At 45.6% G+C, this 70,508-nt stretch overlaps 2 protein-coding genes across 2 annotated transcripts in view; one reads left to right on the top strand and one right to left on the bottom strand.

The window, feature by feature from the left end:
- Window positions 1-15,512: 15,512 nt before the first annotated feature.
- Window positions 15,513-44,156, bottom strand: EHD3 (EH domain containing 3). The gene is made up of 6 exons (XM_084262512.1): window positions 43,639-44,156; window positions 37,124-37,300; window positions 32,217-32,314; window positions 20,260-20,672; window positions 19,022-19,186; window positions 15,513-17,549 (listed from the first exon to the last, which is right to left on the bottom strand). Exons 1-6 carry the CDS (start codon window positions 43,863-43,865, stop codon window positions 17,022-17,024), a joined length of 1,608 nt encoding a protein of 535 aa, XP_084118638.1. The 5' UTR covers window positions 43,866-44,156; the 3' UTR covers window positions 15,513-17,021.
- An 8,730-nt stretch (window positions 44,157-52,886) lies between these two features.
- The window catches only part of CAPN14 (calpain 14), a gene marked incomplete at its 3' end in the record, with an annotated part of 21,391 nt that continues 3,769 nt past the window's right edge, over window positions 52,887-70,508 (top strand). The window contains exons 1-15 of the mRNA XM_084261392.1: window positions 52,887-53,238; window positions 55,771-55,840; window positions 56,785-56,903; window positions 57,487-57,623; window positions 58,658-58,832; window positions 59,535-59,600; window positions 60,959-61,044; window positions 62,291-62,365; window positions 63,006-63,169; window positions 63,875-64,038; window positions 64,733-64,744; window positions 66,155-66,360; window positions 66,909-66,945; window positions 67,799-67,861; window positions 69,478-69,535. Of these exons, the coding sequence (XP_084117518.1) occupies window positions 53,008-53,238; window positions 55,771-55,840; window positions 56,785-56,903; window positions 57,487-57,623; window positions 58,658-58,832; window positions 59,535-59,600; window positions 60,959-61,044; window positions 62,291-62,365; window positions 63,006-63,169; window positions 63,875-64,038; window positions 64,733-64,744; window positions 66,155-66,360; window positions 66,909-66,945; window positions 67,799-67,861; window positions 69,478-69,535 (1,663 nt within the window). The 5' untranslated portion in view covers window positions 52,887-53,007. The remainder of the gene's footprint in view (window positions 53,239-55,770; window positions 55,841-56,784; window positions 56,904-57,486; window positions 57,624-58,657; window positions 58,833-59,534; window positions 59,601-60,958; window positions 61,045-62,290; window positions 62,366-63,005; window positions 63,170-63,874; window positions 64,039-64,732; window positions 64,745-66,154; window positions 66,361-66,908; window positions 66,946-67,798; window positions 67,862-69,477; window positions 69,536-70,508) is intronic.

The raw sequence follows: 70,508 nt of genomic DNA, 5'->3' as shown, positions 1-70,508 counted from the left end.
CCTCCTTGGTGGTGCTCCTTCCCTTTTGGGGTGCAGTGACTGCAGCATGGCAACATAAGGTGTTAAATGACATTGATTTAAATACAACTTCCCCCCCCACACCCTTGAAATGATTGCTCTCTAGCAGCTGGGGCAGTATTGTTCAGTGGGATAGTGTTTGTCTCCCTGCAGGCCCTGAGGTGCATTTGATTTCAATCTTTCCAAACAGGCTGGAGACAAGGGAAGCAACTTCTAGTCAACTGCAGCACCATGTCTCCCCAGAACAAAAAACTTGATGTTCTGAATGAAAGGGCCTGGAAACACTGAAAAATCACTTGAGAAGACAGTAAATCCAATGAGTAAAGCAAAGCCAATGAGTACAACATTCCATGATTAAAGAAGCAGCAGATCTCAGAGTTGAGGCAGTTCTGGTTTAAAAAAGCCCAAAGGATTTCAGCTATGCTTCCTACTGCAGGGCATAAAGCGCAGCAGCAGCTGTTAAAAAGTCAGGCTCTGGTGCTCCACTTGCCCCACATGCTGAATTCAAAAGCTAGCAATAAAGCTAACAGGGCAAGAAAGGTGTAAAATGGGGGACTGGAGACCTCTGTGCCTGAAGGAGATGTTCAGGAGGGGTGAACGGCTGTTTCACCCCAGCAGCTGCCTGACTCCGCAAGTCTTCATCTTCCCCTACACCTGTTTCCACTGAGTGCAGCATGTGTGGAAAAAATGAATGTTTTGTGAGCTTTTTGGAAGCAGAGATTCCAGGTGCACTGTTACTAACTCTTAATTAAGACCTTGTGACCCTTAGTGGGTCCTTGAGTATCCTCAGCTGCCTCTCCTGGCAATGGTGAAGGAGGGCTGAGAAGATACGTGATGGAGTGGTGGCACTGGGCTCTGCCCCTGGGAGCCCTACACAGACCTCTGCCTCCTGCAGGAAGGGCAAACATCACTCACTTCTACCCCTCATGGAGGGCAAGTGTCCTGGTTTGGGGCTGGGATAGTATTAATTTTCACAAGAAGCTGAGAGGAGACATGGCCAGAACAGCTGACACAAAGTGGCCAAGGGGTTATTCCATACTGTATGGTGTCATGCTCAGCATATAAAGGAGGAAAGCTGGCCAGAGAGGAGAGGTTGCTGCCTGGGAACAGGCTGGGCATTGGGTTCCAGGCAGCGAACAAATTGCATCGTGTCTCACCTACTTTGTATGTTCTTTGATTAGTTGTTGTTGCTTTCCTCTCCCTGTGCTGTCCCAGCAACCTGTCCTTATCCCAACCCATGAGTTCGACCTTTTTCTTCTGATTCTCCTTCCCCATCCCAACCGGGGGCTGGAGGAGCAAGCCAGTGGCTTCATGGTGCCCAGCTGCTGGCTGGGGCTAAACCATGACAACAAGCCAGGAGGGAAGAAGTGGGGAGGTGCTGTAGACCCTGTGCCAAAGCAGCATTTGGCTGGTGCTTCGCTCTAGCACATTCCCATTCCCCTCCTCCTTCCCCAGCAGCCCCTTTGCAGGAGCCCATACTGGTCCCACAGGAGAGATGCCAGTGCCACCTACCTCTATAAATACTTCTGTTATAACTGGGAGAGCTCTGTCTCTGGCAGGCACAGCCCTGTCTCTCATCACCACATTGTAGGGTGCCGGGCTGTGAGCACTGCCACAGGAGAATCAGCTATTAACACCTTCTTCAAAGACTTCCATTTTGATTTTCAGTTGATTAATAGAAGTGATGCAGTGGTGGCTCTCTGGTACAGTAACATTTCCATTCCTTTGGTCTGATTTAAATAAAATGCTTCAACTTTTTTGTACCAGGATAAACTGTTCTTTGAAAGCAAACTAAGCAGGAGCAAGCTCTCTGCAGCCTGGGGAATAGCAGCAATGGTATTTCCCAGGTTGGCCTAAAAGGATGTTTCTTAGGCTGTCCTTGCCCAGATTGACTTTGAGCTGTTTTACATGATGAGGCTGAGTCGTCCTCAGGAATGGCCCCGGTGGGTCCAAACCCGTGTGAGGAGGAGGACAGCCTTACCTGCTTGTGTAGCTCTGACAGCGCTCTGCGGTATGGAAGGGCGTCTCAGGGATGGGCTGCAGCAGGAGCTGCTTTCAGTCCTCAGTGCCACATCACCTACACCTACACCCCCCTGTGAGAGAACCAAGATTTGTTCTGCAAAGGAAAGAAAAAGAGGCACTTTTCCTCTTCTCAGGGAAAACTCTCGCTCCCTTTTACTTGCTTGCCAGGAGGAATGGCTTGCTGGGGGTTGAGGGAAGCTTCTGCTTGAGACCTGAGAGATACATTAATTCCTTTTCATGTTCCCCTTGGTGCACCTCTTTTTAGCACTTGAGGATTTGTTCCCCAGTCACAGAGAAAAGCAAGCAAGTGAGAGTAGGAGCCGGTGGGCAGCAGCACCCTTACCAGCAGTTTTCTTTATAAATTATGCTAATGACCATGGTGGCTTCTAAATAAGGTTTTGTAGTGTGAGTACCTGCCCACTGCAGACACAGCTAAGTGCAGCAATGCTTTTGCATCACAGGAAACTGAGAAAATCGTTGGCATTCAGGCTTGAAACAACCTGTCCTGAAATTGCAGTACTCCTGTGTCCTGCAAAGCACAGGTAGAAGTGGGGAGCAACCCCCACAAGGCAGTCCCCTATGTACTGCTCCTCCCCATAGCACCAGGAGCTGTGCTGCAGAGCGTGGGCAGCATGGGCACCGTGTTCGTGGGGGAGTGGGAAGGGTGGGGGAAGGATTGTTCTCCCGAGCTTAGATTGATTTCCTGGTTGAAAACCAGGCTCAAAAGGCAGGATACGCCTCCCTGGAGCCTAACAACTCAGAAACATCTACCTTGGAAGGATGCAAACCCAAATCCCACTACTAAAAATATTCAGGCAAACAGAGATTTTTCCAAAACAGAGTTCCGGAAATGCTAAATTTGGTGGCAATTCATCAAGGGATGGGGGCACAACCACTTCATTATTTTTTCCCCTATGGCAAGCAGGAACAATGTAAATCCCAAATGCTGTTTGTCCTGCTCCCTCGGCTGGGCTGCTGGGCTTTGAAGCATCCATCAATAACCTCGTAGGCACCGAAGAAGATGGACCTGCCACAAAAACAGGAATCCTTTCTTGGGCGGCAGGAAGTTCTATTTTTACATGAAGTTCAGATTAAAAATAAAAGGGAAAGATACACATGGGGTGTGCAGGTTAAAATTAAACCTTGTGCTTCTCCCCTGATGGCTGGCTCCTGCTGCTCGCCCGACTGAGAAACCCATGGTGAATGCCAGGAAGGAGCCTGCTGCCACCAACTGCTCTTGGTGGAGTCCGCTCTGCTGTAGTGCTCGTCTCCTCTTAGAGACTTTTGTGAGTGTGGCTTGAATAAACCACCTTGGACCATTGCTGTGGCTGAGCCCTGTGTCCTGTGCCAGCAAGAAGAGGCTCTTTCACAGCTTCTTTGTGCGACTCCTTGACATATTTCTGACCCAAAAAGTTTGGTTTCTGCCTGCTCCACGAGCTGCCCTGTCCTACGCCTGGCTCAACCGTTTCTCTGACCAAGCATTTCTGCATCCAGGAGCCCAACATGATGTATTGGTGCATCTTGAGGGTCTTGCCACCTGCAAGGGATGGACCAGCACACCTGGTCTGGATTTTTAGCATCGCCTTACAAAGGTTTCCTGGATCCTCAGTAATGAAACAAGCTCTGAGCCACAATCCCCAAATCTTTCCCTTTCCTGCAGACCAATGCTGAAAAGCAACAGCCAGAACAATGTTGCGGCTGTGTGTTTTCACTTCACCTGTGATTTGTATCAGTGCAACCCATTGCAGCCACACTTTTGCTCTTTGCTATCTCAGGGCTCTGCCAGCCAAAGCTGCACTCGGGGCTTTCCTCTGAGCTGCACCAGTTTTACCAGCTCTGTGGGCAGGGTGGCACTGGGGAAAGTCCTGCAGAGACCACTGATCCGGAAGGTGGCCCTGATGGCACCTTGTCAGCAGTTCTGTCTGCCACTTTGTTTCAGGCTTATCTGTACTGGACCTTAGACCAAAAGGCTTTTTGCTTGGCTTGCAAAAAGCAATTAAAACGTATCCAGAAAAGTCACACAGTAAAAATGAATGCATGAGGCACACATCTCCTGGCTGGCCACAGAGACATTTTTAATATGTGTGTCTGTGTATACATGTATAGGCACAATCTACCTCCTGGCTGGGCAAAGTCCCTCACAAGTGTAAAAGGAGAGCAGAAGGGGGTTTGAGCTCAGGTGGAGGCTCTTTGCACCACCAGAGTTTTCAGGTTGGTGAGAGGTTCTTTAACCCTGCAGAGGCCTGGAGCCAGCTGATGGGGATTGCAGAGGGATGTCTGCAGCTTGTTTTGTGCATGGATGGTGATGGGAGCCTTACAGTGCAGAGGACAAGTGGTGCAGGAGTACAGCCCATTAACATTGCCACAGCCCTGAAAAGCAGCCTGTCTCCAAAAGGCTGTGAGAGGAATGTGAGTGGCAGTTGGAGGTGATAAGCTGCATGGGTGAGTTCCATGTTTCAAAGCTCAGTGGGAGCAATGGAACAAGCTGAGCTTGGGGGAGTTCAGCCCTTCGTTGCCCCAGGGTGCTGCTGCCGGTTCTGCCCAGGCTGGCCTTGCACAAGCTTTACCCAGTTGAGCTGTTTATTCTGAGAGGGGATAAAACAAAATTGTGCGGCGGCCTTTTTCTGCAGCAAGGCTTTTTGGCTGTAAAATATACCCTGCAAGCCTGTTTGCTTGAAAGGAGTGTTTGAGAGCGTTTGCTGCCTTCATCAGGAGAGGGAAGCCCAGAAAAGTTGAGTGGGGCAGCCTGAGTTAGCTAGACCTCTGCAAATGCTCAGGAGAGCTCTGGCTTGCCAGGTGAAGAGGAGTTTGACATCAGAGTTCCTTTTACCTGAGCTGATGTTCTCCTACTTACTGCAATTATAGGTAGGTTTGAAAGGGTGTTGGGAGGATGGTTGTATTGGGTGGCTGTTGAGAGGTGTGGGAAAGGAACAGCCTTTGGAGAGCAGGTAGGAAAAGCGGAGGAGGTGTGAATGGTGAGAAAGCATTTGGTGCTGGTTTTGCATGCTCCTGAATGCATCTGGTGAAAGGGAGCTGCCTGAGCTGCTGGTTCATCTGTGCTCTTGATTTTAGAAGGTGACTTTTTGGTTTTGGGAGATGGTGAGGCTGTTAACATCTTTCACTGCTCCTGTTTGGGGCTGGCCTGTCTGGCTTTGTGCCTTGAAATTTAATGTTGTAGTATAACTTGCTTTGCCTTACCTTCTTGTGTGCTGGAGGGGGAAGAGGGGTGTTCTATTTGGGAAGAGCCACTGTAGGCCTTGCTAGCTAGAATGGGTGATCAGTTAAATTGTGTTGGGCAGCCCCATGTGTGAATGGCTGCATGTGGCTCACACAGTGGCAAGTGACTATCTGAAAGCCCACAAAAATGTAAATCTATGATCTTTGCTAAGTTGTGTAAGTACTTCTCACTTCTGTCCTTTACTGTAAGATGAAGTGGTGAAATCTGGCTTAAAGGAGAAGTGGTGTGAAACACTGCCTAGTCTAATTCGGAAGAAACATTGATTGGAGAGTTGTCTTCTTCCGTGGATTGCAATCTAGCTTGAATTTTACTCTTTAAAATTATCTTGCTTATGCGTAAAATACTTTGTTTTGCAAAACATCACCTTGCTGTTTTTCCAACTTGAAATCATTGCTGTGACTGTCTAGGCTGCTCCTGTGCTGGAGGAGCTGGGGGCTCTGCCCCTGCCTTTGCCCTTCCCAGGTGCAGGGACTACATATCAGAGGACCAAAAGAGCATTTAATGTTATCCTTACTTTGCTTTCTGGAGTGTATTGAATTTCTAGCTGCCTAGTCCTCTCTTAATGTAAAGTGATTGCAAGGGATTAAATGTTAAAATCCTGGAGACTTCAGGCTTTTTTGGTTGGTTTTATTTTGGTCTGTGTTAGAAACTGTGAATGTCACCAGGAGGAGTGCAAAAAGCAGAACTTGAGAGGACAGAGCGTGGGGTAGGACCAAAGGTGTGTGCCAAAGCCAACCCATTATCCCTAAGTGGTGATGAGCTTGGGTTTTTTGGACCTGATCCCTGTTTCGCATTCAGCAAAACAGAACATGTTTTGCAACACAACATGTAAAAAAAGTCTGTCCTTCCTTTTCTGAGATGTTTGAGAGAGTCAATTTTTATCAGGGGGAAAAAAAAACCCATCCCAGAACTCAAAACAGGAAACTCTTATCAGCTTGCCAGGAAGCTCTATTGCTTTGTGGAAGTGTTACCTTACGGTCATTGCTACTTTCAATAGCTGTTTGTGAGTAATTTATGGCTTTGAGATGGGCGTCAAATCTTCCATGCAAGCAGGGGAGAGGCCCTAGAGCTGGAAGGGGTAGTGGTAGGAGTGGAGGATGGAGGGGAAATACCAAGGAACAGGATTTGTATTATCTTACTACGTATATTTACAATGATAAGATTTTCATTGTCTTCTATGGTAAATTATGATCCTGTTTTTGTTCTGTGTTTGGGTTGGGAAGCAACAAACTTATGTCTTCAAAAAATGCACAAGCTCAGTCTCCAGTGACTGTTATTCAGCAGGAGTAATCGAGGGACTCAATGTAATTTATTGGCAGGAGAATCTCTAAATTATTACCACATGAAATTCTGTGTGCTTACATTCCAGATCTGCACATGTGTCTGTGCACAAAGCTATATATTTATATATCGAAAGCTGTTAGAACTTGTCACAGGGGTTTAGTTAATTGGTTGGTTCTGGTTGTCTTTTCGTGCCCCAGTGTATGTGATGTAGTAACACATAGCTGAAAGACACTCTGTGTGTGTGTGTGTGTGTACGTACATGCTTTCTGTATTGAGATCAGAAGCTTACAATCCAAATCTGCCAGGTAGCTGTGTTTAAACAGCCCTGGCTCTGTGCCTGGTGTTTCCTTTTATATTGCTTTTTCCTTTTTCTTTTTTTACTTCTTGTCCCCTGGTTTATCTGTTTGATTGCTGTCACCCCTGCAGTCACCTGACACCACGAGCTGTACTGGGCACGTAAGATGAGAAGAAGGAAGTGCAGAGCTGCTTCCAGGTTATCGTGCTCGTCACGTTGACTGCTGACTAAAGCATTTGTTTGTCTTTAAATTTGTGCTGGCAAATCTCTTTTGCTTAAAAATAAGAACTGAACTTTTGTCTGGAAAGCTGAGCTTTTGGACCATGCAGGGAAAAGATAATTTCTGGGTATCTAACCTATGGCCAGCTCCCTTGTACACAGTCGGGCAGCAGGGCTGTGCGGAGGAGCCACGATGATGTCCCTGGTCAGCAAACTGGGTGCCACCGGCAGCAATGGAGTGTGTCTCTGTTGGCTCCTGGGCTCTGGCCTGGCATTTAGAAATACGTTGAGATGTGACCAGGCCTTGGGAGTGTGTGGAGTGATGCTTTTTGGGGAACAATGAGTTTTTTAGCATGGCTTGTGGTATCTTGCAGCTGGAGGAGCTCCTTTGACACCAGCACCAGAGAGTGTTAAGGATCTCTATCCTTCCATCTTATAACAGATAGCAGGTGCACTTTGAAACAAGACCGTGCTTATCAGCTGCTGGTCTGATATCCCTTTCTGAAAGGAATCTGTTTCAATACAAAGATCAACTTTTTTTTCCACCCCCCAGTTTTTAAACGATGGTCTTAAACCTGGAGCAGAAAGGTGAGCATGCTGGTGTTAGGTGCTTCTGGAAAACAGGGTCACTTCACTATTGCTTGAAGTCTTTGCCCAAGAACAGTTGACACACAGATGCAGCATAACAACTGCACTCGAGTGAACCCATGACTTTCTTTTAATGTGCTCTTATCTTTCTAATGGGGCATCTGAAGATGTTTATCTGATGTTCGTAAATGGTGGCCTTTTTCTCTCCTTGGACTACAGTCAGTGTTTGCACTAGCACTTAGGAAGTAAATAGCTATTTGCTGGGACCATAAAAAAGATAATAAGAAATCACTCTTCCTCTCCTTGTACCTCACCTCATCCTCCTGGGCAGAAGTCAAGAGCCTCTTTCTTCACTGCCTCCCTTTCCCTCTTGGATGTACAATTGAATACAAATGGTCCAAAGGGTATAATGTGACAGGTATTTTGCACGCTTGTTCCTGGAGAGCGGTAACAGCAGCTTGACTCTCTTGGGAAGAGCCTCTTGGCCTGCTCTCTCTTGCTGAAGTCAGCAGTTGCTCGTGGGGCTGGGAGATGGTCATCCGGTGGAGGACTTTGGGCTAGGTGATGAGGCCGCATCTGATGCGCTTCAAAAATAATTAATGCCACAAGCGCACTGGCAGGTCCAGTGGCTTAATTGCAAACCTCCAGCCAGGGTGATGGGGTCTTGAAAGGAATTTTTCTTGGTTGGAGGGGGGGAAAAGCAAGGTGTGACAAAGTCTGAACAGACCTGGAAATGGTGGGAAGCCAGGTCTGAGCATCCTCCTTCCTCAGGGGCGCCGAGTGGCTGAGGCAAGCTTTCTGGCCCTGTGCTCTGACTTTGGCAGCGTTGCCACGTAAATCACAGCTCTGACGTTTGTGTCTGCCGTGACAAGCTGGAGCAGTAAATAGACTTCTGTGGAAAGGGAAGGGCTGCTGCTGGTGTGTGCCTCTGGGGCAGTGACACTGGCCCGCAGCTCTTGTCAGGACTGTGCCGGCTCTTGTTCCTAACTGTCCTCCTGAAAGGAAGTGGTGAAAGGCTCCCAGTCTGCTCTCACTTCTGTGAGATGAGCGAGGTGACCCATCGGAAGCAGATCATTAGGAATATTTGTGACCCTGAGTGACCCCTGCAGGGCTGGGATGGAGGCAGCCGAAAAAGGCAGCGTGTCCTCGTTTGTCACATTAGTAGCTTATCTCCCACTTTGCAGGGATTATTTCTCTACTCTGTGGGGGAGACACCATGTATCCTACAGGGTAGAAAGTAGCTGCTCCAGGATGGCATCTGTGGAGGCACAACCTGCTTTCAACATGCCCTACTTGCATCAGCCTGCATGGACATGGCACCCTGGCCAACTTCCAGCAGCTTCCCCCGGTCCCACCTCCAAATCCCCGTGGCTTCCTCTGTGCAGCTTCTCCTGAGGGCTGGGAAGCCGCTTCTGCTGTGTTGCTTTGGGACCTGATATGGACTGACTTTCTCCAGGGTGGTACAGGACAAGAGCCATCACTCTTGCTCATCTCCAAAGGTCTTTGGGGTCAGGATATGCTCTTTTCTTCCCCCCTCACACTGTGCAGGTTGGATGGAGATCTGTAATTCCCCAAAGCCCTAGTGGGAGGGGAAGAAGGACAGAGAATGACCTTCTGAAGAGGAATTGCTATGAAATTACACACACGGCCTGTAACTGCACCTTCCTGGTTCTCACAAGAGATGACCTTGGGCCTATGCTGAAATGCTGCCAAGGCTGAGATGATATGGTGCTTCTGGGGTTTGACTGAGCAGCATGGAAGACCAAGGGGGAGGAAAAAGCTGCTCAAGCCTAGACTTTGCCACTTCATAGGCAGCATAGGGTCTCTTCTCTGTGCTGCTCTGCCTAAGGGCTTCACTTGAGGCCTGGCAGAGCCTCCTCCCCAGCAACCCCCCACCTCATACATGGGGAATGCAGTTTGCAAGGCTGGGAAAGTACTGTGGCCAAAGGGCTGGAACAATTGAATCTGTAGAGCTTAAAGGAAAGTACTGCTGGCAAACTGCACTGCCTGGTCAGTCACCATTTCTGTGAAGTGTTTATGGAGGGGGAAAAAATAAAGCTACATAAAGCCCCCCCCACCATAAAGGCTGCATGATTTGCACAGACATCAGTAGGCCAAGTCTTTGAGGCCATTAATGGTCCATGGGCTACAGTTTTCTTACAGTGGGCTTGGATGTTTGAGGCATTCAACCACTTCTGTTGCTGAGCATTGCCATACTTGATGCCTACAGCTGGTAAGGTGAAGTCTATTTGTACCTCTGTCAAGAACTAATTGCTGGTTATAGCCCTACTGCCTGCCTCTGGCTGAAGCAGGCTTGAACCAGAGCTTAAAAACTGCGTTCCAATGTATCATCAGTACTTGACCATAGTAGGTTTTTTGGACTAAGGCTCCCTAAGAGACCTGGGGTTGACATTTGCTTGCATAACTCCTGGTAAATATCCATCTCCACTCTTGTGCATGTGAGACATCTCTGGGCAGTAAAACTTTCTCAGTTGCTTCTTTCTCCCAGCTTCTGGATTATCTGTTGCTTCTGAGCAGTCTACAAAGCTCCATACTAACATTAAATGGCAAATGCTAGATCACCTCTTTTCTTCCTATCCCCTTTCAAGACTCCTCAGTTTCAGAAGGAAGAATCAGCTCTTACATGGCTCAGAAGGAAGAAGGGATTTAAGTGTGCTCTGCTAATGTATGTTGGTGACTGCTGGTGGGACCCTGAGAAGCATGCACCCTGGAAAGTCAGTCACATCCTGGGTTGCATCAAAAGAAGTGTGGCCAGCAGATCTATAGAGGTGATTCTCCCCCTCTACTCTGCTCTGGTAAGACTGTACCTGGAATACTGTGTCCAGCTTTGGAGCTGTCAGTACAAGAAGGACATGGACCTTTTGCAGTGGGTCCAGAGGAGGGCCACAAGGATAATAAGGAGGCTGGAGCACCTCTACTGTGAGAACAGGCTGAGAGACTTGAACTTGTTCAGCCTGGAGATGAGAAGGCTCAGGGGAGACCTTATAAAAGTCTTCCCATACCTGAAGTGGACCTACAGAAAAGCTGGGGAAGGACTGTTTGTAAGGGCATGTAGTGATAGGATGAGAGCCAATGGTTTTGAACTAGTAGGGTAGGTTTAGATTAGATATTAGGAAGAAGTTTTTTCACTGAGGGTGGTGAAACACTGGAACAGGTTGCCCAGAGAGCCACAGAGGTAGTGGAGGCCCCACACCTGGAGACATTAAAGATCAAGGTCGATGAAGCTCTGAGCAACCTGATCTAGTTAAAGGTGTCCCTGCTTACTGCAGGGGCAGTGGACTAGATGATCTTTAAAGGGTCCTTTCAACCTAACATATTCTATGGCACCATTTCTTTTCACAGTTTAGTTTGCAAGCTGTGATTTCCTGGCTAGGAGGATGATCACTGGTCTGATGGATGGTCATATCTGCAGGATGAGTCATTCAAGAGGATGATATTAATTAGAGAACAAATCATCCTTTGTGGCAAATGGTGTAAGTTCCCAAGTTTTCCAAGGGTTTGCTCCACACCTGAACTGGATTGATGTGTGCTGGTTATGGATTAATGGATGCTTTAGCATGGTTACTATTATGGATGCTTTAGCTGCTTAAAACCTTTCTGTATATATGTAAGAATTAAGATTTCTGACAGGCATATGAAGGAACTCTTTACTGAGTGACTGGGTCTTTCCATCCTATTCAGGGAGCAGTTCTGCTTTTGAGAATTTAACATGCTTCTCAGCTGTCAGCTGGGACTCCAGCTGCACAGTTCTGGCCCAAATTGGAGATACCTCTGCTGTGTGATGTGCATGCTTTAGAGGTGGTTGGATGCAGATAATTCGCCCCTTGCCCTCTTTGTGAGCGACTTACATGTGGTAGGCAGACAGGTGGCAAGCTCTTATTTTGATTCCTTTTCCCTGACGTTAGAAAAAATGCTGCTGAAACTCTGCCTTGGGAGTTACTGGTTGAAGGAGGCTGGAGAACTGGCCAGAGTGCTTTCCCTGGGAGCTGCATTTCCTTCTGGCCCCCGTGTTGCCATCACCTTAGGAGCTTCTGTGATTCTCATGTGGGTGATAAATGTGTAGGGTGGTAGATTGAGTGGTGGGTAAAAGCTATCTATCTAGAGCAAGTTTTCAGTTGGCATTTGCTAGCAGTGATCTGGTGAGTGTAAGGAGAGGAATTCCACCCGCCTGCTCTCTGTTTGTCTGTGTGATGGCACAGGCAAGGAGGACATTATAATCCAAGGCTTATAAATATCCCCCACGTTCACGTCTTCAGAAGACAGTAACAGAGCCCTTGCTGACACTTGTTTATAGGACATGTAACTAGCTGGAGAAGAGCCATTTTAAACCCTAGCAAATCAGTGTTTGACGTGCTCCTGACCACACATCAGTGGAATGGACACGTTGTGGAGAATGTGAGCAGTACTCACCAAAGATTTCTCTCCCTTTGGGCAGAGAGGAATTGTTTCAAAGTGCATTCATCCCACTTTTAATACTGGCTCTGTTGCTCTATATGCACTGCTGAATGAGCTAGAAAGCTACATGCTGATTGACTTGCCTGCACTAGCCTTGACCTTCTTAGCATGTTGAGTTTCCAAATTAAGCCTTGTCTTCCCCCACCCTTGCACAGACTGGGAAGAGGAGGGAAAGGGCTCGTGAGCACAAGGAAAGGGCAAGACCAGAAAATAATAGAATCTGTATTGTGAAAACTCCACAAAAATAACTTGGATGTTATCATCAAGCTGCTCCTCTGGAATAACTGAGTGCTGATTTCTGTCTTTCCCAACACTCATCTATCAAGCTTTGAAGGACTTGAACTTCTGAGCCTAGGAAGGGGTTAAATCATCTATTATGTCCCTTGATTTGCCAAAACCTAAATGTGGAGTCGCCTAATTCCTCTTCTCACAGTTTGTCCTTTAGTGAAAGATTGAGATAAAACAATAGCAGAGGAGGAAGCTGTCAGGATGCAGGAGGTGTAGCATGTTCTGAGGTGAATTCTGGAGAAGCCTAACCCTGGTTTCTGCTGGACTTGTAGGATTGTTGTCACTCTACATAAAGGTCAGGTCACCTGTAACTCTCTGTTCCACAGCAAAGGCTTCCATCATATGGACAAAGCATTAAGGCATAATAAGGAGAGCAAGTTTAAAGAACAGTTCCCAGACCTAAATCTGAATTTCATTGTTGTATGAAGTTTCTGTTGGAACTTAAGATGATGGAAAAACTGATTCTAACCTCTAATGTTTTGATTAAAAATCCCTCTGAACTCCATCATGCTGGATAAATTCCAGCTCGCAGAAGTAATTGCCTTTTACTGCATTACACACCTCCTGTGAAATTTTATTCAGGGAACTCTGTGTAATTACTAACCTTCCCTGCAAATAAATGGTTATATAGCACTGTTGATCCAATCTGCTGTCATGTTCCGCAGTAGAGAGAACTTAATTTTCAAGAAGCCCATATATTAAGCCCATATAGCATGTCAGTACAGATTTTTCATTTCTCTGTTCCTTTCTGGGAAGGATTTAAGAGAGATGACTAGACCAGTTCCTACTCGGAGAAAGGCCCTTTTTATTCTTCTGACCTTGTGGAAGCTCCTCTGGCTGGGAATGGGCAGAGAAGGGCATGAGAGGATGAGAAAAAGCAAGTGATCCTGGTGTATGCATGTGATAGAACCCACCCACAGACGTGAGCAAATGAATAGGCTCTTCTGTATCACTTCCTGGGGAAATTTTGTTCGGTAATTGAGAACTGCTCTTAAGAAAAGGAAGCCCTGTTGGCCACAGATATCAATTGACTTCAGGAGCATGGCTCCATGAACCGGCTGGAACACACACAGGCTGGAGGGCTACGTGCACTAGTCCTGGTGAATTGAGGAAATCACACCCTTGCTGCAAATGTGGGACACACTATGGGTGCCTGGGATTACCCAAATAGCCATAGCTCTGATGGGAGGGAAAAAATGGGGGGGTGTGGCCCTCTCTGAGGGAAGGGGATGGGTAAACACATGCATCTTTCCATGGCTGTACTGGAGAGCCAGGATTGCAAGTATCTTTGTATAGACAGCCTCAGGGTACTTGAGGTTTGGTAGGGGGGTTTCGCTGGCTTTTTTTTTTCCTTTTAAATTTGCTGACCTGCATAGTGAGAACGAAACGTGCTGGGTAAACTTGTCTGAGCGTGGAGGACTATTTGTAAACTGCCTCTTGTGGCTCTCACATTGCGGTCCCGTTCCCCCTCTGTCACATGGCTGCTTTGCATCCCGCCCTGTTCCTGAACCGCGGTGCGGTGGTGTGAAGTAACTGCATGTTCAGCGGTGAAACGCTGTGGTTTCCCCCCCTCCCACGCCACTGGGGAAGTTGCACTTCTAACAGCGCAAGTGGTTTCTGAGCGAGTGTTGAAAGCAAAGCCCTGTGCTGCAGGGTTGGTTTGTGCACTTGACCTGTGCTGGCAGAGCTCTCTGTGCTGCCATCTCCTTGGCTCTTCACATTGAATCCTGCCAAAAGGTCCCTGAGAGGCTGGCATTGGGATGTGAAGAGCAGAAGCCTCTGCAGAGGCACGGAGCAGAGGCAGGGCTGTGGTGTGTGCTGTGGTGCTGGCTTGCCCTGGTTGGGGCGAGGCGGTGACTGCTGCTACCAGCGAGGCAGAAAATCTCTTGCTGTTTCTTTTTTTTGAGGGGGCTGAAGCACAGCTGCAGTCAGTGCAATGAAAACTAACCTCCTACACCTGTGCTAGCCAACATGCTGGTGGTTTCGTTTGGAACTTGTACACCCAGCAAAGCCCAAGAGGCTTTGTACCCTGAAACCCATCTGATAGCTATTACAAAGAAAATTTGGCCTACCTGAGCACCTTGTTGGTGCATACTGGAAAAAGACCAGTAGACCTCACCTTCTCCCATTCCCTTTGAGATAACCATCAATCCTCTGCTTTTGGAGGAAGTGTTACACTTCAGCATGATGCTGGTGGCAGCATGAAGCGATGTGCTGCATGGGCAGCTTGTCAGAAAATCGTGCCTGTGCAGTGAAAGGGCTGGTTCAGCTGCAGACTTGTCCCTCAAGCTGTGCTCAGATGGATGCAAATCCTAGAGAAAGACCTGGACAGCATTAGCAGACATGTGCTGTAATGGTGGTTTGACTGGGAGTTACTGGGTAGCTGAACTGGAGGGGCGTACAGTCTGCTGACTTCTAAATTTGCATTTACCGCTTCTCACTCTCTACCCCATGATTTCCTCTCCACTCTCTCACCCTGTCAAATGGAAACACTGCTAGCTATTGCTGCTTGCACCCCCTTTCTGAGGGGGGTACTTCCTGGTGTGTACTCCCCCTGATTCTTTCGTAATGGCTCTCACTGTGTTAAGGCAGTGAGATGCACTGAACACTTGGGAGATAATGACCTTTGCCCTTCTTTATGAGTTTATTACAATGAAGAAGTAAAACTAGAGCCAGCGAGATTTAAAATTACAGGGTCTTCTGTGTCCATTCCAGATCTTGACACACCTGTGGCATTCTCATCTGACTGGCAGGAGGAAACTCTTCCAATATATTCCTTTTCCTAATGGAGTATTTATTTGGCTGTTACATCCTCCCTACATTGAACAAGGGGAATAGTGGGTGCAATTCCACTTGCTTCAGCAAGCGTCAAGGTCATGATTAGACTGCCAGAAGAGAAAGGAGATGTAGCAGATGTTAACCAGTGGGTCAGCAGTGCGTGCCCGGGTCTGGCAGGGCAGATCTCTGTGTGCATGTCTGGCAATGTGCTGAAGATTATTTCCTCTTTCCGTTGCCCATAAAAATATGCTTCCCCTTTTTTTTCTGGCTGCGTTTCATTTTGCTATGTAAAGAAATAGACAGATCTGGCCTTTCTTTTTTAATAATGTTTTAGGACCAGGGTACAAAAGAGGTTAATGCATTAATTTTTAAGACAAGTGATAAATGTACTGCAGTAAGCACATTCTACATACACAGAATATATTTATCTATATAATATGAACACAGATATAAAATAAGTTATGCTTGTCTTGGTTTTTCATCACAGTAGGAGCTCAGCTTATATAAAGTGACAGTATGAATTGGAACAACACGCTGCTCCAAAGCGACAACAAAACCCAGAAGAGTGTGTGTGTTTAGGAAACAAAATAGGAAATAAAGGGAGTTCAGCCAAAACCAGGTCTGGAAAACAAAAATTTCATAGAGTGTGAAAGAGGCAGGTAAGTTCTCTTCGCTCAGGGTAAAGGTTCTGGAGGGGATTGAGTGTTACTGTGTGGTGAGGAGAGTAGGTGAAGGCTCTCAGTGCTTTGGCTGTATTTGTGGGAGCACAGGCACTAGAGCAAGCTCTGCCCAACTGGGTTCTCTGCTCTCATGATGGACCATCTGCCTACGTGATGATGGGGGGTTCCTGACTTTATGGAAGTAAGGATGGGGACCTGGTATCTTTCACTATGCGTGATGAGAGCAAACATACGATTTCACAGGAATGATAACCACCATCACTGTTCAAAGAGAAAACATTATCTGCTGTTTGTGACATGTTTGGTGAGCCTGGGAGTGGTGTCCCCCCCTCCCAACCCACCCTGTCTGCCTCCAGTGCTCCCTCCTCCTGTTTCCCTTGTGGGGGTGGTTCCCTTGGCTGCGCCTGCAGAAGAAGTGTTCCCCGGGGATTGGATGGGAGGTAGAGGTGACTGGGATACTTAGTGCCTGTCGCACAGCAAACAATGAGTAACTCCAGGTGCCCAGTTCAGAGCGGTTTCAGATTTTATTTGTATTCTTTTAAGGACAGGGAAATGCTTGTAATATTTCCATCTAACAGTGAATGAAGGTTTCTAAAATTCTTAACTCTGGGGTTTAGTATCTGGTGTGGGGTTATGTTGATTAGGAAGTGCTCTTTAGTTTGGCCAATAGCTTTGAGAACTTCTGGTTTCTTCTTCAGTATCAAGGACTCAGTCTCCTGAGGTTTGAGAGACCCATTAAACAGCAGAAGGTGCAGCCAAAGCTCAGGAGTGACATGAAGTTAGATTTCTATTGGTGCCTACTCCACCCTCAAAAACTGCAGTCCATTTCAGGTTGTTCTGGGTTTTTTCTGCTCATCCTTATTAGATTCTCCTAGTCTCAACATCATTTCTTTACCTTCATAACTATAGACTACACATTAGAAGGTGGGGACATTACACTGGAAGAATTAATTGCATATTATCGTGAAGGACTGGACTCTCTTGTTCTGCTTCGGGTTTTTTTCTTACAGCAAAACAGGTATAAATCCAAAGGTGATCTCACATCTAAAGGTATAACTTAAGTAAACATGTCTTTCTAGGTCTCTTTTTTTTTTTTTTTTCCCCCTCCCTTTCCCTCTCCCCTGTAGCCTTCCTTTCATTCTGTTATTTTCCTTTTGGATGGAGGGAGGAGATGGGAAGGGAGCTCATTTGGCAGCTCATGACCCTCCAACTTGACTTTAATGAGATGATTCGCCAAGGCAAACTCCTCATCATCCAGCATGCCATCTTTGTCGATGTCAGCCAGTTTCCATATCTTGCCCAGCACTGTGTTGGGCAGCTTAGACCTTACCATCTCCTTCTTCGCATTGGCACCAGTTATTTTACCATCGACAGGTGATAGTGTGTAGAAGATCTCATCGTACATGGGCTTGTCCCTGGCCACCACCCACTCGGCATCATCGATCCCTTCACCAGCACCTTCGCCGTAGCCGTGGCCAAACGGACCATGCAAGGTGCCCTCGAAGGCTCCTCCCTTCACCATCTGGGTTGGCCGCTGTGACTCCTCCTGACGTACGAGCACCATGAGCTGGGCGATGTCATTGGCCAGCATGTCTTCCACAGTCTCCAGCAGCTTGCTCTTCAGAGGCTGGAACTTGCTAAAATCCTGGGCTTGCAACTGATCCTTAAAGTGGGACAACATAACAAGAGGTGAGTGACATGGCCACACATCACGCAGTATCACAGGGGAGAGTGGAATGCCTGTCTGCTGTTTGGCTCAAAGAACCGCTACTGCAGAGGACAAGTGGGGAGCTCAGTATTCCCTGCTCTGATGGCCCTGCTCCTCAGCATGTGATGGGGTCTCTTTCCCTGGCTGCCACTGCTCCTACTTCTATCTTCTTTGAGCCCTACAGAAAACAATCTTCCCTGCTTAAGAAGGGGGGCTGACATGGTACAGAGAAGGGACATGGTTCACTCAAAGGCCCAGGATGATTGTCACACGCAAGTAAGATGTGGAAACACTCTCCTTGAAGATCAAATTGTTTAAGGCAAACTAGTTGTGCAGCTCTTGCTACAACCTCTCCCCGCTGCACTCTGGGCAGGAGGTGCTGCTCTGGAAAAAGACTCTTTTCCTGGTAAAACCCTCATCATGCAGTGCATCTTACATATACTGTAAAGACAGCGTGCCTGTGAAGACATGAGCATGTCTTTACAGTGCGGCTCTGTTTCTGTAGTTTTCAATAGCTAAGCCAAGAGCTTTGAGCAGGACCTGCAGATAACTCTGAAAAACTGCAGAATGACCTACAACTTTATACTTCACCCTCTACTTGTTAAATCCAATCTATTCACTCCTACTGGAGTGATATAGTTATTTTTACACACTTGAACACACATTTTAACAAGCTGTAAATGGGATCCTCTATTGGATACGCTCCATAGATCTCATTCCTAAAAACTTATGGAAAATAACAAAAACAAAAAGAGCAGATGCTGTGTTTTCCATAGGGAGCTAGAATGACTTCAACAGCTAGCAACTTGGAACAGGTTTCTGCTTGGACTGAAGCCATGCAGCAATGCAGCAGCGTCCAGTGTTTGAATATACAATGCAAGGCCCTGATCCAAGGTCCTTTGAAGCCTTTGACTTAGGTGAACCCTTGGGTCTCAGCTCTACAGAACAGAAAACCTGTTCCTCTGCTTAAAACAGAGAAGGGGCTTTAAGTTTTCTCTCCTCCTAGAAACAAAGAATGAAATAGAAGATGCAAAATACAGATCTTGGAGAAGGGCATACATAGGCTTTTCTGGATATAGCCTTCCTTTTAATACAAATCAGCAGCATTCTTAGTCCTGAAAAATCTGAAAATGGAACCTAGAATTAAAAATTAAGAAAGAGAGAAGAAATAACTTGCTGTAAAGTGCTATTCAGGGAGAGAGCTGAGAAATGAAGGCAGCTGTAGCTTCAAATGAGCTCTATGTGCCAAAGGCGTTCATGTGCAAATATAGCCTGCATATATTTCAAGACCAACTTCAGCATTACATCAGGCTTTTCCCATGAGCAACAATAACCAAGGTCTGTGTGGCTCCTCTCTTATTTCCTGCAGTTAGTCTAATGCTCTTTCCTTGGATGCTTGGTGTTTTGGACAGGATGTCACAGCTTACCTGCATCTTTCTTAGGTTAGGGAAATCTCCCGGTGAGATCTGATGCTCCCGTTCAATCCGGGCATAAATCTCTCCCAAGTTGTTAACGAGCTCTTTCTTTTTATTGTCTTTCCCAAACATTGAGGGCATTTCCTTCTTTAGGGAACTGATGATGTAGGCATGGACCTGAAGGACAAGAAATAATACGGCATGAAGAGGTTAAGTATTAAAGAGCACATCAGAAAACTCTTCTCAGCAGAGAGCATGTGTGCTGAAGAGTCAACCTCATCTTGTCCCACCCTGAATAGCAAGCTCAACTCCTCAGCTTGCCCTATCAGTATCATTCCTGTGCTGAATGCTGCTCAGCTGTCCCCTCTGGTTGTGCTGAGACAAGGTGAGGACAGGGTATGAGTCTTGGGCATACAGAAAGTAATGTTAAGACTCATTTTCTGGAAGAAATGGGGATTTGTTGAGATCTTTTTTTTGTGTTCTACTGGGCATGGCTTTCCTGTGAATAGTACCTGTTCAGTACAAACCAAACACACAAGTTTTGGAGCTCTTTAGATTTTCTTCAATGTTTTAGTATGAATAACAGTCCTTAACTTATGTGACATTATGGCTTTTTTTTTAATGGTGGACCAGGTGTTTTCTCTTGGACATGAAGACTTCTAAGGAGCACTGAAATCTTTTAGGGAGATTTTGATGTATTTTCCCAATTGATATGGGGCTCTTCCATGTAATTTTGAGGGGCTTTACTCAGCTCATTTCAAATATTCACACATAGAATTAGTAATTAATTAGTCATTGATATCAGGCCCTGAAAGCTATTTTTTCCACACTCGTGGTAGGCTTATTTGCCATTCTTGTACCTCCTCTGCATCATTCTAAGCCAGGTATCTTTCTTGGCTAAGAAAGTTTAAGGCAAGAGACCTGGAGCTTACCAGTTCCCAGTTGCAATTCTGACATACTGAATTGGTCCTAGTCCTCAAGTTAATACCACAGAGCAACTGCTTTCCACATCCTCTTAAGTGCTACCTGCTTTGATCTGTAGGTACCTTTCTCATTCTGGCCTGTCACGACTGATGCACCAAGCAAAACAGGTGCTTTCTTCCTTCAACTGCACAGAACTGATATGCTGCGCCTGAGCAAAACGGGACTGGAAAAAAAGTAGGACCCACCAGCTCTGCCAACCAAACTGGCCAAACCCACTTCCCCATAGCCTGCATGCTGCAAACAGCCCAAAATGTGCCACCACCCACCTTGGCCAGCCGTGCTCGTTTGATAAGATCATTCAGCTTCCTCAGGGCTGCATTGCGGGGCAGGCTCTGGATGTCCCGGAACAGGTCCTGCTCCTCTGCCTCAAACAGCTTGCGGTTGTCGGGGATGAGCAACGGGTGGGACCAGAAAGAACCAATGTAGACCCTGATGACCTCAGGAGTGTTGACGATCTTTCCCAGGGACCACATGAGCGCACCGTACACTCGCATCAGCTGTTGAGTCTCTATCTGGTCAGCCTTGTTGAGAACAACTCTCATCTTGTCCTCGTGGTTCTTCAGGGCCTTGATGACCTCAGAGAATTCATCAGAGATGTCCAACTTGTGCGCATCAAAAAGGAGAATGATGCGGTCAACCCGCTCTGCAAACCACTCCAGTACAGCAGCGAAGTCATAACCTGCAAGGGATTGAGGAAAAGCAGAGATGCACATGCATGATTGAGGAGTTGATAAGCCTGCTTGCTGTCCCTGACTCATGCCACCCAAGGGTAAGCTTGTGAAGAGGAAGCTTCCAGGTAGGTCAGGTATCTTGACAAAGGAAACATGAAACACTCTTCCTTGTCCCAAAGAAGATGGAGATGAGGTACTGTTCTTTGCAGTGCGCATAATTATGGATACCTCTCACCTTCTCCACATTAAGAGATAATGTAAAGAAGTCTTAAAGTTATGCTACAGATGCTTCATTCGAATGTGTATCATGGGGAAGCTAAAATATTCAAGGAGCTACTGCAGAAGTCTTGTATGTGGGAACAACAGAAATCTAATTTCTGAATTCCTGTCCATTAGCATAGCTTACAAAGGCTGTAAAAAGCTGATAATTGCAATATTTGCACCCAGACTGATTTGAGATGTGTATCTGTACTACTTAATAACTCTCAGGTCCTTGTCTAGTTGTGTGAGATTGTCCTATCCAATTCAAAACCCAGGATGCAAATAACCTGCTTTGCTTGAGTAATCATCCTGTCAGACCGGCTCCATGTGGACAAAGCAAAATTATTTCTGTTTACTTTGCTGAGTACTTGATGCTTAGAAGGCAGCATTGCTCTGAACACCAGAGGAGACTCAAGCTACGAATGCTGGGTTCAAATATCTCATGCTAACATTGATGTTTGAACACTTGCATGTTCAAATTTCATTAAAGAAAATGGTCACACAGCATTAGATTTGGGTCCATCTCTAGGCCAGATATATAGTGTGCATGGAGAAGTGTTTTGGGTTTGTGTTTGGTTTTTTTTAAAAAACAATGACAAAATAGCAACAAAATGACCTTCTTTCCAAGCTCTGCAGTGTTTTTTTTTCACCTTCCTTAAAGCCTCACTAGGAGACTGGTACTCTCCCTCTGCTCTGTCAGCTTTCCTATGCTGTGTAACATTTGGGGTTATCTGTGTTGTCAGAGCACTGCACTGTTAGGAATGATCAGGACAAAGCACATACTTTGTGCATTCAAATCCTTTAATAACCTATTTTAATCCTGGCTTTCATGAATAAATGTATGGCAATTAGTTCAGTGCTTTTTCTCCCTCCCTTTTTTGCTTTTCTTTTTCTGTCCTCTCTAATACCTAGAGGGCAATCACTGCATCCTAGTCATGAGAGATGAGAACTACAGAAGGGAGGATTGCTGAGCTCTGACCTCTATTTTTTTTTTTTTTATTACTGTTTGGTTTTTTTGTGTTACTGGCCTCCTCTCCCTTGTGACTAAGCAAATGAGATGAAATTCTGGCTCTTGAGTTGGGAGCAAATCCTGTATGAACTTTCTCTTTAGCTGGATAAACTAGTGTTAACTGCTTTCCACAGAGAAATTTTAGACACCTGCAGTCCTACTACTGGGCAGTGTTTTGCTTTGGTCAATTATAATTTTACTCCTTACAAGGGGATGGGGTGCTCTTGGATGTAGACAGCTTGCCCTATTCTCTTCTATGGGACTTACACAAATCATAGATTGGAGGAGCCAGATGTGTGTCCCACCAGTGGCCCTCTCCTCATTTAGGACACCAGCGTGTTCCCTAGCCGCAGCAAGCCGTGCTGGGCCCTAGATCTTTGCTCAGCTATGTTTGACACTAAGAACTTCAAAGAATTAAGAATTTCTCTCACCTTTGAGAGCGACCTGCCGAGCGTTCCGTGTCTTGTATCTGTAATCTTGCCAAGCCCACATCTCTGACCTCAGTCACAACTGTGAGTCAGACCCTCTTACACTTGACACAAACTTGCTCCTGCTTACTTTCAGACACTAACAGTTTTTTAACCTGAGATGTTCTCGCTGCATGGAGCTCACCTGCACGGGACGAACAGTATATCTGCTGTAAAGCTATGTGTAATGACTCCTTCCCAAACTGTGCTAGGAGGCACTGGCAGCAGGACAGAGTCAATGCCAATACCTCGTTTCACTTGGACTGGGTTCAGGCTGTAAGCTGTACCTGTGCAAGCAGCTCAGTAGATTTAGAAATGGAGTCTATCCCCATCCCCCCTGAACTGTGCTAAATGTGGTGTGCACACCCACATCTCACGTCCAGTACAGCCCAGGCTGAAGTTATCCAGCACTGCAGGATAGTTTATTCTTCATATGCAGAGCTACACGACTTGTTTTTTCACCATGGAAGCAGTGAGTCAGGGCAACTTTGTTTGGAAATGTTTGTGTGCTTAATCTTGTCAAACCACATGTATGTTCCCAGCTGCTACGGTAACACACAGTGAGACTCTAACATCCCTGGGGACCTCATTAGATGTCTAGATTGATTAGCAGACTTTCTTTCCCAGTTTCTTAGCTTATTGGGAGATACCTTCCTGAAAGCTGTCCTGCATATGTCCATTGAAAGAAAGAGCCAAGCCCTGGGGAGTTACACTCTCTGATGCTTCAGAGCAGCCACAAAAGCATGGACTCATCTGCATCCTGTACTAGGACAAAAGGCCAACCTACATGGTCCTCTTGTATGTTCCTGCTTGCTTTGATGCTTAGGAAAAGTGAGTTCTCTCCTGTTCGTGCTCAGCTAAGCAAGAACCATCTCTCTGTGATCATGAGTCATCACGAGTCTCGTGGTGTTCCTTAACAAGCAGCAGGACACAAGGAAAGGGCAGGTAGGACAGGCCACTGTGGACAAATACCTGCTTGGAGGTGATGGTGGTTTCTCACATAGAAAGGTGCCTAGAGAACTGCTACAGAAGCAATTCATAGGGTTGACTTTTTAGTTATGCTTTTAGCATGTAAAAGGTTAGATTGTCACCCTGCTATCTAAATGCTTTAGTAATAGTGTAAAGCTCTAAGGGCAAGCTATTAATTAAGAAATTTAAAATTAAGGTCTTAAACTCCTGTTTTGACATTTGGTTCAGAGCTTTTCTTTTCAGAAGGCTCTTGAATAGCACAGAGAACTCAAGGTATTTTTCCTGACTCCAGACAGAGCTGGAGGTGCCCACCACCTGAAAACACTCATTCTGTAACTAAATCCAATTATAGCCTCACTTGGATTTCTTCCCCCTCAGCTCCTTTTTTATTTCACAGATGCCTAAGGCCTGACTCTTCTGGTAGCTTACAAGCAAGCGAGTTTAGATCAAGAACTGATCTTGATCTACAGTCAAATTAGGAGTTTTCAGGGTGTCCCTTTGCTCATTCCACTGCAAATGTATTATGTCTCTTTACGCACTTAGTGTTGTAGAGTGTTGCTAAGGCCTCTCACAAAAGCAGCCAGTTACTGTCTCTGATTTGGCAGTGGTTCAGTGATGGGCAAAGCTATCCACATAACATAGCACAGCTTTATTGTGAAGTTACAGGACATTTGGAAAGCCATCTGCTTGCTGAAGCTGCATAAATGCAAAACCATTATTACAGGGATGTTCAGGCAGAAATATAATGGGGAGAATTTTCTGTTCAGTTAATTCCTGGCTGTTTGTGGCTGCACTTGCATTACTGTTGAAAAATATGTGTATTAAAACATGCTCTAATATTGCTGAAGCAGCTTCTTTCACAACCTCCAGATAAGATAAGCATGAATAGAAAATGAGTCCCAACCATACAGTGGTAGGAGGACAAGATGAACATGATAATAATATTCTTCAATCAGATACTTTTTTAATGGGACAGATTTTTCTCCTGGCAGCATGAAAAGGACTCAACAGTTTTAACACAAAGCTGACAAGTCAGCAGGACTGTCAGTGGGTTCAGCCTACAGAGAAAACGACCTTCTTGCAGACAGCCTGCCACCTAGACTCAGTGAGGCAGGCTGGCTTAATGAATACTTGTCTGTGCACTACTGACTACCTGGTAGCACAAGTTCCACTGAGATCTGGCAGGATTATGCAATTACATTTCTGTCAAGACAGACCAGGTGTGATACAAGTCTCCATGCTGACTGTGGGAAGATGGATGATACCCAACCCAACATAAAATCTGCCTGCCTATAATATTTTAAAGCAAATTTACACCAGCAATGAGACTGCATGTATTTGTTCAGAATTTCTCACCATGCAGCTACACTAGTGGCTGTCTGGGATTGCTTGGTTTGGTTGGTGGTCCTGTCTGATAGGATGGCCAGCAGTGTGTTTACTGTCTTGTGTGACTGTGGCCACAGCTCCTGAGGTAGTGGAGTTTGGGTGGAATGGGAACAGTAAGATCAAGAAATGCAGGAAAAACTGAAAGCTGCTGCTTTGTACCAGATACCTCAGAGTTTGCTGTCACTAGTGCTTTAAATTGTGCTACTGCTTTTAGTAATTCACTTCTTTTGTGATGAATTTTAGTCATTAGGAGCTTGCTTCTTGTCCTTCTGAAGTTGGTGTTACTCAGAGATTGAAAATTCTCTAATCACAGACTTCTGTAGGGCAGAGCTTTATGGTTGTGTCCCTATTTGTCAACTGATAGATTGGCTCTATGTGTCTGAGGACAGCATCAGAAGGTGGGATAGCTGGCATAGCAAACACTGACTACCTATAGAGGGAACAGCTCCTTTGCATGAATACCCATGCCAGGGAGCTAATGACTTTATCTGAATTTTAATTTGAATAAGAGGATTTGGAGGCTTAGTCTAACTGGCCCTTCAAAGTCCAGGGAAAAAGACCATGTCATGGCAAAACAAGCAAGCAGCTCACACCAGAGGGAGAGAATGTGCTAGGAGAGGGAGGTGTTACCTGAACGTCACAGATGGCTGTAAGCAAAGCAGAAGGCAGGCAGCATGATGGTCAGAAGAAGAAAATGAGGGGAGAAGGTGAGAGAGAGGTAACACATCTCTCTTAAAGATGCACAAAGTCAGTGGGAAGCAGCGTGGGTAGTTGTTGTGAGACCCAAGGAGGGATGGCACAGTGGAGAGAGGGAAGAGTAGGAGATGAAACAGCTGGGATTGTGTGGAAGAACAATGATTTAGGCAAGTTTCTCTTAAGGTGAGGAGCTGGTGGTGCCAGCAAGGACAGAAGGGAAGATGAAAAGCGAGGGATGGATATACCTTACTGCAGCTTATCTACAAGTCTTTGTAAGAAGCTGCCATACTTTTCTCTGGAGGTGGCTGCTTTCCAAGGGGATATAAAGAGATTTCTGTAATGTGTAACTGTGGGTGTGTTGGGAAGTAGACAGAAGTCCTTCAGGATGAAAAGGTTTCCATGGATGTTACATGTCATAATTTCTAGAGTGGGCCACAGATTGCTAATCACTTCTCTTTGTACTCAAAGAAATAACCCATCCTGGAGCAGGTGATTCACAGCACTAGGAGTTACATCCTCCAGCTAGGCAGTGCTCTGCATTTCCCCACCCTGAGCACCAAGAACTAATGGAAACATTACAAACCTTTGGGAGACTTAAAGGTTTCCAAAGCAAAGGCAAAAAAAACTCAATAAAGTACAGCAAATCTGCCTGTGTTCTTAGCTAGGCAAGGTGGGGTGGTGTCCCATTTCTCATGCTAACGTTTACATTACTAGTACCTGGCATAGCAGGCTGTGGGCTTTTGCTTTCATGTTGTTTACTGCAGAAGTTTCAGGGTTGGGAAGAGAGCGGGTGTTTGACAGGGCTCTTGCTTTATGTCAGTGGAAAGGGAGTGAAGCCTCACTAAGCATGTTCAAGTCAGCTGGAGTAAAACTGATGAGAGTGTTGTCCAGAGCAAAGTTTTCCCTACACCTGCCTGTTTAGCTTCTATGTGCACAGAGCTGAACTTGTCCACTCTGCCCTTTACACATTTATCTTTGTCATTTGTGACAGATGGACTGTTTCCTTGTACTTGAGCCAATCCTCAAAACATTTCCTAGCCAAATTTTAAGACCTCAGAAGGCATCTGAAGAGAGTTCACTGCAGAGCAGTGCTGATACATAGCTGGAATTCCAAGGAAGGCTTTTTTTACTACAGTGTCCAAACACAACATGAATTCTCCCAGTACATGTAGTTTAAATCTAGGGAGAAATGATGTTTGAAAATCTGGCTTGTGATGACCATCAGTAAGGGATAAATGCTACCAGTGGCAAGGAAACACTTGTGCTCCTTTCTTGTTTGCCATGTTGAAAGAATGTGATGTGCATAAATAATGCAAATTGAGATACTGATGGACATGACTATCCTTCCTTAAAGAAACCGATACTTAGGGTATTTCTGGACAATAAAATGGACAAACTGAATGGTTGATCTAAGATCAGACTTATTAGATCAACAGTTCAAAATCAGACAAAAACTAAGTACTTGCTGTATGTTATCAGGAATAAAAAAAAAAGCACAGCCCTTTTTATCTGTGCAACTACTTAATCTCAATACTTTTGCATTATTTTTACTCTTCCAGTTTTAGAAATGCAAACCATGGCAGTATTTTCAACCCAAATAATGAAGACAGCACCTTCCCTCTCTCCTCACCCTGAACAAAATCACGATTTGGTTTTCCCAAAATTCAAATATAATCAATCTCAAGGTTTTATTTGCATTCTGCTTTCAGCTCAGAAAAGCTTCACATACTTGTACAAGTGATAAGGGCCAGAACTGTGCAGATGTTAAGGTCTCTTTTGCATTGCCCTTAGAGGAAGTACAGCACAGTGTGTGTTTGTGAGACTGATAAAATCAGGCAAGTTGGCAGAGCAGCTACTGTGCTGCAGTGATGGAGGTGAACTGGGAAGTCAAAACTAACTACTGCACTTCCACTTTCCCAGGCACAATGAAACACAGAACACAAGCAAACATACCCAGTGCAGAGTATATAGCAAGTATTTGAAATGTCTCCTTTCTAGAGGCTTTCAGGGTGGACATTGTCAGTTGTGTATCATGCTGCTGTTAGCACACGTAACAAAACTCTTTGAAAAAATATTTTCTTGTTGCCATCGTACTGTAAACAATGTTGCATCAAGTGGGAAAATCTCTGTTTCCTTGGTGTTTGCCTTTCCCTTCCAAGCATGGCTATTTGAGACACAGTCTGAGTGCTCTGCACTGCCTAAGGAGTCACTACTATTACCATTTTTCTTGTCACTGTCAGGTTGGTGACTGACTAAGTATTCCTGGTGCAGAAGCTGCTGGTCATTGGAAGTTCTTATTTCCCAGGAGAGACAGACAGAAGCTAGTGTGTGGTTTTTGTTTCTTGACTACAGGAAGCCTGGGCTGCACTTGCAGCTAGTAGAACAGAACTGGGTGGAAGGATGGAAAAAAGGCTGGAATAGCACATACTATTCCAGCTGATATGGGAAAGATGCTGCCAGTCCTTACCTCCTGGCTAGGAGTTTGTGCTCACCACTAATGTGGGAAACAAAGGTGACACACATAGGGTGAAGATGAAGTAAGTCTTCAGAATACATTCAGAAAATACTTACCCCTGGCCAGGGCATCACTGAACTTGGCAGACTTGCATCTGCTTAGTTCAGGGCACATGTAGATTGAGACTGACAGCAGAGTGTGTAAGGCTCACTCCCCAGGGATGGAACAACTACTGAAGTGCATGACTTGCTGTTACCAGGTGGCTCAATTAGCATGGCAGGCTGTACAGGATGATGAATTATTAGGAAGTCCTAACTCCTGCCCTGGCTCTAGCGCACTACATGACCTGACCTGTTGTCTTCCCCCTGTCCTCATTTATTCTAGCACAATTATGCCTCTTCTATCTTCTGCCTCAGCAGGATGACCTGGGCTCATTCTGTGACACCAGAACAATGTTTTACAAATGGATAGCATCCATATTATTATTAAATTGTCAAAGCAGCTAAGACTGTGCTGCTTTGGTACGCATCTTCCCTGTGAATATCTCTGCAGCCTGCTGTTGCCTCATGCTCAGCTGGAAACAATAAAAGAAAGGAGGTCACAGAATCACAAGGTTGGAAGAGGCCTTTAAGATCAAGTCCAACCATATCCCTAAGTACATAGGGTGAGGGGCAAGGCAATACAATGACTAGCTCTGTATATGTGGACACAGATCCATGCCCTGGCATGTGAAAAAGACCAGAAGGAAAATGTGTGTTCTCCAGATCATACAGCAGCAGCAAAGGGCAGGATGCTTTGGGCCATGACATCCTGGGAACACTTCCCACCAGGCCTGTAAATGAAACATGTATATCCTATGGGTCCAGCTATCACACTTGTGACACCACAGGTGCCCATCATGAAGTGAATGAGTCACAGGAGCTTAGTAGGACAAATCACTGCAGGCAGCTCCCTGGTTATACTTTCTGCCAGAGCCTAAGAGCAGTAGCAACTGTGTCAGTGCTGCTGATTTCATTGCATGCTGAAGGGATGTGGACTTCAGGTATGACATACTGCACCGTGACTGACTGCTTGACAGTCCTAAACCTGCAGGTCTGCTACAGGACACACATCATGGGCTGCACTGCAGGGAAAAGGTGGCTCTTATGATCATGCAGTGGTGTCATGGAAGAGAGCCAGCACAGAGCTCCATTTCTCAGTATTACACAGCATTTTTTGGAGGAGAGCTTGCTACCTGTTTGCAAACCCCTGTGGCTAGCTACATGAAGCTGACTCTTGCTAGCACCAGCCTGTCCACTGAGAAAGGGATTGTGTTATCTGTCACGTTAGCCTTTCTAACAGCAAAAGGCAGTGAATTTAATTGAGTTCAAACAAATTAAAAGTTCAGAACTTGGTCTTGGACCCTGAATCCTTTAAACCCAGTTTCCTCACTCCTGCTTGAGACATGGATGCAATATGAAGAACAGTTCTTGCCTTGAAAATCGGGGGTCTAAAGTGGCCCTTGTGGATTGCTAAGTTTTCATACCATGGTATTCTGCTAAACTGGCACTGTATAGATTAGCTAATGCTCCTGACGTTTAATGGGAAAGGAGACAGATTTATGATGTTCCCAGTGAGAGGAATTTCCTATTTTTAGAAATGGGTGCTGGTTCTCATAGGATGGGCAGGCTGGGAAAGCCTGCTGTATCTTTTGCAACTTTACTTTTTACCTCAAACTTATGGCAGAAAGCTGCTTTATTATTCATTCCCTACCCTGGTTTTGTATCACAGGTACCCCAGCCTGAGGGTCATAAAACATACTAGCAAACAATGAGGGAAAGTAGAGCTCCCCTGCTGCCAGCAGTTAAGAAACTTCAAAGTGTCTCTTGAGAAACCTCTGTAAGGCTTCCTCAGGTCTTGCTTCATTCCCAAGTGAAATCTGAGCAGGCTAGGAAGGTATAAGAAGGGTAAGAACACTTTTTTGTGTCAGCAGTTTTTAGCATTGTCTTGTTTTCTGCCTGGAAACCACAGCATTTCTCTATCTGCCTTCAAAACTGACTTGCTAATGAGGGCAACTGGCTCATAAGCTTGGTGGCACAGGCACCAGCTTTACCACCCTTTATTTTCTTCCATAGGAGCAAGCAGGTAAGCACTCCCTTTCAAACACCAGGTTCCTTGAGATAAGCTCAGGGCAATGCCTGGCAGCAGCCCTTCCTTAACTATAAGGACCTCAGCACTCTGCTCCCCTGCAGAGAGAAATGGCTGGAGTTCTGCCAGCTTCAACAAATGTGTGTTGATCTAAACCAGATTATGATCTTGCCCTGTAGCTATTGAAAGGCCATCTGATGTGGCCAAAATGACCAGTGACAGGCTGTCCTGACTTTGTGAGGTCTCACCTAACCCTGTACATTTAACTGTTCTGCTTAGGTCAGTTGATAACCAGGTTGTGACAGCCCCCTTCTCTGGTTGGAGGTGTAGCAGAGCAAATTCCTGGCATGGCAGGATGAACAAGAGATCACTCTGCACCACCCAGAGTTCTCACCTCCTGGCAAAAGGGTGGATTGACCACATACAGCAGTCACAGGGCCAACACATAAGCACTTAAGGGCAGAGGAAGAACTTGCCCCACATGCTGAGACAGACCTCCAGTCCTATGAACAGCTATAGCATATGAAAGTTTACAGACTTGGGGCTCCCCTTTAGCCTTCTCTGCTTATGAGGAATGGTCCCTCAGCTGTTCCCAGAGGTTTGGAGAGGCATTACTGGCTCAGGTCAAAGTGCACCAATGACTTTCCCAACAGTGCACAGCTGTGCATTGTGTGTTCTGGCATCGCTGGCACAATGCTGCAGGAATGGGACATTAAGGCCCATGGGGAGGCTGATAGAGAAAATTTTGCAAAAGGAGGAACAAGAAGTGCCAGTACATTTTGCAGGAAGATATTTTTAGTACTGGAAATAGCTGGAAAATAGGAAAATCTTGCAATATATGTCAGGATTTGAACTGATGAGGAGACTCAGGAAAAGGGCTATGGAACCTTTTTGAGGGATTTGAAATGGGTCCATTTTGACTTTTTTGGTTTTGAACAAAAAAGTATTTCTTCCTAAGCAAGTTTTCTTCCACAAGAGAACTGTTTGCTTTCAGTGGCATTTCTTAACTGGAAAATGTTACACCCCATAATATAAATTTGTGTTTATCTCCACTTTTAAACATTCTGCTGAAGGGAGGAATGCTTGCACAGCACGTTTTTCAACCTTCTGATGAAGGCCTGCACATCTTGCTACCTTTTGTAGACAGCCTAGCACTACACAGACCCATGTTGAAAAAAACTTAATCTGACTTTTCAACTAATTCTAGACATCCCTTACAACTTTTTTGATGCTACTTCAGCTAAGGTCCCTGTAGTAGATCCCAGTAAAAGAAACAAGACCTGGCTCTGTGCAAGGCGGCTGCTTGATTGAAAGAGAAAAGGAAGTTCACAAGAACAATTTCAGTGCAATGGAATGGAATGTTATTAAAATGGGAAAGGCATGAGTCATCAGAAATCCTATGGGACAGAACACAGAGATATGGGAAAAGCCTCAGCACTTTGGGTAGAGCCTGTACTGCTGAAACTCAATTGTGCATTAATAGTAGGCAGTGTGGATGAGAAGTGATCTCAAACCTGAACACTGATTACTACTCTTGGCTATCTTCCAATGAAATGATGCAGAGCTATCACCTTTGTCTAAGGAATGTGCAAGACACATGAGTTATGCCACCATTACCTTACAGAGCAAAAAAGCAACCAAAGATGTTAGGCTAAAATATCAAGATGTTGCTCCCTTCAGAGGGTCAGCCCGAGATGCTCAGAAGTTCACGGAGAGAACCTGTTGTTCATTAGAGGCATTTAATGTCCACAGAATCCTCACTGCAATGAGGAACCTGGGTGCCCACGGTTTTTAAGCCAAATCAGTCCTGTGCTAGAAAAAACCTGGGAGGCCAACTGTAAAGAGACCAGGCTGATTGCCTGGCCTATGGCTCCCCAATAAGTCACTGAAAGCAAGTATTTCTGTAAAGCAGCTTTCTGATGGAAATGTGTTCCACTGGGAAATAGAGAATTATGATACAGGTACTGCTGTCCTTGTCAGCAACCTTCCCTGAAAGCATTTAAATTCTCTATAGCAGAATGCAAATCAAGTCCAAAGGGACACTAGTAAAGTCATGCTGTATATCTGAAAAGCTCCTACTAGTGCTTCTATCTACAGCTTGTAGAGCTTGAGGCAAAACTCATCTAGAGTCCTCTTGGTTTTCACTACTGTCTTTCAGAAAAGAACCAAGCTTAGAACTTACCTCTGCTAATTCTTTGTTTTTCTCCAGAAAGGATTCCTGGTGTATCAATAACACTGATGCTCTCTAACACGGGATTAGGTAGCTGAGCACAAACAAACCTGTGTGGAAATAAATGCGTTTAAAATAAAAGCAAAAGGTATTTATGATGTGGTGAACATCACAGGCAGCACAGGACAAGCCAGGCTCTGATCTCACAAGTCTTCAGTTGGAGCTACTGGTGGTTTAAAGAAATGAGAAGTGAGCTCTAACCGAGCACCTTCTCGACTATTATGCTGCTTCTGGAACATGGGTGTCAGTCATGACTTATGACAGGATTTCTTACACGCCCTGCACCCCCACCCCCCAGTTGTGAGTTATTAACGAAAATGTGGAAATCTAAATGTTTTCATTGGCTCTTTATATTTTAGTGAGAAATGGTACTTGGGAGTTAGTTTTGTGTTTTGGTTTGTTTTTTTTAAGCATTCCCCTACAGAGTTCCTAAACTCAAGTGCACTGAAAGAACTTGTTTAAAAAAATAACTAACATTGTAGGATTTATGTTCTTTCAAATCTGGTCTTAAAAAGACAGAAAGCGTGACATTCTTGCACCACAGAAATACTGAAGTATAGGCAAGAGGAGATCTCAAGAGGGTGCTTAGTCTAGCCTCCTGCCTCAAGGCAAATGTCAGATTGATCTTGTCTAAAGTGTTCTTTACATCCTTAACAATGTAACAATGCAGACTCACTAACATTTGCTGGGAGTCTACTCCATTACTTAATCATCCTTACAGGAAAACCACTTTTTCTTAAATCTAATCTGAATCTCCCATTTCATAGTGCCTTTCAGCCTCCAACAGTAGATGTGGAAAACGATTTCTTTTCCCCCTCTCTTCTCACAACATACACTATTGTCATCCTGTCTCCTCTCAGACTTTCCTCTAAAACGTGTATTTTGTGTTTCTCCCCATCTTTCAGTTCTCTCTAGCTGCCTGTCCAGCTCATTTCTAAATCCCTGAAGACCCTTGTGACTTTCTTCTGGGACCTCCCTAACTGCTCCATGTATTTCTTCAGGCATGATGCCCCAAGCTGATGCAGTACTCCAGCTGTGACCTTGCCAGTGGTGAACAGAGGGGTTGGATTACTCCTTATCTGTTACATGTGACAGTCCTGTTTATGTAAGATGTTTGCTTTTTTAGCAGCAGTATGACACTTATGACTTATACTCAGCTTGTAATTCACTCCTCCCCCCTCTGCAGCTCCCTCTCTGTGAAATTGCTCTTTATCATGTTGTTCCCCATCTTCTACCTAGGCAAATCACTGCCTAAGAGTAACTTGTTCTTAGAGGGCTACAGCTCATCTATTTCTGTTCGTGCTAACAGCACAGGACAGTAAAAGCCTATCTGTTTACGTGGTGCCTGATAGCATTTCATGGATAGCCTTTTTGTGATAGCATTCCAGGCAGCTATAAATATGTGTGTGTATATGTATGTATGCATATTAATAGGGTGGTGTGACATCCAGGCATAAAACCCACATTATTGTGGGAGGAAGCAGAACTACATACAGGATGGGGGTTGGCACAACAGCTGCTAGATAGCAGTCAAGGCAGACAGAGACCTGCAGCACACAGGTTCTCCTGGCAGTCCCTGCAGCTATGAACTCTTCTGTGCTATGCTACCACCTCACCCCAGTTTTTCAACTCCAAGGAGATTGACAAGAGTGAATCCTTGTGGGTTAGGTGAGTGCCTGCTACTTCAGCCTCTCCCACACCTAGAGCTTGGCAGGTGGCAACTGGGAGTGTTTCTGAATGTGTAACACCTCATGCAGCAGCAAGGGGCTGGCTTGATGCTCCTGTTGAGTGCCAGGTACAGCAGCAGCGAACAAAAGGCTCAGGCTGCCATGCCATTCCCCTGTCCTGCCAGCCTAGGTATGTTCTTCATTGTTAGAGCCCTGAGCATTCCTTGTGGTCTAACATTAAATGGCTCAGACAAGGGGATTTTCCACCAGTTTCTCTAGGGAAAGTACTCCACAGGAGACTTCAGATATAAGGTCAGAGGCCAGCATGAGTGAGTGCATTCTGGCTGTTGGTAAGGTAGTTAAGGCTGTTCCCTTCCTGCTGTCCCTATAAAACTGCAAGACACCAGGGAGCATGACCTAGTTCTGTCTGAGGCCATATGAAGGGAAGAATGTAGTGCCAAACCGGACTTTCATTATCACCTCTATAGACAGAGCATGGGGGTGAAGAGAGAATCTGTTCCACACAAAAGCAGGACTGGTTCCACCTTAAGTTTCCCAAAACAGACTTTGGGGGTAGGAAGAATCTTGCAACCAAGCCAATGTGATAGGAAAGTAATGGCTGAGATTCCTGATTCTGCTCCAGGCCCTTGATGCCAAACAAGCCCTCCTGATAACAAGGTGCAACATGTTGGGATCCCTCCAGAGCTTGGGTACTGCCAAGCACAACTGGACTGAGGAAAACAAACTCCTCTCAATACCCAGGAACCACCTGGGACACGGAGATGCAGACAAGAGACAGGGTACTGTAGGGCTGTATCGAGCAGCTTGTCTGCCCCATCACTGCCCTTAGACAAGAAGGTATGGGCAGGCCCTCCATCTCCTGTGGAGGGAGGGAGGCTCCAAGCAGCACAATTAGCTGCTGTCTCCCAGCCAAATCCTGACTGTACAACTCTTCCCTTGCTTCCTGGAAGGCAGCAGATACCAGTCTCTGCTGGGAAAGGATTACCAGCTGAGGCTGGAATCTCACTCCTCCTGCTCCTTCACTTAGCTTCCCCAGAACAGCAGGTTCTGCACCCCACAGGACACAGTGCTGTGGACTGCACCTCTCAGCCAAGACCAGCATGGTCTGTGTGAATGCTGTTGCTATGTGTTCCCTTTGTCCACAGGTGCCCAGAGCCAACGTTACCTTTTAACAATCCACAAGTAAAGTGGGCTTGCCCATGGTCATGCTCTTAGCTTAGAGGAGTGGCTTCTGGAGATTACCTCCCTTCTCCCTATCTCCTGCTCACAGCCTCCTAGCTAAGTTCAGTGCCTTAGTATATACATAGCAGCAGAAAGATACACCCAAGGCAGACATAGCTTTGCATTGTCACCTGCCAAAAAGCCAGGCCCACAACAGGAGTTAAGTATGAGTGGCTTGGTCCAGTGGGTGCACGCTGACAGACCTGCTAAACTTCTGTCCCTCTGAGTCAATTCTTGCATATGCTTAATATACTAATTAGCTGGGTATTACCATCTGCATTTTTAGCACTGTGATGCTCACAGAGTCCCCCTTACTGTGTCTTCCTCTGCCAGTTTAGAAACCATTACCTTTTTTAATGTGTCAGCAGAAAAGACATTAATTAGCTGTTATGGCTACTCTCAGCACTGCTAGCAGGACTGCTTCTGCTGAATCACTGCTGTGCCCCTCTGCCCTCACAGGCAGACACTTAACTCCTTCCTCACAGGAGAAGGAAGAGTAGCAAGACAGAAACAAGAGCACAGCGTGATGATACAGTGAGCTAGGACTCAGATGGATCTCTTGCTGTATTACGAGCAAACTGCATTCAGGATGCATCAATCCATCCAGTTTGGGACTGTTCACCTTTTCACCCTCCATGCCTGGCCTCCTTGCTTCTCTGCAGTGAAGTGTCAGCTTTGGCTGGTTTTGGCTATCAGCTGAGCTGCTATGATGAATTATGTTCTCTTCATCTACTACCTCTGCACTCCACCTAGGAAGCCTGTTATTTTCTTAGCAGAAGCCACCTTGCTCCCCTGCTGTAGGGAGCAGGCAGTTGCCTGACCTGACTGTTGGCCAGGTGCAGATGTTCTGGGCCTTAAATATTAAAAGTCTTCAAAAGTACCTGGTGCAGGACCATGGTGATGTAACTGAACGATGAGCCTGCATAGTGAAGAGACTCTGAAGCAGAGTGACCCTGAGGCACTGCAAGATTCTCTGCATGGTAGCAACTCCAGCCAGGTCCCTCTTCTCTCATCAAGCTTCTCCCCATGCTTCTCTGCACATCCTTTCCCTGTTCTGTGGCAGCCTACACCAGCACTCCTATGATCAGTACTGGTAAGAGATGCTGCACACCAGGGAGAGAAACTCTCTCAGCTTGGAAGCAGTAAGAGGAGCCAAAGCCCAGCTTTCCTGGCTGTTCAGCTGCACAGCTGCCATGTTTGCAGTGTCTCCCACACTGTGTTAGCAGGGAAGACACTGATGATGGGCGTAGTCAGTTTGTTCCTATCTGCCTGCTGTAGCACAGTTTGTGCTCATCTAGGATATGGGTGTGTGCCGCAGGCTTCCTGTGAGGCCTAGATCCAAACCTCTGTATAGTTGGGGATGGAAAGGTTACATTCCTCAGGTCAGAACCACTGTTCAGGCCCCCTGCTACTATTTTTTTTTTTTAAATGGGAATGACATTAGAGCTATCTTCAGTTTGCACCCAGGTTATATTACCACCATCAGAATGGAGAGTGTCTGATTTTGGTAAGAGGGGCACATTTAGGCAAAGATGTGCATGCATATTGTATCAGTTCTACTTCCCTACTTCAGTGGCTGTATCACTGGACTATTTAGTTTCAGGTGACTGAAGTAATTGCAAGTGGAAGAGTCCAGGAATATAAAAGCAAGGGAGCAAAGCTTAATGCAGGTATTTACCTCTAGATTCCTACAGGATGAACTTAGATGGTGCTGTAGCTTTTGTTAGTTTGTTCAAATAATATGGTTTGCCCCCCTTGAATTTGTTCATCTGCACTACAGTGAATGACTGACTTACACCTGGTAGCACTGGAATGGCTTTGCATCATTCATGTGGATTGGGGGGGAAGGGAAAAGTACAGGGTAATGCCTTATCCCTTTAAATTGCGAGCTAGGCTGCTCATTGGATTCCAGCTTTATTCTCCAGAGCAACAAAATTCTTGATTACTGACCTGTTCAAAAAAGCATTGCCAAAGGCATTGAGTTTCCTGAATGGCTTTTTGGGATCCACCACCAACGCGTTTCCAGGCACAATTCCTTCCACATCTCCTTGCATAACTGCTATAAAGGAGTCAGTTGTAGGCTCTGGTCCAATCCTCATCCCTGGGAAATCCTGCTCCAGCAGGTACCTGTAGGTGAAAAAAACAAGGTGTGGGCAGGAGACGTGAGCTGCCTAAGTCCTAAGTGAATTGTACCAAAGACTGCAGTGTAATTACAAAGCTCAAGAGTATGGATCCTTCCAAGGCTATTTTTAGCACTGCCACAGAATCTCTTGGTAAATGTTGTGGTAGCTTTTCTACTCCGGATCTTGACATTTAAAGCTTTCTTATTTCAGGTAGACTAAGAAATTGAGAAGATTAGAGCTGCTGACAAGAGATTCTCATCATGTTTGATCATTTTGTGTATTTGGTCCTCAAGACATTTAGAACCGACTTAGCACGGTAAAGTAAAACCAGCAGTTCACTGCAATCACAGAGTTAATCCTGAAACCTTACTGGCCTTTGGTGCCAATATCAATTACTTCACTGCCTCTCATTTCAGCAGACTCATCCACCTAATGTGCTTAGCCCCCAGTCCAAATCAGTCACTCAAATGCCAGCTTCTCCCATGCTTGACTTTTGAAGCCTCCAGCCTCCCTCTTTGCTTCTGCAATGCAGCTACAGGTCTGCAACACAAACTGCTTAAGCATATTGAGCATTAAGCATGTGGGTGGCACAGTATATCCCAATGTCTTATCAAGCTGAACAGCACAGTGAGCAGTGTCCCTCATTTGCTAAGCCTCTGCAGAGGTACAGTTTAGCAAATTTCAGTGACAGTCACTCATGAGACTGTAGGACTTACAAGGAACCTGACAGCACCTCTGCCAAATTCAGGGTGGGTCAACAGTGTGCATGGGACAGTTCCCTTTGGCTCACAAAAGAGCCAGATGCCATCACTGAGGTTAGGTCTGTGTGGGTGCAGATGGCTGGTCTAGCTCTGTGTATGGGACTCACTGAGGTGAGTCTTATCACAAAGAATAAGAGTTTCCTCGCATGTGAGGGATTACAGGACCACTGACACGAAAGCTTCCAAAAACTTTTGGGGCTCCTGCTCTCAGCAGAAGTAATGACCATCCAGTCTTCTAGGGACAACAAAAAATTGTGCTTGTTCAGCAGGGGTATTTACTTGACACTATGTCAGCAAGTGCATCTTCAATTCCCAATGGGCAAGGCCAAATCACTTAGACCAAAAAGTACAAATAGCAAGGACAGGGCCAGGATATATTGCAAATCTCTGCTAATGTTGATGAGAAGAATGACTGCAGTAAAAATCTCAACAACAATATCCAGAATACCTTTAAGTGCTGACCATCTCCCTTACTGATACTTTATCATGTGTTTTCTTGTATCTTTCATCTGAAGTGATTTCCAAGTCCTGTGCTTACCAGATTGCCACCAGAAATGACCTCTCCAAATGGGAGCAACTCTGAGATGAAACAGCAGCTCTTTTGCACTTCCCAAAATATTGAAATAGTACAGGAAGGATTCCAGGAAGGAAACAACTCTCTGATCTCCTATACTAGGGTGAGTACATCCTATCTACCTAATGACTATGCAGGGATTCTTCGAACCTATAGAAGTGGGACAGTATTGAATGTGAGTAGACTATGACTAACACTGGTGTGTCCCCCCTCCCTGACAAGTGATCACAATACAGTTTCCTGGCAGGTACAGCAATTTCTCTCTAGATTGAGGCAGCTACTTTCTCCCACCAAGGGTTCTGTAGACTTTCGTAAAAGTGTTTTTGGCTCCATTTCCTGGAAAGCTCTTTACACTGGCATAACCATTTGCTAGGTTAGAAGCCACTTGGCCATGCTCTGTAAACTAAGTTCATGCCTCCAGGATGGCAATTCAAAAGTGTTAGCACCTGATGGGCATTGCTGTGATGCTAGTCAAGGCTACTGGCTTTCCTCCGCCCCCACTTTGTACTCGGCTTTTAATCTAACATAATGTATTAAAAAGCAATATACTGAAAGGCTTTCATTAAATCCATAGAAATAAGTCTTATGAGTTCTCTCCTGCAAATACTAGGGAGAAAAAACAACAGGTAGTGACAATTGACAAATGCAATAAATGGAATTGCTTTTGAGAACCCCCCAAGCTCCTAATGCCAGGTTGCAGCCTTGCTGTAACAATAACCCACTTCGTTTTTTTATGGTGATATGCACATGTAATATGATAGCTTTGGAGCAAGAGGAGAGGGAAAAAAAAGCCTGGGGGGATTGTCATTTATAGACAAAGCTTCCAAGAAAGCCTAAGCAGAAGTCCTGCATATAACAGCAACACTCCTCCTCCAGACAGGCTGCTCAAAATTTTATCACAGCTCCACTCAGCTAGTGTTTCAAGGCATTTCTGTGTTTATTTCTCTTGTAAGACTTAAAAAACACAAACAAAAGATCCCAACAAAAGCACTCACACAGAAGCAGCTACTAGCCAATGTTAATTGACTTAATGTGCAACAAGTGGTATGAAATCAGAGAGATGGAAGATTTGCACTGCCTAGTATCATAGCATCTATTTTAAGTAAGGCTTCTCTGGGAGATCTGGGTACATTGTGCAGCAGGGTGTCTGCAGCACAAGAATCTCATTGTACGCAGGACAAATAGAAGGGATTTATTGACACTGAGGGGAAAGAGGCACTTCTGCAAGGCAGCTGACAAACACAGTCTCTGATAATGCAAGCAAGCTAGAGAACACAAGCAATTGTCACATTTGTGGGGATTTCTGGGAGAGAAATAGCTGTGGAAAACACCAACCAGCAATTTCCCCTGCTGGCATGCCTTATTATGAGATGCTGAACATCCTTAAAGGGACCCAGGGCAGTGACCTCCAGCCAGACTGGGGAAGCCTGCAGAGAGTTCCAGGCAAGAGGTGAGTGTGGGGTTTTTTTATGACCAATCTGGTTTTTTGGAGAAGTGTCTGGAGTTGGTATGTACCTAGGAGCATTGTGTTGTTCACCCCACTTCAGGCCTGTCCCTGCTCCTGATGAAGGCCAAGGGTAGGAAAGCTGCACCCCAGTTCGGTGTGCCCTTTCCCAGGCAGGTTCAGAGCAGCATAGGAGCCAGGCAAGGATATCCCTGGCTTTGTGCAGGAATGCTGCAGGATGTGGGAAGAGGGGCTGCTTGCCCATGATGAGTCATGCTGGAGCCTCGCAGGATGCTGCTGTGTGTGGCAGCAGAGGTGATGCGAAGCAGGAAAGGGAAGAGGGGCAGAGCAGGAGGAAGTGGTGACAACTGCCTGGTGTAAGCAGAGATGAAAGGTTCAGGGCCACACAGGGAGGTCACAGCAGAGCTCTGTGTGTAGCTTGCGACAAACAGCCTGGAGAGGCCAGGACACACAAATGATTAGCACCAGGAGGAAAAGGTGGCCGCACCAGAAAAGCAAGCCATGTTGACAGTTAGTAGGGCTCTGGCAGGCTTGTTTATTTTATTAGCAGGATGGCTGGACAGGAGCCAGGATTATTTTTAGAAAAGACCACAGAATCTAAGTTAATTAGGAGAAAAATGTTCTGTCCTGCACTCCCACCCTCTTACAGGAAACATAAAAAGCAATAACACTGGCAGGCTCCACTGGCATCCTGCTGTGGCTGTCAGATGTTCACAGGTAGAGGTGCTGTCTTGCCATCACCTTTCAGACACTGGTCCTATAGAAAAGGATCAGCCAAATGTATGCTGAGAAGTGGGAGTGAGCACAAAGAGGATACAGCAGGAAGCAGGAATGGAAAAGACTGCAGTTAGTGACACTACATCTTTCACACAACAAATTAAGGCTCAGTTATCTGGGTCCCTGAAAGCAGGGCAGGGGAAGAACAGCATGGTTGCACTAAAAACAAGCCAATGCCCTGGTCTTGCTTCACTGGCTTTGACCCACACAACTCACCTCCCTCCTCTCCCTGCCTGTAGGCATGTTCTCACTGCTGACCTTGACTGCCTTCTTTCTGCCATCACCTCCTGAGAAGCAAACAGCCTCACTGCAATGCACTGCAGCTTAGAAATGCAAGGCTCTGAAGCACCTCTCATTCATGGGGGATCCGAGGTGAAACAAGGAAGATGTTTGTGAGTAAGCCTACCTCAGGTAGGTGACTAAAGTCTTTTGCCCCTTTTTTAATGGTGTACTGGGATCCAGGTGAACTGTGACTGAGTTAATTCCACAAGTGTTTAGTGGCACTAAATCATATCCCTAAATGGCACAGCAAAACAAGTAGGATGCAGCAAGAGTGAATACACAGGGATAACATTAAGTATCCCTCATCCTGACAAGATTATGGAAGAGATGTCCAAAGGCTGTTTCTTGTGTCTCTCTAATGTCAAAGCATCATGGCTGTTTCCCCTCTCACTTCCTCCCCTAGTACCCTTTAACTCCTCCCTGCTATCAGTTTTAGCTCCTTCTTGCCTGACCACAAGAACTCTGGATGCTAATCTGCTGCTTATCACAGCTCTGATGACCAGTAGCTGCAAGCTCACACTGGAAGCCAGTCTCCAGCAACACCCATTCTTCTGGCATCTTCTGCCTCTGGTTGGGAACATAGCGGAGCAAGACCCTCACACTCCTACTCTGCGGCCAAGTGGTTCAAGTTCTCTGCTTTCACCTTCTTATGTACTGTTGCACAGAGTAACCTCTGCCTTCCTGGGTGGCCTACTCTGCTCCATTTTGCACTCCTGTGAAGCAAAGGCTCCTGGTCACTTCGGCCTCTGAGCAGGATCATTCCAGCCTTGGGCACAGAGAAAGGTGGGAGTGAATGAATGAAATGCAGTGGCTGAACAGAGGCTCAGATCAGCCTACTGATAGGAGAGCTATGGGGTTGCTGTCACACCACACGAGTAAAGGCTCAGTCTTCTCCTCTTGCCTGTAAGGTTTTGCACATGAACTTGCAAAATGAGCTCAGGCTTACAGAAAAATGACTTCACTGAACAGGAAGGGACAAAGGCAGGAAGTATCTGCTAACAGCATGCAGGTGAGGCTGCAGGAAAAGCTGATGCTGGCAATCCAGAGAGAGGTACTATGAAGAGATGCTCTAGTTACATGGCTAGCAACCTCAGGAATGGACACTCAGCAGCCTACTCATGTTCAGGGGAAGCTTGCTCTGAGGTGTCAGTAACACAGAGGACAGAAAAACCCTTTCAAACAGGTTTGACACCAAGACACAGAACAAAGACCTGGGGTGGAACCAGACAACTGTGTTATCCAAGTTAGCATCTCATTTTCAGGGGAGCAACTACCTTTCCAACTATGAGCCAAATACTTAAAGTCATTCATGCCCCTTCACCACCTACCTGACCTGCTCACATAAGAAAAGCCTTTTCACTCAAACTTTGTTTTTCAGGTGCATGACAAACATGTATTTTGTGCTTGGCTCCTGGTGAGGCTTTAAGTAGCAGGAATATTACAGCACACACAAAACCACTTTACTCCACATTTCTCAAGGTCACTCCTTAAGAGGTGCAGTCAATTTGCTTCACCTCTCTCTACCCTCCAGAGCTCACTCCTCCACTAAGAGTGGCAGAACAAAGGGCTGGCTGCTTGTGGCTTGCATCCAGATTTACACTGGGGTAATTCCACAGATTTCAACATGGCCACACCAGAAAAAAGGCTGGAATTTAATGCTCAGCTTATGAATCACATAGAAAACGTAGACAGCACAGCTTCAGCTATGATCCCAAGAGGAAGGCTGCTGCAAGTTGAACTAGCAGTGTGGCTGAACAAATTCCTGCAACCGAGACCAGCTGAAAGAGTTTAACCCTCTCTTTTACAGTTTCTCATCAAATCCACAACTGGTAGCTGCCCTTTCTTTGCCATTCAGAACAAACTTGCTACTCCCAGAATCTCAGCAGAGAAGGACAGTTAAATCAGGGCTTACTTCTGGAGCCCAGAAGATGGGCTGGTCTCACATGCACCCATGCTTCTCTAACTAGGCTCTGGGCATTGCCTCTGGGCCCAGTGCAGAAGAAAGACTAACCATTAGAAACCCAAGAACCCACTTTAAGGCTCCCTAGGCCAGAGGCTACCCCGGCCACCCAAAAGCTACACCAAGCTGAAGCGAAGGGCTATTAGAGGAGCTACCTTGACCCGAGGAGTCAGGGGATACCCTGTGCACGGCTTCTCACAGCCTTTGCACTTTGAACGGACTAGAGGGCCCTGAGTGACTCACATTGCCACGGTAATGCCCTGCCTGCACTCCTCAGCCCTGCTCTGGGCCACTTTTTTTGCCACGTCGGTGTTTCACGGGACATTTCATTCACCCTGTCCTTGCGAAGGAACAGCAATCCCAGGAGTTCAGAGAGGTGGCTTTTGATGGCCACAGAATATGGCACAGAGGAGGGATCCAGGCATAGCACAGGCACAAGAGACCCTCCCTCTGCCCCACCACGGCCGGGGAAAGTGCGGGCACGCCCAAGAGGGAGGAGGGGAGCAGGCAGGCCAGGCTTTACCTGATGAAGGTGGTCTTCCCTGTGGAGTACTGCCCCACCAGGAGCACCATGGGCTTGTTGTCGAAGTCCGCATCCTCCAGCGCCGGCGAGTGGAACTCGTGGAACTTGTAGTGCTCTTCCAGAGGGAGCAGCTTGGTTTTGTAGAGCTTTTTCAGGCCATCGCTGACCGTCTGAAACACCTCGGGGTCCTTCCTCCGGCGGTCATCGGTGCCCAGCCAGCTGAACATCTTGGGGCTGCCTGAAGCAAGCTTCGCAGCGACCACGGAGGCTGGGGCGGGGGAGAGGGCGGACAAGGGAGGCGCCGCTGGCTGGCTGCCGACGAGGGCTACCCCCGCATAACCCCCTCAGGCCGGGCGGCGGGGCCCAGGGGACGGCCCGACAGGCCTCGCTCCCCTCAAGTGCCCACCCGCGAAGGCCTCCTTCCGTTACGCGACCCGCACCGGCTGCTTCAGTCAGAAAACGTTCCCCGCGGGTGGACGCCGCCTTCCCTTCGCGCCGCCGGCTCCCAGCGTGGGCATGCCGCGAAGGCAGAGCGGGCGGTGGCGGCAGCAGCACGCTCTAAGAGAGCCGGGCGGAATTTAAGGGCGGTGCTCCAGGAAATGGGCTGGTAGGCGGAAGTCGGCGGCTGCCGGCCGCTCGTTCTCCGCTGCGGGTGAAGCTGTGCCGGGAGGCGCCATGTTGAGGCGGGGCGCTAAGCGACAGGAAAGGTGGGGGGAGGAAGGCGGGGCCGCCTCCCCCCCCCACCCTGTGGTGCGGTGAGGCGGTCGTGGGCTCTGGTGCGGGCCTTCGCAGACCGGCCGCCATTTTAATTTCCCTTCTCACCTCACTGCAAAATAAACCCCCGCGTGTGCAGATTTGAGAAGGAGTCAGCTCTTTCTGAGCGCTGCTACCTCCAGCTGGGTCCCCAAGCCTGTAATTGAGTTACAGAATCACAGAAGGTTAGGGGTTGGAAGGGACCTCTGAAGACCTAGTCCGACCCCCCTGCCAGCGCAGGATCACTTAGACAAAATCACACAGGAATGCATCCAGGTGGGTTTTGAATGTCTCCAGAGAAGGAGACTCTACAACCTCTCTGAGCAGTCTCTGCCAGTGCTCTGTCACCCTCACAGTGAAAAAGTTTCTCCTTATGTTCACATGGAACCTCCTATGCTCCAGCTTGCAGCTGTTGCCCCTTTTCCTATCATTTGCCTTCACTCAGAAGAGCCTGACTCTCACCCTTTACATAAACATTAATTAGGTCACCCCTCACTGCCCTCCAAGCTAAAGAGACCCAGCGCTCTCTGCCTTTCTTCATAAGGGCTCCCTTAATCATCTTGGTGGCCCTGGCTGGACTCTTTCAAGGAGTTCTATGTCCTTCTTGAACTGAGGGGCTCAGAACTGGACACAATATTCCACAGACAGTCTCACCTGGGAAGAGCAGAAGAGAAGGACCTCTCTTGACCTCCTAGCTAGACCTCTTCTAATACACCCCAGGATACCATCAGCCTTCTTGGCCATGAGGGCACATTGCTGGTTCATGGTCATCCTGCTGTCAGCCAGGACCCCCAAGTCCCTCTCAACTACACTGCTCTCCAACAGGCCAGTCCCCAACCTCTACTGGTTTCTGGGGTTGTTCTTCCTTAGATGCAAGACCCTACACTTGCCCTTGTTAAATCTCATTACATGTCTCCCCGTCCCAACTCTCCAGCCTGTTGCACTGCTGCTATTCCTCACATCTCAGGATGTGCCCAGAAGAGTTTACCATTTATGCAGATGAGGTGGGTAAATTAGCTGCTGCCTTCACTTCTTTATTCTTGCAGCAATTAGGGCTGTCAGGACAGGGGCTGAGCAAAAGCTGCAGCACCCGGGCCAAAGTCTACACAGGTTTTCCAGTGGTGTCTGGTGGCTTAGCATGACTCGAGAGCCAGCTGTCAGCCATAACGTTGCGCTGCTGAGCTCTCCTCCTCAGAGTTGAGTGGCTGGGACAGAGCAGGGATTATTTTTTTTTTCCTAAAAATATCTCCAAATGGCTTTTTCATTTCAGTTTCTCCAGCAGGTCTGAGAAATGTGGCAAGAAGCAGTTCTGGAAGCGGTCCCGCGATGTGTCAGGCTCATGCCCTTTCCCAGCCATTTGTAGACAGGAGGAGCCTGGGCCTTGAGTAAGCAGAGGCAGCAGTCTAATAAAAGCGGTTGTTTTTCATGGGGACACACACACCCCTCAAGGCCTATGTGGCCCCCACCCACGGGGCAGCGATCCAGGACCCTTTCTATGCATCTGGTTGCAGGAGCAGCTCTTTTCCTGTCTGTTCCTGTTGTGTGATCCCACGCGCTTGTACACTCTGTGGCATGGCCTGGCCTGTGAGGTGCAAGCAATCACTCCAGGGACCTGTTTTCTTTTTCTGGAAGCAAATAGCAAGCTGACTGTTATTTCTGAGGGTCAGGGTTCTCTGCTTTACTGCCAACGCCTAAAGCTAGTCTGAAAGTGGAATTAATGTTTTGCAATCTCCTTAAGACTAATTTATCTAATTTCTTTACTTTTATAAATACAGACTTTTGGCTTCAAGTATTTGATTACTCCTTTACAGTGAAAACTGAAAATCAAAGGCCCTGTAGAAATGAAGAATTTGGCAAGAATTTATCATTTTGTAGGAAAAAAATAGTTTTCATTTTCTAGATAGTTCTGCCATTTAAGGGCTGTGCTCCCCTGATGCCATTCTGGTATTTCTACAGCTATATGGAGACTCACTGGTGCCTGCTTGTGATATCCTCAGAGCTGAGTAAGGGTCAGGCCAGGAAGCCTTTGATTGTAAATCTCCCCAGGCCAGCTTGATGCCCTTCCTGAATGCAATGAATGGGAGAGGAAAGCAAGGTTTCTGTTGTGCAAGCTATGGGAGCTAACTGATACAGGTACAGCATAGGCACACTTGTCCCATCTTTACAAGAAGAGGATATATATAAAAATCATTAAGTTGTGCTAATCATAAATATGCATATGCGATGGCCACATGGGAAAAAGGAAGTTTCCCTGTCTTGTCAGAAGAAAGTCCCTTTCCTTTGTCACCAGGGCAGATCATAACCAAACTTGTTGGGTTTTATAGACTTTGTTTAGGTGATTAACGAGTTTGCACAATTTTATTTTTCAATCTGTTTTCTTAGTCATTTCTCTCTGGAAGGCTTACTTCCTCAAGCAGTCTCTTTACCTTGAAGTATAGAACTTCTCAAAAACAAAGATAAGTAAAATTAGGAAAGGAAGTTTAGAGTATAATTAGGTTCTAGTTTTTGCCAGAATCCAAACAAAATTTTAATCTGTTTTTATTGTTTATTCCTTTTAATTTCTTAGGCAGATGTTTTAATGGATGGTTTTCTGTTGAACAGATTGGTTTCATGATGCAATTTTTAGGCGATTAAAAAAATTTTTTTGAAAGCAACAAAAGAACAAACCCATTTAAATCTCTTTTTCAAACAATGATTTTTCATTTAAGATTTCACTGCTGGAGAAGCAGCTGTTGTTCTTGACATTTTTGAGCCGTTCAAATGCAAAAGCTCTTTCTTGACTGCCCTGCACAGAAACTATGCTCCTGTGGTGCTCAGGACATACTCGTATCTAACACTGATGGGGGTCTGCTACTGCCCTCTATTACAGAAATTGTCTTTTTTTTTTTATCCAAGCTGTGATGGATGAAACTTATAGCTCTGTAGTTTCTCAGTCGTGTCCCTGCGGTCTGGCAGTCACTTAGCTGGGTGCTTGCCTTGACTGGGAGACAGAGTCTTTGCTGGAGAAGACTCACTTCCCCTTTTCTGCAAGTGAACGTGACTAGAAAAAGTCCCACAGTATTTGCATTCAAAATGAACCCTAATTTTGGGGGTGAAACACATTGTTGTATAACTGAAATCTGTTTCATGTGAAATTAAGTCACGGTGACGTGTGTGTTTGCTTCACTCCTGTCTTAGGTTGGACAGTTTTACTTCCTACAAAAAGAAATCTAAGGCTGGGAAGATTAGCAAGTCAGGGAGTTGGAAAAGAGGTGGTGACTCAGCTGGTATTGTAACATTTTGACAGCTTGAAGAAGCTTGTAGGAGCAGTGAAGTTCGGTAATATTCACTTCCTGTCGGTGCAGTTACTGTCACTGTTTGTTCATTACCAAGTAAGAAACCCAAATAGACAGTGTCAGAAGTTCACCAGTGATGAGTTCAGCAGTGAATAAGCCAAGTTTGTGGGAAAGGGGTGAAGAGAGAAGGTGATGCCGCTGGATCCCTTAATTAAGGCAAATACACTAATTTGATAAGGAAGTGAGGCGGAGTTTACTCTGGGTCAGCTAGACCAAACTCCCCCACTGCCTGCTGTTACCATGTGGCCTAGGAATAAAATAAAATTGTCTATAACATCTTCTATCCCTTTCCTCACTCATTGCTTTGCCTTTACAACTGAGAAAGCTACTACCTTCCTCTCCTGCCCTCACTGGTCCTTCACATTCCTCTGAAATATTTCCCATTATGTTTCTCCTACCATTGTTCTGAGATGGCTTGGCACACACATGCTGTCCTTTTCCCAACCCACTCCGTGCTACTCTTATTCCCTCATTGCCTGGGGTTGAACAATGAAGTGCCCAGAAGTGCCACCACAAAAGGAGAATATGGGGTTGGATAATGTGTGTACAGCAAGTGGGAAGCATGCTTACCTCTAGAGGGTTCACATAAATTTCACAGCAAAGAAAGTATGTTGTATTGCACGTAGGGAACCTGACCCATGTGATGTCTCTAATAGTGCAAGAAGAAAAAACCTCTGAGCCCTTCGCTGCCCTTGCAGTGCAGAAGCTGGGACGTTTCTCCCATAACTCTTGGATGGTTTTGGCTGTCTCTGTCATAGGATGTATACTTCCCTCAAACTCACATAAATGGTCTTTTTTGAAGCAGTTATGATTTAGTGATTGACAAAGTGAATGACTGTTATGGTCCCACCTGTTTTGAGAAAACTTGAGGGGTTTCGAGGATAGTTCCTTTTTGAGCTTTTTCTTATGTGAAAGCAGAAATCCCATTAAAATGTATTGACACATCTTCCTGTTCTACCTTGCCAGTGACATATGGAGAGACATGGAGTTTTGTGCTTTCAACAATCAAATGGCTAACTAAACAAGGAAGCTGCCTTCCACTGAAGCAATGAGTGAGTCAAACGGCAGTCCGCATTGATGGACTGACCTGTTCCTTCATGCTTTCTGTGGATCATTTTGCATTGAGCTCTTCAGAAATTTTCTGGCATTACTCAGTATGCTTTTTTTCCCCCGCCTCCTGCTTCTATCACAGTGCTTGATAGGTTAGGACTAGCTCTCAGGGTTACGTAGGCAAGACATATATATATGTGTGTGTGTGTGTATATATATATATACATATATATACAGGCACACATGTGCACATAAATACATACATAGGTAGAGATAACATATATACTATTTTAGAACAGCACGCAAAACTGCCAGTGGAACAATTATCTTCACAGTGAGGACACACCTGGAGAAGGTAGGAACCCCAAGTGTTATGTAGAGGGTTTTGGTGTGGGTGTTCAAGCAGCTGTCTGTGGCTAGCATGGTCAGGATTTTACAGGGGCTTGAAAACACTGTCACCACAGTGCTGAGATGAAGCTGTCCTCTAGGATCGGATGGGTGTATTAGTTAATACAACACTGCTGGCTGTGCTGAGTGCAGCAGCTGCTGCTGTGCTTTTCTATGGAAGATTTGAAGGGAAAGGCAAAAAGTTCCTATCAGTAAACTTGAGAAGAATTGGCATGATGTAAAACAATTACATGAGCTGCATCGTATATCACAGCTCTGAAGCTTTTGCCTGCCAAATGGTTGGGAACAGAGACTGGTGTTTTAGCTAGCCAAGGTTTTGTGCACCCTTGTTCTCTCAGTTTTGCTGTTTAGGGATGGTTTAGCTGATACTTGATTGCAAAGTATTCTGCAGAGATCAAAAGTTTCTTCTGACTTTATTGGGAGTTGTGGGCAGTCAGAATCTCTAATGATTAGGAAGGTTATGAATATGATGTTGTAACCTTAAGTGCGAAAGGACAGATCTTGAGTAAATGGGATTTTCATATTTCCACTGATTTCAATGTAGCATGGACAGTTTAGACAGAAGAGAGAATGCATTTTAAATTCTCAAACTGTTTAAAAGAGCATTATTTCTCGGAGAGGGATTGTTTGAAGTTCTGAAAGCCATCCAGGCATTTTTGCTACAGGCTTGTTAACATCAGTGGGAGGCTCTTGGGGCAGGTTCACTGCTCAGCCTTGAAAATCTCTGCACCAGAAGGTGTTTGTCAACTTTTGAGCCAGTAATCTAAGTACATGAAATTCAGGGCCAGGTCCTCCACCTGTCTGCATGTTGATTCGTTTTGTGAGAAAACACAGTTCAGTGCTTCTATTAATGATTTTTCTATTTGCTAAAAAGCCCACAAGGAAGAGTGGGAGTCAGCTTTGAGTTTTTATTTCAGAAATACACTGCTATGTTTAATCAAAGATGGGAGGTTGTACCTGCAAGTGCTGTTTTCATACTGTGTATTTAGAGACTAATAAAGGTTAACAAAGCCTAATACAGTCACATTTCTATGTTGACTAATGATGGCTAATTTCTGTAGCTAATGTTCCGCTGTGTGCAAGAATGGTTGTAAAGGATGGTCCTGCATCATTTGTTCTGCTCACACTAAAATGTATTATTTTGCATGGAAACATTTGCTCTGTTCCACGCAATCAGGAGGGGCTCCTCAGCCCAGATACAGATTGTTAAATCAGAGGAGTTGGGCTGAGCTCTGCCAGCTTCAGGTTTCATCCTCAAATTGCCCAGAGCTCCAGCGTTGCCTGAGAGAAATCCTCTTGTAGAGAGAGTAAGAGACTCGCAGAGAATTCTTTCCTGGTCCAATTACATTTACTAAAAGTGAAGGATTTTCTCTGGCTTCTTCAGGTTATCATTTTAATACTTAGGGACGAGGCTTCCAAGATGTGGAGAAAGATCATGGGAGATCATAGAATGCTAATGTAGTGGAAAAACTTAGGTCAGATGGCAAACATACTAAGTAGGGGAACATGCAAAGAATAGAGAATTAAATCCATCCAATCCACTGGTTCACAGCTTCCATCTAAAGCTTTTAACCTCTGTCAGCTACACTTGGCTGCTTTCCCTTAGAAATTTTAATTGCTGGAAGAGACATGCCCACACTCTGCCCCACCCATGCCAGAGGACACAGCGGGACACTCCACTTCGGTCTGGCTCAGTAATATTGCTGAGTGGAGTACAAGTGATTTCCAGGTATGCCTTGGATAGTCATATACAACTGTATCTGGCACCTGCTCTTACACCTAACTGCAGCCAGACAGCAGGCAGAAGGTTAAAACACAAGGTGGAACACCTTGTAGCTGCCTAAGCAATGACTGCTCATGACACATGAAATGCTTCATTGAATCTTTTGTTCGAAGATTTTCAGGTAATTTGGAAAATAGTTTAAAATGATACAGCTACAGGCAGGTTCAGGTGTGAGGTTTTCAAAACCTAAAGTAGCTGCATCATTGACTCTCAACACCCACTGTTACATTTGAGGCTGCTGGCTGAATTTCTTGAAAATAAGGCTATGTATTAAGGTGATTTAAACCTCAATTTTTGATAGCATTGGGGTTTTTTTCATACCATCTCTGGGTTTCAAGGCCTGTCTATAAAGTTTAGTTCTTTCTCAAATAGATGCCAGACTAAGGTGAGAACTGGTGAAAATTTACAATGATTTTTTCAGGCATTGGGGATGCTCTGCACACCCAGAAATCAAGTCTCTAGTATTTGCTCTTCACTGTAGCTCAAAGGATGTCGATTGCTCACCATTCCTTTTCCTGTGGAGCAGCAAAGTGAGAAATTCTTCATCATACATGTTTTGTCTGTCTATATAAAGTGCAGCCAGTCTCCAGGATGTTTTCTTCCTCTTGTTTTTCTCTTAAATCTATCTCTTTGTCTGTTGCTCATGTTGTTGTAACCGTGAAGGCTGTAAAAGGGCAAGGTTTGGAGGGAGAGACACTGTTTTTCATCTGGAGAAAATAAAAGGCAAGTTGTTAGACCCTTAAATCCTTGTTCAGGTCTGAAATGTCTGCTGTACAATAGAAAATTGAATTTTTGATTCCAGGGTTGTATTTTGAAGATTTTCTTTTGATTGCCCTTGAGGATCAAGCCTTGTGGATCAGTTGTAGAGAAGTTTTATAACAAACTCTCGGTGTGGGAGTACGGTGCAATCTGTGGCTGTTTGGTTTCTCACAGGGAATGCTGGTGACCTTCAACTTCAATGGGAATAACAACTGGTTCCAAACTGAGACCAGTTTCCTAGGGGTCCTGGGGCAGTGATTTTGAGGCTGAGAGAGCCTCCTCTGCAGGGAAGCCTTCCAAATACTGTATCATTACGGCATCTGAACCATTTCTTGAACTTTGTAGCCTGATGCATTTTTCCAGTCCAGGCTGTAATGAGAAGGCTGTGCTTATGGTCACCTTGTTACCACTGATGGGCCTGATTTGCCTGCTGAGATGTTAATCATGGTTTCTCCCAGGAGCCCACCACTCTCAGGAAGAGCTGATGGCTGCTAATGTTTAGTGTAGCTGCTAATATTAAAAAAAGGGCTATGAAATCACTCTTTTCTGTTTTCAGTGCAGGGATGAGAAACATCTGCCTTGAATGGTAGAAGAAAAAAAATCTCAGCATCCAATTTCATGTGTAAATCTGTGGGAATCAGCAAAATGGAATGTGACCTCTTGGGGAATATTGTATCGTTCTCCAAAATGAGGCAAAAAGGGCAAAATAACCATTGGAGGTGTTCTAAGTAATGGCTTTGTAACACCTAATGTATTCAATTTTTCTGTGAGTCTTTGGTTTATCTTACTTTATTGGTTTTTTGGGAGGGGAAATAACCACATGCCAGAATGTGATTGAACAAAAACTGCCATTCATGTTGCAGCATGTTATGAAAATCCCCTGGGGAGCCTAAAACAGTCTAGAGAGAGACTGAGAGTAGCCATGTGTACGTCTTCAAAACCCCAGTAAAAGGCAATGGGATCACTCATTTTGATTTCACTCAGGTCTACAGTGAATGCAAAGCCTTGAAACTGCAGTGATAGGTGCTAGATTAGAATTGGACGGGTCCCCACTTGTCCTGGGAATGCCATCCCCTTACCCCCACCTCCTCTAGCTGAGGAGAAATTTTAAAAGCCGTGGTTAAATTGACTTTTTACCCTTATGTCAATTATCAGGAATTCTTCTGGAGAAGACACACCTCATTCCAAGAAAGCAGGAGTTTCCAGCAGGACTGCGCAGGGTGAGATCCCTGCAGAATCCTCAGTGGAAAAAATTACCCTGGCGTTACTGTGGACATCATCATGTTTTTTCTGCCATGCCTGAGGAAAAAGAAATCACCTGTGCCTTTAGGGAGGAATATCTTTCAAAAACACACCCTACCCATCCAGCAGAACTACCAGGCCTTGCTGGAGACGTGCTTGAAGAACAAATGCCTGTTCACAGATGACAGCTTCCCTGCTCACATCAGTTCTATTGGAATGGGACCACTGCTAAAGAAACTACCCCAAAATTTACAGTGGAAGAGGCCACATGTAAGTGACTTTCAGTGAATACTGTAGTGTAAGAGGATGATTACAGCCAGGCGATAGCCAGCAAATAGTTTTAATATGGCGCAGGCTACTCTTAGACTTTAATTTAGGTGTGCCTCCAGACATTGCACTTATTGTATCAGCTGTCATTTTGGAAGCTGGGCTGCATGGTATTTCAGAATTGCCTTTGAAGCATTTGTTGCCCAAAATCATAACCAGCCTCATTCACTGACTGAGTTCAAGAAGCGTCCACATGATGTGCTTAGTCCCATGCTCTGACCTGGCTGTCCCTGTGTGGAGTCAGGAGTTGGACTCGATAATCCTTATGGGTCCCTTCCAACTCAGGAGATTCATTGATTCTATTTCATATCCAGTAACACTCAGCAGGCAGGGAGAGAAGGCAAAGAGAGCAGGGGAGCTGGTGTCATTGAAGCTCACAGCTCTGGTGATCCCAACGTGATTCCTTCATGACAGTTCTTATAGTGATGATGCCTCTCCCCAAAATTTGAGATCTTGACCTTTAGAAGATTTCTGAGTTTCCAGACAGTTCTTAGCCTTTAACCCCATTCCCATATACCATGTACCATTGTGGTGCTGAAGGCTGCTACTTTTAGAGGCAGCTGCAGGTGCCTTATCTTGCTGCACTGTTTTTTTCCTGCTTAACTGTTTAGTCTATTGCATATATAGCAGTCTTTTCCCAGCTCTCAAGGTTGAGTTTCTACTACTATCGGTCAGTGAGTTGTTTTTAGTTCTGGGGTCTCTGTTTTCTACTTGTCTCACTGTTTCCAAGGCCTCGTATCCCGTGTTTAGACTGAACATCACAAGACACCTGTTTTCAAGCACTGGTCACAGCACAGGGTCTCATAACAAAGGGATAACAAGTCTAGAAGGCCAGAACAGGGGCCTGGCACAGATAGATAAGGCCTGTTACTAACAATGGAATTTCTGTTCTTATTGAGCCACTGAGCAACATACTGACAACCAGATCTTCATGAAAGCAATATATGGAATTACCTGAGAATGTCAGCAGCAATAACTACTCCTTATGTTACCTTGTCTGTAAGGGAATTCTGCCAAGTAATACAAGATTATTAGCGGCTCCTAGCTAAGTTATTTTCCTTCTTTCATGTTTTGTCAGATTGAACAAGGGATCAGTTTCTGCTAAACTCATGATAATCACCAGGAAAGTAGAGGCACCTTTGCAAAACAAGCAGGAGAGCTTGGGAATAACAGCCCTGGTTCTCAAGGTTTTGCAAGTAATTAGGTCTTGCAGATGGTTTGTGTTAAGTCAGGATCTGCAGGCAGAGGAAGAGGGTATTCCTAAGGGGACCGGAGCTGGGTTGTACCAGGCACTGTAGGTGAGGCAGCTATATCAGCATAGAAGTATTTGGGAGGGAAAGGTCAATGTGAGTTCTGGCTTCTGCAAAGCCCTTCAGGTGTTACTCCACTCCAGAGATATTGGAACAGACTTGGAATCTGCTCCATCTCTCAGTCCACTTGTTCTGATGCTCTAAAACTGTCTTGTGAAGAAGGCTGTTGTTTGCTCTGAATGCCAACCTTAGCTCAGCAAAGGCTCTCTGAGGATGAATATTGCACATCCCTTAGTCCCTGTTTAGCAGAGGAAATGTAGAGATTCTGCTATTCAGCCTGCAGGCTTGTAGCTTGATGCATCTATGACTGATGGCCTGCAAACTGAACACCAAAATTCACCAAGGGTAGGGGCTGGTGTCTAATTACTGTAACTGCCTTGTGAGGGTTTGCTGTTTCTTTGCTGCTGCCTGAAGGGGAAGCCAACAGTGTGAAAATTAGCTTGAGCAATTTGTGGGTCATTAGAGTGAAGCATAAGTTTGACAGTTGGGTTATTAATTTACACCCAGAGGCACTTGTGAGAGGAAAAAAAATAGCGTAATTTCTCTCTGAACAGTTCTTCACTGGCACACTCTTGTCACAGCGACTGGAACTTCTGTGGCAGCCATCAGTTAGTCTGTGGGTTGACTGCCAGTCAAATTGTGGAGGCATCAGCCAGGTTAGGTGGAAGTTTGAACAGTTATGCTCTGCTGTTGTGGCCTCTTTTGGCTGAAACTCAGCAATTATGGAGGAGCAGGCCTGGCAGGTCTGAAGGGTTGTCTTCTCAGTGTGTTTGTGGAGACCCATGGCAATGCATTGGAACAACAGTGGCTTATGTCAGAGACCAAATTCAGCGTGGACTAAGCACAAAGTTGTGCTCAGGGTTGTGTCAGGTTAGCCAGAGCACATAATAACATTGACATTACACCCGAACCAGACTAATGTCTGCGGAGTCACAGGGACCCTGAGGATTTTGAAAGCTTTGAGCAGGCAGATGGAGTGTTTTGTGTCACATATCCATGAGGTTTTCGCATCCTAAACGAGGAACTCACTGGATTTCCCATCTTACAAGATTGCAGCTCTGCACTCAGAAAGTCCTTGACTTCAAGCTAAACCTGCTCATCAGCTCATGTTACTGACTTTACTCTGTTTTTTGCTCTTTTTTTTCCTTGGTTGTGTGCTTCCCAGGCTTTGCACAGAAGTCCAGTATTTTATGCTGCAAACAGAAAGCAGCTTGATCTCTGTCAAGGATTGGTGGGTAAGTAAGTTCCTTTGTACAAATATACCTTTGTACAAGGTAACATTTTGTGTGGAATTTTGACTATAAAATTTGGCATAGAAATAGAAGGCGTGTGTATCCTTCTCTTCACTTGGCACAGTGTCGATGAAGCAGTCATTAAGATGGCATAGGTTCAGTAAAAAGCCTGGCAAGCTTCAAGGTGGGATTTGAGGGGTGAGAGTTATCTCCACGAGCTGCAGTCACCATTCTCTGTGTCGCTTCTGTGTCTGCCAGTACTGCAGTAGAAAGTGATCCTGTATTTTTACTGGTCTGTAATGTTGCTGCTTGATAATTAAACAGAGACCACAAAAGCAGGAACATCCAAGACTTTTGCTGTCTTTGTAGCTGAAGCTTAGTGTGAACGTGTTCTCTTCCCAGCTTTGCAGTTAGAAAAAGAATGTTTATCCCCATGTGGTCTGAAGTAGAAGTTTTATTGTCACCTGCAACATAGATAAAGGCAGGACAAAATTATTTTTACTGATTCCTAATTATTTTTTACTGATAAAAATTTGTATGGATCTTGCATGTAAGATCTATTAGAAATTATTTTTTTTCCTTCTGAAAAGTTAATGTTTTCAAAGAAAAAGATAAAAGTGTTGGGTTTTTTTTTAACAGTGTGTCTTTACAGAGGACAGAAAAAACCCACACGATATCAGTAGAAAATAAAAGAGCTGTTTCTTGCTGAAATTTCTCATTTAACCAATCAGTATTCAAATGAAAAGATCCTGGGAGAACTGTTACAAATCAATCATGGATTAGTTGAGACAATCCAGAGGTGTTGTGTTTATTTTCTGTGTATGATTTGTTATAATTTTTAAAACATCAGCACAACAGCTCTTCTGCTAGGATCTTGGTGGTGTTCCTGAACTTGTCTGACAACTCACTTTTCAGCCAACTGCGTATGTCCATTTGTCTTGGTGCAGAGAACTGCTGGTTCCTGGCAGCCCTGGAAGCCCTCACGTTCCATCAGGACATCTTGACTGCAGTCGTGCCACAAAACCAGAGCTTTGAGAGGAATTATGCTGGCATTTTCCACTTCCGGGTACATCTGTGCCCCTTAGAGTATGGGGAAGTCTTAAAAAAAAAATATCCCATGTTATGTTTTGGTTACCCATGGCCAGAGAGTATCCCAGCCTGCAGGGTAGCCCATCACCCCTCCCACAAAGCAGTGTGGGGAGTGGATTAACTGCAGGCCAGTCTAAGGTTATACGTCTGCTTGGCCCTTCTCTCCAGCTGTGCACTACTCATATTTTAATCCAGACAAAAGCCTTCTATAGTGGCAACAGTCAGCAGGGCTTGAGCACATCTGCTTCAACCTTCTACCCTTTTGCCCAGCTCTTGATACAGCTCTGTTGCCCTTCATTTAGGAAGGCCTACCCCAGAAGCCTAGCTGTGCCTAATTTCCCAGCTTAATCCTTTTACACCTGATACAGGCTTTGTTTTCTCCTGTGGCAGGGTGGGACAGAGGGTTGGCTTTGTGGGTGAGTCAGCACATCCTACTGACCCAAAGCAGCCCTCCCCCAAGGTAGCTTGTCCTGTGCCCACAGCAAAACCATCTTTCCTTTCCTGTTTCAAGGGGAGGTCCCTTCTAAGGGAAATATCACCTCATTCCTTTCCCCTGACAGTTCTGGCACTTCGGTGAATGGGTTGACGTGGTTGTTGATGATCGCCTGCCGGTGAATGAGGAAGGGGAGCTGGTCTTTGTTTCCTCGGTCTATAAGAATGTGTTCTGGGGAGCCCTTCTGGAGAAGGCATATGCCAAGTAAGTGACTCATTCCAAGTTACGCAAATAGTATCTCTGAAATATGTTGGTTGGTGCCTACGCAGTTTGTTCTTGTTTATAAATGCATCTCCCAGGCCCTGCCACATTTGGAGTGTAGTAAATGGTTCTCATCTGTCTACTATTACACAGTAAAAGCTGCTGCTGCAGTAGCTGTTATCAATCCAGGCCTTAAGAGTTTAAAGATTCAGGAGTAGGTGTGAAAACAGAGCTATCCTGGGGGGTTGTCTTCTGAATGTTATCGCTGTTTGGAGTGTATTGCTTAGGATGATGCCTTCCTTGTAAATACCGTGGAGGATCAGAAGGCCACAGATAGGGATTTTTAAAGGTGAATGATTTCTGATGCCTCCTTTGTTGTGTTATCAGTTTGAGAAACTTCCAAGGAGTTTTATTTTGGAGGTTTGCTGAAGCAAACTTTGGTTTTGGTAGGAATCGCACTCTGGGGCCCCTAAGACAAAGGCATTCAACAAGTCATGTGGCACAGCAAGAATACAGGCTTCTCTGTAGGGTGTTTTGTCTACAGTGGTTTAACAGGACTAAGAAGAAAGCAACAAGGCATAACTGATGGAGTTTGTTAATCCTGGGCTGAAATAATCTCCGCAGAGCAGGGAAAAATCCTGGTTAACACTGAAAGAAAGATCACAGCAAAGGAGAGAAAGTTCAGTTATTTTCACTTGGTGTTAGCGTGAGGACAAAAAACCAGGAGAATTAGATGCAGCACAGTGTTGATAAATTCGGACAACATTTGCTAAGGGAGAATTATCAAAGAAGTAGGGACAGATACATTGTCATTCCTGGGCAGTGAGGGATGACAGTGAAGAGTCCTTTTCAGCCAATGGCCAACCTTGGAGGCGATTTGTTAGATTCCCTTCTTCCTAAGTGCCACAGATTCCCCTAAGATTAAAAAAGAGTTAACAGCCTTCCTTTTACTTTTACAAAGCTTTACTGTATGTTTTCATTGGCATGCTGTTCTCAACCTATAACCCCAAGAATATATTGATGTCTTTTTTTCCTAGACTCTACGGCTCCTATGAAGATCTGCAGATTGGGCAAGTTTCAGAAGCCTTGGTGGATTTTACAGGTGGTGTTAATATAAGAATCAAGCTTGCAGCAGCTCCTCCTGATCTGTGGGATATCCTGACAAGAGCAACCTACAGCCGATCTCTCATGGGCTGTCAGACACATTTAGGGGTGAGGCTTGGAGTGACATCAAATGGCTTCATGGCTAAAAGCCTTTCTAGACCTCTCTTTCTCTATTCAGCTGACTGTTGTGACTCAAAAACTATCAAAGCTGCCACACGTGGCTTTCTGTAGAAATCAAATTCTTAATATTAAACTCTGCACATTTTTCGATTCCTGATGCTCTCAGCTCCCTGTTGTTACGTTTAAGAACTGAGTTACCTATCAAAGAGTAAGGACCTACTGCATTTTCCCCATTTTTACTGAATACATTTTCCATTTTTGCAAATGTTGCAGTGAGGCACAGAGACCTGTGGAATGAGTTTATAGCTGAGACAGAAGGGTGTGGAGTTTAGAACAGACTTCAAATCTTGGCTTCCAAGCCTTATGCTAACACTTCAGATGTTGGCAAACCTTACTATTCTGAAATCAAACCATAACTTCCTAGGCTTTTAAAAAGTGAGAGAGTTTCTAGCTAGAGATCCACAATTTAAGTGACCTTCCTGACCAATCTTGCAATTCCAAGCATACAGAAAAATACAGCTATTAGGAGCTTAGACTTTTTCTTTTTTTCTTAGATGAAACCATTCTCCATTTGTTTTGAGAATCATTGCTTACATAAGTACAGGTCTCTGGCATTGGTATGAGCCTGCTGTGTAAGTAGGGACAGAATAAAAGGTTTATTTTCTTTCTGTTTCTCTTCCTTGTATACAGGCAACAAAGGTCCTGAAGAATGGGCTTGTTGCTGGCCATGCCTACACAATAACTGGTATTAGGAAGGTAAGACTAGCCCTAATGTCCCAGGTTCCAGGTTTGTTTGGATGTGAGCAATTTTTATTGCAGTCACAGGTTCAAACCTTCATTGGGACAACTACAGTATCTCTTTCTCCAGGGCTCTTCTCTTTGTCTAAGGCTAAAAGAGAGTGCAGTTTGTAAAGATTCACTTTCAAGTGTGTCCATCTTAATATTGTGACCTTGCTGTAAAGAGCGATGGTTATAGATCAGCATACCTCTCAGGGTGGGAGTGATTCATAGGGCTCTGCTGAGATCATCACCTACAAATGGATTTTAGCTGTTAAGGATGAAAGGGCTGGCCTGTGGGGATGCCAGGAGGATGTGCTGAAACCTACTTGGGGTCAAAAGCCTTCCTCTGAAGTCAGAGGAGAGGCCATAGAGAAGCAGAGATAATGGAATACAAGGGTCAAAACATGAAAAGCTGCAGCTGGAAACGTGAGTAAGGGAACTGAACTGGGCTTCTCTGCAGACAGTGCAGGTGGATCCTACTGATCTGCAAAAGTATGACTGGGAGTCCCCTAAAGATACTTGTCTCCGGGTAAGGGACAGTAAAATACCAGGTCCCAGAGAGTGGTAGAAAGCTCAAGCTTTCTCCTCCTAGTGGATGACTGTCTTGTCCAGCCTCAAAGGAGGCTGACAAGGATGTCAATTGACTTTGTGGGCTTTGGACATGCGATATGGATATGAGTAAAAGATGTTCAGTACCTCTAGCAAGAGGCACTAGGAAAGCTGGAAGCAATCATATGAACTGCATGATGCTCACCTGTGTCTCCTACACGCAGCAGGAGGGGTTTAGGTATGGACTTTATCAGGGATGTGTCTGTCAGTCTGGCTCCTTTGATGGCATGAAGAGACAGGTGGGAGTGAGGGACTGACTGAACACATGGAGCTGATGTGAAGTCAGCCATTCTGCTGTCAGCCTTTCTCCCTCTTCTCCCACCATGGCATCCCAGTTTGGGAAGTCTTGACCTATGTGGTAACCCCATGGGCTGTACTGTGCTGTGCCGTTGCACTGGGGTAGGACTTAGCTTTCACAGTAGTACAGTCCTGCCCTGACATAAGCACACAAGGAAAGGAAGAGGAATTTGCAGTTAAGTCTCCAAACTAGGAGTCTGTGAGGTCTCTGGTTTTGATTATAGAAGGTAAGATAAAACATGTTAATCTCTGTGCTGGCATTGAGACTTGCATGTTCCTAGATTAATTTTAATTATTTTTTTAAATCATTATACTTGCTTGTATTTATAAGAACAAACAAAATTTTTGTTAATATCTGACACAGTTACAGTGAAAGCAAATGAGAACTGCTGAGACTTTGATAAGTACAGGGCTGCTGTTTTCTGCAGGTGACCTGTCAATATGGACCAGAAAACCTAGTGAGACTGAGAAATCCATGGGGAAAAATTGAATGGAAAGGAGACTGGAGTGACAGGTGAGTTTAAAAAAGGTTTGAGGCTCAGCGTGAGGGAATTTCTTGGAGGAAAGATGCTGCCATCTTCAGGCATGAATTAGTGCTGAGAGCAGCATTAAGATAGGTAACAGTTGCTTGTGCAGACCCTCTGGTTTCAAAGCAGAGACTCAATAAATTCATGTTTCTCCAGCAGATAATACTTGCATAGTTGGGTTCACTTCACACACAGTTTCAGCGGGCTCAGTTCTGCTTTTCTGTCCACCGAATGCCAGAGGAAACATAATACAACTATCAGATGCTGACCACATTGCTGTGGTCTGGATGGCATGTGAAGTGACAGATAGCTGTGCAGGAGGCTCTAAACAGTGTGTTTCAGGGCATACAGCCCTTTATCACAGGGGGGACTGTTATAGTCCATGAGCTGCAAAGTATTGGAATTGGGTAGCTGCAAAGGAAGGAGCACTCCATCCTTGTTGTGGAGTAGGAGATCAGAGGAAGCAACAAGTGAGGCAAATAGGCAGATGTAAATACAGGCCCCCTGTTTTTTGATTGGGATCTGTGAAAGGCAGTGGTTTGCATTCTACATCACAGGCAACTGTAGACTTGTGTCCTGTTCCTCTTTGAAGCAGAGTATGATCTAACATTTTAAGCTTCACTACATTGCCTGCACAGGACCTGTTTGATGAGGTTTGGAGGTAGAGAGAAGGGAAGAGCACAGGGAGGTGTTGGGAATGTGAGTGACTTTCACCTTGTCTGCAGAGCAGTGACTTCTCTGATGCGTGTCTGTCACATAATGACAACATACCAGCTGTTCCTGTGAAAGAGCATAATGAGCAACATACTGTAGGCCTGCCTTTTAAACGACTCCCAGCTGCCTCTTGTGCTGTCCTAGTCATTCATTCATTATGCCAAACACTCTTCCTATTATGTCTCTTTTGACAGAAAATTAACCAACAAAACAGGTCTAGATTTCTATATTTAAGTACTTGGAAGCTGCATGTGCAAGTGAGTGCACTAGCTGATGGAAATGGAGCATTTCTGGCTTTTGCTGGATAAAGCTGGAGCCGTGTAGCTACATCTCAGAGGACCCAGGGTGCTTGTGGAGAGTCTCCTGTGGCTGAAGCCAGAGGGGGCTGGTATTTAGTGACACATAAATGTAGAGATATGTGGGGACAGGGACTGGGCCTCTTTTTACAGATGAAAGCTAGGTACTCTGCCTTGAGCGTGTGGCCACATTTGGTTAGTCATTTCATGTTTTTGCCCTCAGCTCTTACAAATGGGAGCTGCTGAGCCCAAAGGAGAAGATTTTGCTGAGGAAAAAGAAGGAAGATGGAGAATTCTGGTACTGGCACAGTCTCCCCTCTCTGAGGCTGCATCTGGAGATGAAGCATCACATTGCCACTTAAATCAAGGCATATGTGATCTGCTTTGTAACAGCCCACACTTGCTTTCTCGCTCTTCTCTGCTTGATGATGTGAGGAGCAGTAGCAGTGCTGACGTGGAAGAGACGCGCTCTTCTTTGATGGGAGGAATGAGAGAGAAGCAGGACACTGCCAGATCTGTCAGGGTTTCTGGAGACATGAGCAGCTTTGGGGGCTTTTGTGCTTCCTTTAATCTTTAAGATAGCTTGGGAAGCTCTTGCTTGCCTTGTGTTTGTTTGTGGTTTCTCTACTGCTGCTGCCACGAGGTGGCAATGTTGTCAGCTGTGTCATTTCACTGCGGTCCCTTTGGTGGCAATATTATTTTAATTTCTGTGCTGCTATCCTTTGCTGAAACTTTACTCGTGCATTTGCTACTGCTAGATGCTGCTGCTGCTGGAGCAGACGCTCTCTTCTTTACTGCCTAATAAAATATGAGCACTACCATATGTAGCACAGAATGGTGTGGCTTCGAAATTCCCTGCTCCCTTTCCTTTTCTTTTTATAAGCCATATGGACTAAACGAAGCTGCTGACAAGTTATCTCTTGGCATTCTTTCCCCAGGATGTCTCTGCAAGATTTTAAGATTCATTTTGTAGATCTGATGATCTGTAAATTAACTCCAGACCTGATGAGCCGGGAAGATGGGAAGAAGTGGATGTACTCTCTGAAGAGTGGGAGATGGGTTAAAGGAAGCACAGCAGGAGGAAGTCAGGGGTTCTGCAATGGTGAGGAGTGCTTAGGAATCTTTTGGATGACGGGTGACACTTCTCTGCTGACTCAGTTACCAGCACCTTATGCCCATTAATACAAAACTGACAACAGAAACATTCTCTTCCTGATTGACCCTCCACACAAACATCAGAAATAAGCAGCTGAAGGGCTTTGACTAGCTTCTGCTCTCACAGAAGTTGCAAACATAGGGCAGTGGGCTGGTTACGGTCCAAAAGGAGCTGCAAAAGTCCTAGGATCAATTGCAAACATTGAGCTGCTTTGGGGCATGAGACTTGTCTGTTAAAATTTGCATCCTCAGCATATCCAGATATTGGTATTTTAGGTAAAGTGAATGGGAAATGTAGAGGCTCAGCCCTCGTGGAAGCAGAGCAGATGGAATCTGAAGTCAGCTAGGCTGTACACTGGAGGTGATAGAGCAATAATGAGATATATATATATCTATCTCACTATAATCTCACAAAATGAGCTCATAGTTGCAGATGTGCAGAAGTGTTCCTTGTTCCTGGGCTGCCTTCCTGTCCTATGTAGCAGTTGCACTGCTGAACTTCTAAACTGTACCCTCAGGTCAAATCCCTGTGGGGTCTGGAGGTCCCTACAGTCTGTGACCTATTCAGTCAGATGTCAGGCATCAGGTGGGAAGCTGGCAACCAATTTTGTGATGGAAAATGACATAAAACCGTTTTTCTTGCTTTGCTTAGGCACCTTTTGGATGAATCCTCAGTACTGGCTGAATGTTTTACCAGCTGAAGACAGCAAAAAAAGCCTGGGTTCCTGCAATGTGGTTATATCCCTTATGCAGAAACACAGCAGCAAACACCGGAACCTAGCTCCTCACCTCTTCATTGGCTTTTCACTCTACAAGGTGCAGAGAATTGCTTTCCCTTTCTCGCTTTCACCAAATAGGAAAGCTTCCAGCCACTGTAAGCTGTAGAGCTTTGCAGATTGAGAGTTTTGCTGTGTGCAGGATGATCTGTGCTCACTTCTCCTTGCCTGTGCCCAGACTTCTCACCTATAAGGGCTGGGCTCCCTCAGGCTCCGTACCCCACTTGCCGCCTCCCTGGTATGCTGTGTATCAGCCTGCAGAGCAGCAGAAAATGCCTCTTGCTTCACAGCACACTGGGCTGAGAGTATGTGCAAGATCTGGGAGACAGTGCCAGGAGACCTCTTTCTTTGGGGCAGGGAGAGCGCTGCCCTCAGGTTATTTCCAACCCTAGCAAAATTGTGGCAGCTGCCCACGTGTGAATACCACTAGTTCTCTGTGTATCCAGGGGTAGGCAGATATCACTAGAAGGAGCAAGAGTTCCCCCTCCCTTGATTCTCTGCTTATCTGTGTGCCTTGCAGACCACTCTCCTCCCTTGAACAGAGCCACAGCTCTTGTTGCTGCTTTGAGTTTCCACAGTTATGGAGAGGTGGGTCTAGGGAAGGGTTTTCAGGTGAAGGGGCTGAGGAAAACCAGCTGTTTGTATGTAGCTGCTTTTCAGCAGTGGTTTGGCTACATGATGTGGGACCCAGAGGTCACTGTCTGACAGATGTTCTGTTTCTTTTCTTTCTGCAGGTAGACCTACAGGTGAGTCTCTTGTCATCACTGCTGGGTTTTTGCTGAGAGACCTCCTGGGCTGGTGCAGCTGTTACGACAACAGCAGAGGTGTTATGTTTGCTTTGTTCCTTGGCTGACAGCTGCTAACACTGTGTTGAAGCTCAGTGGGGCACTGCAGCAAGTCACTGCTAATGCAGAGCTATCCACTGACTCTTCTGAAGAGCAGCCATGTCAGAAGGGCTCAGTTGGCCTTGAAAAGGGACAGTAGTTCTTCATCTTCTGCACTGGGTCTTCAAAAATATTATGTCACATCACTGTTTATCTGATCAGCTTTGTCCCTGCTGCAACTGTGGATGGTGCCCAATTCTTGGCTGTATCTAAGCTGGACTCATTGCAGCTCTCAGGGGAGACAGAATGACCTTTCTGCTGCCTCCTAGTCTTGGGAAGAGGTGGGAACAGAGCCTGTCCTCCATGCAAGTCAGGGATCTCCCAGGGTGCTCAGCTTCCTTTCCTGACTGGGGATGCTCTGGAGCTGACACTACAGGTGTTCTCAGCTTCCCAAAGCCAGCTGTATTTCTAGCATTTCCTTTAGCCAGGAGCCTTTGGGATGAGGAAGGCCTCTGGAAGTTAAACCCTAGTGTGAGTCCTAATTTTGGCCTTGACCTCAGAGGGCCATTTAAAACAGAGAAAGTTTTAGCTCCTTTTATCTTGAAAGGGCATTCCCTCCACTCGGTTGCTATGCAGAACACCTCTTAAATGAGAATCCCTTTGAATCTGGGCTAGCAAAGAACTAGTTTGGGTGTAGAGTCAGGGAAGCACAATTGTGTTCCCAGTTACTGTATTTCCAAGCATGGTAGCCATGAGGTAAGGTGCCACTCCTTTACAGAATCACTAGGCTGGAGAAGACCTTTGAGATTGAGTCTGACTGTACCTGTTATTTACTAAATCATATCCCTAAGCTCCTTGTCTACCTGTCTTTTAAATACATCCAGGGTTGGTCACTCAACCCCCTCCCTGGGCAGCCTGTTCCAATGCCTGAATTAAATATTTTGGGCATTGTCTGGGTTACAAGTGAGTTAAACTTCCTGGCAGAAGGGGTCTGGTGTGGCCCTAGTACACTACCACTGCTGCATCTGAGGGGGAATGGTGGTGCCCACGACTCTAATTTTGGGTTTATAACAGTTGCCAAGATCCATATAGAGAGATAGCAAGCTGAGAGCAACTAAGGAATTGGAACTGAAGTCAGGGGCGATGCATAGTGAGAACTACCATGTCCTGGGAGGAGACCGAGTCTTTTGGGCCCTGTTATCTGCTTGTGCTGTAAAAACCTGTGTTGTGAAGGCAGGCCATCTATGCCATGCCTGTGAATTCTCCATGTGCCTTTTGTCATTTGTTCAGCTGGTATAGAACACATTTATCTTCTGTTTCTTCCCTTAACAGTACCAGGACAGCAACAGAAAGCTGCCCCCAGCTTTCTTTGCCCGACATCAGCATGTGAACAAGCACCAGGTCTTCCTTGATGAGCGGGAAGTGACTCATGACTTCCACCTGGAGCCTGGTGTCTATGTGATTGTCCCATCCACCCTGGAGCCTCAGCAGGAGTCTGAATTCATCCTGCGGGTCTTCTCCAGGAAGCATGTTCTTCGGTGAGGTGCTGCTGCCCCTCTGGCAGCACCTAATTCTCTGGGATGGTGGGATAGTCTGGTCTTTCTAGTCTAACGGGGCAGCATAAAGACTTTACTCTGCAAAAAGCAGCACGATTGCTTTTTGGAGGGTCTGGCTTTGGGGTGTTCCTACCTTAGGGTGCTCAGTGGCTAAAGCACTGCTTTTGCCCTTAGACTTTCAAGAAATGTTGGGCTAAGTCCACACAGGGGTTCTTGCTGCATGCTCGTGTTTGTGACTGTGGAGAAGGACAACAGGTTTTAATGCACCATCGATCTGCCAGGAGGCCTTCCTGGTGATGCTAGGATGGCTGCTTGTGCAGAAATGGTGCTTGGGAGACTTCAGATGCCAGCAGTCCCTGGGGAGCTGTACGGATGTGAGGGCTTCCCTTACTGCAGCTGTAGCACTGAGGAAAAAACCCATATGCTGCAACAGCAGGTTGAGGACCCTTCTGGGAATGGGGGATGCCACCTATAATAAGACAAACACTCTGTGATATCTCTTTAACGTGCCTACTTTTTTGCTTCTCCAGGGAAATGGGCGGGAACACCAGTTTCACTCTCTCTAAGGTGAGTATGAGGGGAATGAGGTCTTTGGGTTGCTCTTCAGCTCCAGGTGTTGGGTTTTCCCTGTTGCTCTGCCCAGTGAGAATGTGAGAATGTGAGGCTGAGAGAATGTGAGTGCTTTCGTTGCAGCACTTCTGAAAGAGCAGCTTGCATTTACAGATGGAGTCTCTTGGATCATGTGGACAGATGCAGTCAGGAGTGGACAGGCAGATTTTGTTAGCTGTCCTTTTGCAAACTTCTTTTACTGACACTGTCTCACTTGGTCTGCAGTTGCCTTTCCTAGTCATGGCTTTTTGAAGACTCATGGTACAGCCTTGCACTTCACTCCTTTCATGCCTTTAAACTTTTAAAGACAATGTGGAACTGGCATAGTATTGTTCCCATGCAGCAGCCTATAGGTTATTTTCAAAATAATGGAGCTCCATGGCAGTGTGTGTGTGTCTGCAATTTGTGCCAGGGAGTTTATAGTATAGTCTGTTCTACTGGCATAAACAGGGCCATTCCTTCTTTCATCTCCCCTATTTGCCTCTATAAAGGAGGACAGAAACACTTCTCTCTCTTCTTGGCATGGAGTAAGCCACATTCTTTGTTGTTGAGTGGCTTGGTGTGGAGAAATGTTTCTTCCCACTGAATATCTGAGTACTTTTTTTCCAAGAAACAGCACTTCTGTGAGGTGAGGAGCTATCTTAGTGCTGGGCTGCATTAGTGATGCAGCATTTATTGCAGTGGTGGGCAGAAGGTGGAAGGGCAGGGGAAGAGAGTGCATTTCTGGGAAAGCATCATTAGTAACTCTATATTGGATGGCAATATTTTTCTTCCTGGAGTTAATGATTATTGTTTTTTTAATATCATAAAGGAAATTGTCGATAGGTACGAAGGCAAGATTTGGGAGGACTTTTTCACAAAGCATTTTCAACAGGTAAGTGTGTGCATGAGCTGCCAGGGTAAACTCCTGCAGAACTATTCTGTGGCTTTGTGAAATTAAAAGCATGTGGATGTTCAAGGGCAGTCTGGGCATAGAACCATGGGGAACAGAGAGGGGTTGCAGGAGGTTGGGCTGTGCATACAGTGCTGATTCCATGCAGCAGACTTGACTGCAGAGCTTAGGAATATGTTAGCATTGAGACAGGCATACTTCTGTACAGAACAGCGTGTGAATGATTGGAATTTAATGCCACAGGACATTGTAGATTTGACAGTATCAAAGGCCTAAAGGGTATTAGCAAGCTGATGGACAGCAGGTCCATAAACAGATACTAAAGGACTAGGCAGGGATTTAGGATCCCCTTTCCAACAGGTGTTGGTGCCAGAGAAACAGGAGGCTGGACTGCAGAAGCTGACCAGACTCTCATGCTCTCCTGAAATATTAATTCCTATTGCCTGTAGTGGGGGCAAATAGATGGACTGTGTGGGTCCATCCTACCCTTTAGGGTGTTCTTACATTCACTGAGGAAAGTTGCCTATTAGAGAACATTCCCTGAAATACTGACATTTGTTGCATACATCACAGTTTGGTGGCAGCTAACTTGCTTTGTGGTGTTACCACAAAGTACCAGGTGTCCCATGACTGCTTTTTTCCCCCACTATTTTTCTTAGTGAAGCATGATCCTTATTGTGAACGGTTCTTTTTAGTGCTCACTCTCTCTGGCCTGGTTTGGGACAGAGTTGACCTTCAGGGATCCCACTAACTGTGGTGAGGGCTGCAAGTGTTTCACTTTTCAGAAGAGATGGCTGTGTTTATTTAGGATCATGCCCTGTATTTGGCAAACGCTATTCCACAAAAACACATTTGCTGTTTTGATAGCAGTATTTTGATGGAAGCTGTTACCAAAAACAAACAGTGCTTTTCCTTTTTGTCATTTAAGATTTTGATTTTGAGACTGGCATGGCTTTCAGATGTGCTAGAAATTGCCACACATTGCAAGCTGCTGGCCCTTCACTGTCCGGGGGTCCAGATAGGCACAGAGGCAAACAGTACTGCCACTTCTCAAAGCACTACCCTGGCATGCCTCAATGATCTGCAAATGAGGTTTTATTTTTGAAGAGTGACATTTTGAAAAGTTCTCCAAACGAATCTCACAGTTTCTGGAAAAACCTGTGAACTTTAGTACAGCAATGAGGAGGTGAGGTGTCTGCTTTGAAAAGTTTAAGAAGGAAATACTCCAAAGTTTCCATCTCTTTTTATTTGCAAACGATAAAAGTGAAATATTTGAAATAGTTCTCTTGACAGTGTGCTTGATGGGACAGATGGCACCAGGGCTGAAATGTTAACAGTCTGGATTCTCACTCAGGGTAAATCTGCACTACTGTATTGATCTATGTGGGGCCCTGAGAACTTAGCCCAGAGCAGACTGCAGCTCTTGCAGGCCGAGAATCTTGTCATATTCAGAGGGAGTCTTTTCTATTGATTTTCGCAGTGGCTGGAGTAGGGCCAAAAAGCAGAGAATGAAGATGGGACATGCTGGGAAAACAAAAGAGGGAGAAAGTGATTTAATATGTCTAAAATATATATAAAAATTCTCTTCCATATCACAGAATCCTGAAATAAATGCTGTTCAGCTCCAGAGGATCCTGAATAATGTATCTTGGAGAAGTAAGTGCTGAGCAATAGTGTTTCTGTAAAATAAACCTTCTTAGGGAAAAGCCTCAGCTCTTGTATCTGTTTCTTGAATTCTGGGAAGAGAAACTGGCTTGAATCTGACTAAATTGACTCTTCTAATGCCATGTTAGATTTCCAGACAGAAAGGATTTGCTGGGGTGTGCATCAACATGGTACAAATTTTTTAAGCAAAGTTAATCTGTCTTGAATTTCAACAACAGAAGGAATGACAGGGAAGAGCAAGCATAGATTCTTGTGTGCGGATGCAGGCCTGACTTTGACCTCCAAACCCAGCTTATCTCCAGCCTTGATTCTGAAACTTCATCTCCTTTCGCCCTGTACCGCTGCCACAGTCTCAGCAGCACCACCACTAGAAGGTGTATAAAGTTGGTGTGGTCTGTTGGCAGTTATGTGGTGGAAGGGTACTTGTCTTTTCCTCGGAATGCCTGGATCATGCCTATTTGTATTTACTCTTCCCTGCTATGCATGCCTAGAGCTTTCCTTGCTCTGGTTGTGTTTGGGAGACAGGATGGAGGTGCAGGTAGCCCATGTAACTTATGCTTGTGAGAACCAGTTGAGCCCTCAGGTTGTCTCCTTCATGAGGACTGTGACATTGGCTCTGCCAGTGGCAGCCCAGAGCATTCCACAAGTCTGTAATGTGGTCCCTGGGCATCAGCAAAGTATTGCAGTGTCTGTTTGATCTGAACAACAGTGAAGTTACAGATAAGATGATGATGAATCCAGTTTTCCTTCCCAGTTTCTTCACTGGTAACAACCAATGTGCAACACAGAAAAGACACCATCCAGCCATTGTAGGCAACAAAGATGACGAACAAAAGACTGATGAGATGCCTTTCCCACCTAACCTGAATTTGACATTGCTACCCTTCTACAAAGGTGGACAAGGATAGCTCTTCTGTCTTTGCAAAGTGACCCACCAGGCACTGTCTTATCTATGAGAAGACTA

This window comes from Gallinula chloropus, assembly GCF_964237585.1.
Source record: "Gallinula chloropus genome assembly, chromosome: 3".
Lineage (NCBI taxonomy): Eukaryota > Metazoa > Chordata > Aves > Gruiformes > Rallidae > Gallinula > Gallinula chloropus.
The sequence above is the reverse complement of the archived record's forward strand: the minus strand, read 5'-3'. Positions and strand labels throughout refer to the sequence as shown.

What these genes read in the sequence shown, in the direction of transcription:
- EHD3 (XM_084262512.1), bottom strand. Translation starts at nt 43,865, where the DNA reads ATGTTCAGCTGGCTGGGCACCGATGACCGCCGGAGGAAGGACCCCGAG. An exon ending in AACGAGCACGGCTGGCCAAG is followed by an intron (nt 19,187 to 20,259) that starts GTGGGTGGTGGC and finishes CTTGTCCTTCAG; the next exon opens with GTCCATGCCTACATCATCAG. An exon ending in CTAACCTAAGAAAGATGCAG is followed by an intron (nt 17,550 to 19,021) that starts GTAAGCTGTGAC and finishes TCCCACTTTAAG; the next exon opens with GATCAGTTGCAAGCCCAGGA.